Source organism: Vitis vinifera, chromosome 19, assembly GCF_030704535.1.
Source record: "Vitis vinifera cultivar Pinot Noir 40024 chromosome 19, ASM3070453v1".
Lineage (NCBI taxonomy): Eukaryota > Viridiplantae > Streptophyta > Magnoliopsida > Vitales > Vitaceae > Vitis > Vitis vinifera.
Genome location: NC_081823.1, coordinates 12,209,562 through 12,271,685, shown reverse-complemented (window position 1 = coordinate 12,271,685; position 62,124 = coordinate 12,209,562). Strand labels below are relative to the sequence as shown.

Sequence of the window (62,124 nt, the reverse complement as noted above, 5' to 3'; positions counted from 1 at the left end):
CATCATACTATTCTCACATTTTTTGCACCCTCTAAAATTTTTTAATTTTAAGTTTTTCTTCACATCACTAGATGATAATATTGGGTAAAAATCTTAATTACACTTGAAATTGAAGCAAATAATGTTCGAAAAAATTGAAAGATTAAAAAATTTTAAAATTGCAATAGGTATGAAGAATGTGAGGAGGGTACAAGAAATGCGAGGCTCTTCACATTCTTTGTACCCTCTTCACATTTTTGTACCCTCTAAATGTTTTAAAAATTTTAATTTTGAATTTTTTTTTTACTTCATTTGACAATAATATTGTGTAAAAACACTAATTACACTTGCAATTGAAGTAAATAATGTTTGGAAAAATTAAAAGATTAAAATATTCAAATGAGTTGGGGCATGAAGAATGTGAGGAGGGTATGAAAAATATGACAATCCTCACATTCATCGTATCCTTATATTCTTTGTAATCTCTAATTTTTTTTGAAATTTTTATTTGTATATTTTTTTCCCACTTTGAATGACAATAATATTGTGTAAATATTATCATTGTTTTTGGAATATAGAATTTAGGGAGAATTGTGTTTTCACCCCAGTTGGGGTGGATAATTAAGCTAAAGTCCTCCTATCACTCATAATTGATTACAAGGAGATGAGATGATAATGGACACAAATACCCCTTTACTCATTTTTGTCTTTATTCTACCACTCTTTACATGCCACTATTAACACATTCTCTCTTCTTTAACCATTTTTTTATTTTTCATTGGTTTTTTTAAACTTTTTTATAAATAATTGAAAAATTAACATTATTTTATATTTTTAAATTATAAATAAACAAAAATTATATTGATGATTTAAAAACTATTTTGAAAAATGTTTTCTAAAAAATGTTAATTTAAATAAATAAAAATTATCTTTTATATTTTAGAAGTAAATAATTTAATGATTAAAACACTATTTAAAATAAATACATTCACTATTTTCTTTTCTTTTATACTAAAAAGTATTTTAAAATTTTCTTTTTCCTATTATAAACTAAAAGGTTCAATTTTTTACTTTTTTATTTTTAAAAAAATTCTTTCTTTCTTGTTTTAATAACTTTTTGAACATGACTTTTAGTAATAAGTTATATGAAATGTTGTAAATTTGTTTAATAAAGATTTTTTTTTAATGATTTGAATTAATTGAAAATTTATCCAAAAAAAAAGAGTAAAAGAGAGAAATAGGATGGATGAAGAGTTTTTATTTTAAATATACAATTAAAATGTTTTTGTATGACTTAATTTTAGAAGTGAATTATAACTATATATAGTAGATATTAAATTTTTCTTAAATAAAAGGGTTAAAAGGTATATTTACTCATTTCAGATAAATAAAAATAAAAATTATATAGATTGTGTTTGAGTTTGGTTTAAAAATATTTTTCTATTTTTTATTTTTTATTATTTTTTAAATAATTTTTATTTTCTATATGGTCTCTTTTAGAAAATATGTTTAATTAAAAAATGAAAACTATTTTTAAAAATGAAAATTCAAAACCTTGTTTAATACTATTTTTTCATATGAAAATAATAAAAAGACTTAAAAGAGTTTAATCCTAAGTCATACGCTTTATTTAACTTCTACATGGAAATTTCAATACTTTCTACGGTAATGATGTTTGGAGAAAAAAATTTGACCCTAAGTCATTCACCATTTTCTCAATCAAACCATTGAAAATATGATTAATACACCTATGTGAACACATAACTTAGAGAGATATGAAATTTGTGTCATTGTACAAGGGTATTACACTAACTGTACAATGAAAATGTACTAAGTGTACAAGGGTGTATAAGGTTACCTTTTGTGAAAGATTTCAATCGATTTTGAACCACTCCATTTTACTTTCCTTGTTGCCAACATATTGTACACTCATGTCATACACTTTATTTAACTCTCACATAAAAATTTCAATACTTTCCCTAGCAATGATGTTTAGGGAAAAAAATTTGACCCAGAGTCATCCAATATTTTCTCAACCAAACAATTAGAAACATGGTTAACACACCTACGTGGATACATAATTTAGGAAGAATATGAAATTTGTACCACTGTACAAGGGTGTTACATTAACTGTACAAGGGTACTACACTAATTGTACAAGAGAAATATATTAAGTGTACAAGGATGTACAATGCTAGCATTTGTGAAAATTTTCAATCAATTATGAATTACTCCTTTATTTTCCTTGTCACCCAAGAATTGTATACTCATTACACTAATTATATAAGAGAAATATATTAAGTGTACAAGGATGTACAAAACTAGTATTTGTGAAAAATTTCAATCGATTATGAATTACTCCTTTATTTTCCTTGTCGCCCAAGAATTGTATACTCATGTCATACACTTTATTTAATTCCCATATGGAAATTCTAATGTTTTCCCCAATAATGATGTCGGTGGAAAAAAATTTAACCATAAGTCATCCACAATTTTCTCAACCAAATGATTAAAAATATGTTTAATACACCTACATGGACAATAAATTAGGAGGGAAATGAAATTTGCACCACTGTATGATATTACACTAATTGTATAAGGGAAATATGTCAAGTGTACAAGGGTGTACAGGACTCCTAATAGGTTTTGTATGTTTTTTAATCAACTTGAGTTTGACATTAGAACGATTATTGATTGTTTTTTTTTTTTCTCTTTTTTGTTTTTTTTACCAAACTATGCCATTAAGACCAATGAGAAATAATATACAACATATTTATTATTTTTTAAGTAAGAAACAAAAAAAATATTTGCTTAGGTATTTAAAAAATATTTATTATATATTTTATAAGTTTGAAAAAAAAAATTTAATGATGTCTAATTTACAAGTTAGAACAAATAAAGAATACTAATATTTTATGAGATGTTTACAAATTGTTTAATATATATAAGAAATAATATAAGTTTGAAATAAATAATAATATTTATTATATATTATGTAAGTTTGAAAAAAAGAATAATATTTGATAAGGTATTTAAAAATTATTTACTTCAAAAATGCATTTGACAATAATAATTTTTAACTATTTATCTTTCATGTTCAATTTGTTGAAGAAAAATAATTGGTAAATCATTTAACTTGATCCCACTAATAAATAAGTGAGAGAATGGTGAAAAAGTCAAAGAAAGAAAAGAGAAAGGTAAGAGTGACTGGTAGCTTTTTCATTTGATAGTTAAGGGTATTTTAGGGATTTTTTAAAAGCGATATCCTTCCTCTCAATTTCTATTCTTTCCTTGGGTTTTGAATTTAATTATGGGTGATAGGAGGACCTTACCTCAATTATCCAACCCAGCTAGGGTGGAAACACAATTCTCCTTAGAATTTATGGAAATAATCTCCAAAAAAAATTCAAAGATTGAAATACTAAAAGGTTATCATACAATTATGAATTCATAGCCTTGTATCCTTTTCAATACTTTACAAAAAATTTATCGTTTTTGTCAAACTTTATCATTTTATAAAAATATTTTTTCCTAAATTTTCTTTATTTTACTACCTGATAAAAAAATTCCAAAAGTTAATTATATAAAATATTTCAACAGATTTTATATAATTGGTTATTGTAAATGATGATAGCAATGTGTGGTGCACATGATTAATTCCCTCGGCAACCTTGCTAAACCTGGAGAATTGGTTTTTTTTAATTTCCTTGCCATGTTTCTTAATTTTATTGGCCTAAAAGGTGGGTATGATACCTTGGAGTAATTTTCGGTAACCAAGCATGGCTCGATAATATTATGCCCAATAGTACGGATTTACATTTGGCTCTATGAATGTTTATCATTCTAAGTGAAATTCATATACCATACCTACTACTTCTGGATATCATCTTAAAATAAAACATGAAAAATTAAAAAGAAAAAGCAAAAGAAAAGACCTAGTTGCTTCTATGTCAGTGGAGATCCATGCCCAGCAACACGGAGAGAAGAAATCATGTGAAAACAAACAGCTCGAAGTTACCCCCTAATTTTCGTTGTTTATTTTATATATGAATAAATCATATATGCCTATTATTTTCCATTTTCATCCACCAGTCATAACGTTTCAACGCTATCTAGTGCTTACCAATTACTCAACTAAATAAACAAAGTTGACTTGGAAGACTCTACCATTGCACCTGTTATGCTTCAATGGTTCCTGGCCTATTTCCTGTATCTTTTGAAGACAGTAGGAAAAAGGGCTGCTGTTGTTTCTCTTTGGATGAGAGTATCTTCCCTGCCTCGATATAGTTAAATATAATCTTCTATCATGGATAACAAATCCATCTGCGAGGTAAGTTAATTTTGACCTTTGTCAACTGCAGATTTTGTTTAGGTTTTCTATTACACATTAGAATAACTTCGCTAAACATGGCAATGACTATAAGAACGATAAGGAATTTGTTGTAATGGCTTCTTCTTCTTCACTACGTCTTAGAAATGACAACAGCGCAAACAGTCCTAAAAACAGTAACACGGACATTGCTGAGCATGATGAGGAGTTCACTGTAATGGCTTCCTCTTCATTACCACTCTCGGTAATCGATGACAGCCCAAACAATCCTAACTGTAGCAGCATCAATATGGCGCAGGATACTGATGAAAATGTTTCAGCGGTTTTATCTTCATCTTTGCAAAGGACTAGTAGCTCCGGTAAGATGCTGAAAACCATGTTCATGTCCATTTCCGTTTGAGGTCCTCCTGCAACTTTTGGGCATAATTAGTATACAAGTAGAAGTGTTTTACAACCTGCTGTTAAAAAAAAAAATGGAAGAAAATTAAATTTTAATTCGTGTAGCTTATTGGAGGTTCAAACTATTATTGAAAGATATAAAGATGTTGATTAGAGGTAAACAAAGAAGCCCAAGAAAATAATTAGCAAAAAAAAGATATCAAGGAAAATGATTTTCTCATATTTGGTTGTATTGAGGAAAATATTTAAGAAAATCAAATATAATTTAAATTAATTATAAATTTATGAAATTTTAAATTATTTAATTTTTATATTGAATAGTTAAAATAAGTGAAATGAGTAGCATATAAAAATAAATAATTTATTGATTTTGGATCTATTTTATTTCACTCTTTCTTACCTTCTATTTTTTTAATTTACTTTCTTTCCCTTTTATTTTTTGTCAAATTTTTTAAGAACCAAACATAACTGAAATGATTTATTTTTTATAAATAATTTTAGTATTAGGATGTTGTGAACGTTGAAGAAATATACATATCAGGGAAATCTAGGCTGACCTATACTTCTTTTGGTTTTGTGACTGCAGAATTCTATGAACCAGAATTAATCTACTACTTGGAACTGCACAAAGCTGTGCTCAATGGTGACTGGAAAAGTGCTTCAAAATTATTGGAGGATGATCCAAAATCATTCTCCGCTCCGATCGGAACAGATGATTCCCCAATGCTTCACATAGCAGTTGAGTTAGGAGAGGCCAGAATGGGTTTCGTGGAGAAGTTGGTTGAGTTTGTCCCAAGAGAGGCACTGGCTCTGCGAGATTCTGATGGCGCCACTGCCCTTTTCAAAGCTGCAAGGGCTGGCAATATAAAAGCAGCCAAGTTGTTAGTGAACAAAAACCCAAGCTTGCCCAATATCTGCAGCCACAGCAATTTAGCGCCTCTTCACAGCGCTGTTAGGTATGGTCATAAAGAGCTGACTTTATATTTATTTAGCGTCACCAGAGATGATGTAGATCCATATCCTTTCTCAAATTCGCCTGGAATCGAACTTCTGCGCAGAGCACTAATGGTGGGGTTTCATGGTGAGCTATATTTACCATCCCCTATCTATTTTCTTGATATGAATTACTGTCGGGTTCCCATGTACAATTTTATAATATGCAGATGTAGCACTGTATCTGGTTAAACGTTATCCTGACCTTGCCACATGCAATTTCGGTGATGCTAAAGATTCTGATGATGATATTTATTCTGATGATGATAAAGCCCCTTTGACGGTATTGGCTAAAAGGCCTTGGGCTTTCCGAAGTGGAAGTCACTTCAACTTATGGCAACTCATAATATATCACTGTTAGTTTCTTTACTCGCTTGCCCCTTTTAAATTGCTTTGTGTTTGCCATTGCATCTCCCTTGCTTTTGTTTATAAGTCAAGTTATTTTCTTTTATACTAATCCTGTTTAATTAATTTTCTGTCTTTGGATAATAATTAGTTTGGTTGGCTTCAAATGCTCAATTGATATGATGGTGGGGTGGACAAAAGTCTCTAAGCAATTATGGTTTTATTTGGGAAGGCATTTTTATTATGGATGGCGTGCTTATGGTGTGTAATTTAAGCTGGGCAATATCAATGGTTGCTTAAAGGTGTGCAGTTTTTAGTTGCGCTTAAATTAATCTCTTAGGGTGTGGAGTTTCAGTCATGCTTTCAAAGTGTACAATTTGAGATACGCAATTTAAGTCATCATACAAGTTGGGTTAGCAAACCTCAAAAGTGCGCAATTCCTATATGTCCTACACTTTCCTGGTGCTAACAATGTACACCTACTCTGAAGCATGATAAAACCAATAGAGTATAGAGAAATTTATACTTGAGTTCTTATGATGGTACTCCTACACACTAAATTGGCCAAAGCAATAAAAACAAAAATAATAAAGAAAATAAAAAATGAAAGCTATTTACAAGTTTTTGGCTAGCTTCTAGCTAACCAATGGCTCTTCACTTTTTCTTTACTTCCCACAGGTAGATTGGAAGCATCCATTTTGATAAATTTTTCTTCATGGTTTCCTAAAATTTTTGGGATGCCCTCCCCTCTAGTTAAGAGCCACTTTCAGTCAAGAAATTTTTTTCAGTAGAAGAGATATTGAGAAGCCCTCTGATGATGCCTTGAAGATCATCATTTTATCACTCAAGTGTTAGAAATGTTAGAAACACTTCATAGAATCACTCTCAAACTCACTCTTAGTACCCTTCCTTTAAAATCATTTCCCTAATACACACTACAACAAAAATAATTTATGGTGTCACTATTTATGGTGTCACTTTTAAAATAATGACACCATATGAATTAAAATTCATAAAGGTGACACATCATATAAAAATTTTTAATTAGGATAGATGATATTAATTTTAAGTTTAGTGTCAGTTTTAAAAAAGTGACACCATATAAAATAAAAATTTTAAAATATTATAACTAAATGGGCCCACTTTGAGAATAATGATTGTATATAAAAAAAACTCATTGTTTCCACATTCCCACAATCCAAAAAAATCTCATTCCATAACCCATAACCATAACTTTCTTCTACCTCTCTTCTCACACCCATAGTTCACACACAACTGCTCTTCTCTACTTCATGGACTCTCAGGTAACCCAAAATCTCTTAGATCTATCATTTTCTTTTTCTTTTTTATTAAAACCAAAATCTTTATTAGCATAACTGATTTACATTCATTGATTTGGTATATTTGTAATGTAGATTGTGTAAATAGTGTTTTTTTTATTGAGTTGCAGGAAAGTAAAAATTAGGTTTAGCATTCCACCATATCTTTTATTTCATTGTTAAATCCACAAACCCCAAAACGAATGAAAATATGATAAATGAATGATTTTTTAATATCTTTCATACTCAAAATGAGGGATAAACATTTTACAGTATGAAATTTTCTTTTGATCTTATAAGAAATTTCTTTTGATGAGATTTTATGTTTGTTTTCTAGGAATATTATAGTATATTGTGATGAGGATATGTATTGGTGATATTTGAAAAATAATTTTTTAGAAAATTATTCTCAATATTGTCATCTCCCACAAAAGGAAAAATGAAATAGTTTCCATCTCATGTTGGAGTTGGTTTAGAATGTTGGAATTAACAATGAGAAATTAATTTTATTTTCTATTTATTAATGAAAATGAATTGTTTTTTAAAATTTAAATAGGAATGAAATTTTTTATAATTATAAAAATGATCAAATCTCATATTTTGATTTTTTTTTTTAAAATTCTTTTACATGGTATTATGGTTAATATCTCATCTTGTTCTATTCATATTTTACTTAATCCTTAAAATATGTTTTTTTATTTTTATTTTTACCTTCTTTTCTTATTGTTTTTATATGTGTTCACCAAAATTTAGAGTAATTTGAGATTGATGATGAAATTTCTCTTTCAAGGTTAAAAAATTTCTATAAAATCCTTTTATTACATAAATTTTCCTTCCATAATTTTTGAGAAAATTATTCTCAATATTGTCATCTCCCTCAAAAGGATTCTAAAAATTTGTTTTATTTTTGTCTTCTTTTCTTATTGTTTATATGCATTGACCAAATTTTGGAGTAATTTGAAATTGATGATGAAATTTTCCTTTCAAGGTTAGGAAATTTCTATAAAATCCTTTTATTACAAAAAATTTTCCAATCCCTTCCATAAAACTCTTCATTTTCTTCATTTTTCCTTTTTCTAAAAAGATATTTGATAATTTATTGATCTAAAGATTATCAAAAGTAAAATTTAAAATATTGAATATCTTTTCCTTTGATGTTTTTAATCTTTTATTATTTTTATTTGAACATATTTTTCATATCCAAATTTTTTATTAATTATTTTAATTAGAAAAAATAAATATTAATTGGAGTTATGACTGAAAAATTAATAATTTTTATGAAAGGTTCTTTAATTCTTTCTCATACTAATTTTTTTCTTAATATTTTTTAATAATGAATTAGGTTTTTTGTCTTATATACACAATCTTCAAGCTTGTTATAATATCATGTCCTCTCATATTAGTAGTTGAAAACATTTTTATATTTTGTTACTAAAATTTTATTTTATATAATTGAGATGAAATTTAATGGACATTGTTATTTCACAAAATGAACATTAAAAAAATATTGAAATTAAAAAAATCCTTCCAAGAAATAAAAAAATATATAAAAAGAATTAAATGTTAAAAATGATTTTTAAAAGCACAATGAATTATAAAAAATAAATTTAAAAAGTGCAGATTTTAAGTGGAAGATTACTATTTTCTAAAATTTTAGATTTATTTTTTTATTTTCTAGTTTTTCTTTATTTTTTATTTTCTTGAATTGTTTTTATTTGAGTTCAAATGTGACTGCTTTGTTATGAGATTCATTAAAGAGATAATTGTTGATTTTACAATTATTGTATTAAATATTTTACTCATTTAATGAATTGTACTTAGTTTCATACTTCTAATTATTATAATATTAATGTTATTCTCATTTGATTTCAGTTTTATGATAAACAAAAAACTAAAAAAAAATATCATATTCTCAAGTAGAATTTGATGAAATTAGAGGAGAATTAACTTCTTTTGTGTTATAACTAATTATGAATCATATTGATAAATCATGATCATGCATGGCGAGTCTCTTAGTTGTTATATGAATTTTCCATTGGTATTGTATAACATTACTTATTCTTTACAAATTATTTTTATATCAAAATGGGAAAAAGAAAAAAAGAAAACATTAGTACTTAGATTTGTTTATTTTTTATAACATCAATTAATTTTTATTTTCAATAAAACTCTAAATCTCATTAAACTATGAAATGCAGGTATACACTCTTGGGAAGACATTATGAAGAATAAAAAGAAAGGAGAAAGAAACAACAACATTTTGGGTTTTTAGATGTGACTCTTATGTCATATATTATAGGACATCAATGTTACTTTATTTGGTATTGAGAATTTTGGGTTTTTGGATGCAACTCTTGTGTCATTTTATGATTAGCCGGTTTTATGCATATGAAATGCAGGTATACATGAATGTTGGAATGCTTAACATTTCTAAATCATATTTTAATATGTATTCACTTTTTTTTTTTTAGTTTCGGTGGGTTTGATGTACTATCATTTTGTAAACATTTGATATACAAATATCACTGCATGATGTAATGTATTACAGGTTAATCCATAAGCATTACGAAAATATAAGTTAAATATGATATGATTATTATATTTATGGACAAAATATACATAAGTTGATCTTATTTGTTAATAAGCATTACAAAAATCAACAGGCTAATTAATAAAAAACAACCATATCTTCCATAATCATTTACAATGATGTGACACCATAACTCAAAGGTGATGCATTTAATGTGACACCATAACTAAAAGGTGATGCATTTAATATGACACCTTATATATAACTAAATTAAGTATAACTAAAAATATATGGTGTCGCTTCTGAATGTGTCACCATTTATTTGCTTTGGTGTCGCTTCCAAATACGTCACCAATTGGTACCCTCTATGGTGTCAGTGGATAAGGTGACGCTATGTTGTAGCGACACCCTATGTTTATAATGACTCATTATAAATGTCACCATATCTCTTTTTTCTTGTAGTGACATCATATCACTTTAAAGAAAATGTTTGAAATGTTGGATTTAACAACTAAAAATGAAAACTGAGAATAAAAAGAAAATCCAAAGAAAACAAATTAAGTAAAAAAAGAAAAAAATCCAACTAAAAGATAGGTGGGGAATGGGTGAAATATACTTGTTAAGCTTCTAAAACAACAAGCATATACACAAAAATACCTAGAGTCATCAATGTTGAAAGTTCCCTAGTGACGACACTAATTTTTGGTTTGTCATTCTCTAGTTCATTTCTTTTATCAAAACTTGGAAATATATTTAACAGTTAAGTTTTACAAAGAGAAATTAAACTAGATCATTCATTGAAACTCTCAACTCCTTAACCAAAAAATAAAAAAATTAATAGTGGTATAGTTGTTAGGTTGCCTCCACAAGGAACTTTAAATTGGTAGCAACTAAGGTAATAGCTTCAGGAGTGTGAATGGCAGCTAAAAGATTAGAAAAATGATTTTATAAATAAAAAGGACATACACACACAAAGTTTAAAAGATAGAAAATTAAAGGAAAGAAAACCTCAAACCTAGAGATTCACTAGGATCACCACTTTCAGATACAACTCACCAACAAGGCTTTAAACTTATGCTTTCAGATTTAGGCTCAAAGCAAGGATTTATACAAAAAAGGTTTCCTGCTTCAAATGAACAAGAACCACCTTAAAAAGGTTAATCTCTCTCTAATTGCTCTTTATATATATATATATATATCCTTACAACCAAATGATTTAGATAAGATTCTTTTCATGGCAATAGGCCTATACTTAGTTGAAAGAATCATTAAAACAATGCCTAAGTATGCTTCCAAAGTTGCTTGACTTACAATGCTCACAACCAATGCAACATAGACTTTTTCCCCATGGTTACTTGTTTTGGTCATTATAACTACTGATAGAGATCATATTGTTTGTAACTAATGCACAGATAAACCAATAGACAGCTAAACTAAGATATGGGAGACTTGAGCTCCTCTCACCCCTTAGAGTGTTAAAGGTTATCTAAGCATGTTAAAAATTAAGTAAAGAACTAAAAATGCAAATTTGTAAGTTGAAATTGAAAAACTGAAATGTAAGAATAATTAAAAAGATTAGAAAATTCATTAAACTAGAAATTAGGGAAAGTTTATAATGAAAAGAAAAGATTACAGTGGAAAACTAAAAACTTAAATTACATTAAGTTACTCTTATTCCTACTTCTCTTCCTATAAGAAGAAAAACTTATCTACAATTTCACTTTCTATAATTTGCTTCCACTTGTATATTCACAATCCTCCATTTATATACAAAAAAATGCCCCCCCTCCCTTCCCGGTCATTCTAATACTCCGACACCACTCCTCTAGACTTGTCTCTTCTTATACTAAGGGTCAAGTCCTTTGTCATTACAATCAACCCACCTTCATTCTTGATGTGTTAGCTTATGGTCGGTAGTTGCACCTTTTTCTCTATGTAATTTGGTCAGAGTACATTTTGGTAGTACAATTGAAGACTTTGAGGTATGAACAACATACTACTTTGGTGGGTGAGCCAATCATTAGAAGAATTATTAAGTACTTAGCTATTGTAGAGGTAAGAATGGTTTGTAATTTAGATGACATCAAGGGGTTGCACTACTACACATCCTGTTGACTCAAGTGAGGGGGTGCACAACATCTTGGCTTAAAGCACTTAAGAGGTTTGTAGATTGAGTTGCTTGAATAGGGTATAAAATTTGGTCCAAAGCATTAGAGAGGTCTTGTATGTTTAGTCTTTAAGGTATACATGGGAGGTGCACTATGTGGCTCTACACAAAGAAAGAAGTGCATGATTGAGTCTTGCACACCTTTTGGGTGTGCAATCTGTATTTCCTCCTTACTTGGGCATTTTTGTCTCTATGAGTTCCTAACAAGGTTCTATTGCACCAAAAATGATGGGAAAAACCTGAATCTCTCTCTGTTTCCCTAGTCCGAATCAGGTTAGGAACATGCATAAATATCTTAGGTTTTTTCTAAATCCTATGCACAACGGAAAAATAACATTTTTATACTTTAAAAGGATTCAAAAAGTGCTAACAAAAACTATACATTAGATTCAGGTGTTCTCGAATCAAATCCACATGGTGAAGATGAAAATTGAAATCCCAGAAGTCTCGTAAACTCGAAGTCTTCCGCCCGATGACTTGAACCTTGATCTTGGCACATTTCCAATGAGGAGGAAAAGAGGGTGAAGGCTATGACTCTCTATCTCTCTGGATGATGGAAGACAAAAGTTATGGAAACCCTAACTCCTAAGGGGTATTTATAGGGTTTCTAAGTGGGCTTAAGTGACTTGAGCCCACTTGGGTTGTGTCACTTAATCTAGCCCAAAATGGGTTCTAATTGATTAATTAACCTAATAGGACCTACTAATTAATCAATTAGCCTAATCTAGAGGCCTTGTTCATTTACTCCTATATAACCTTACATAATTACCAAAATGCCCTTATGCACAAAAGTGAACCTAGAGTCAATCCAACCCTCATTACCCATTCCAACAAGGTATATAAGCTCATAGCGGGGGCCATTGGGACCTATAGGAATACCATGGATCCCTCATAGTCCAATTTTAAAGTTGATTCAATATCGCACTATAGAGAATCAACTAAACTCCGGTATCCTATGTAACTAACAACGAAGACACTAAGTGCTCGGGTCCGTGACCTACTGTCCATTATGTTTAGTCTCCCCATGAATTGGTGTTCGTAGTCTAACAAGGTGAAAGCCATCAGCTTTTCAAGACTACTTCTACCATCCTTGAGCTACAAATCTTCCTATTGTGTGTTCAATTAACATATCTTAAATCTCAAAGAGTCTATGTCAAATTCCACTTAAGGAACTACTATAGCCATAGTTTCCATGAACACACCTCCTTATGATCACCCAATGGGACACACTGTCTCAATCCTAAGAGATATCATGGTGCCTTTATTAAGAATACCTATTGTTACCGACTTCCATCAACATTGACCTAATCCATAGGGAATATATGATCAACTTACGACCTCACCCATAAATCAAAGCCATTATTAACTTTAGCACAAACTCAATATTCTCTCAAGGTTGAGAGATAATACAATGAAACAGCTCGGTGGAGTCATGACTACTTGATAGGCTTAAGTCATAACTCACCATAGGTCCCATCCAATGTGCAACCATACACACTAGTGCACTTATCATGGGAAACTCATCCCATGGCCAAGACTAACCATCCCTCCAATTAGGAGGTGGTGCTCTACAACCTCTAATGGTTTGCCTAGGCTCATGAACCGACTCTGAACAAATAATCTATTTGCAAGAAACCCATGACTTAAATCTTCTGTGCAACTCCTAATGCACCTAAGTCATGTACAATGCAAAATATGTAGGCAAGAATACTCATAAAGTACAATACATGGAATAAGGATAGATAAAAGTGAAACTAGAACATCATTAAATAAATAATGAATTCCAAATTTATTACATCATGTCATGCTTTTAAGGATTCTATCCTAACAAAAAAACACCTTAAAACATGTAGAACGGTCACAGAATGCATCAAACATAATTTTCTAAGGTGTTATAAAAAAAACAAAACCTTAGGTTAATTTTTTAGTACCTCAAATACACTAAAGTAGGCTCTTTAAAGCCATTAAAGTATTAAGTTTGAGTTCTCATCACTTAGTTCTTACCTTAATAACATGCGCTTGGAAGTAACATTGAAGCTTCAATGTGGTGATCTAAAGGGCAAGCACCAATTTTTCAATATTTATAAATATCTCAGGTTTCCACATCTAAGAGGGTCTGTTAGATATAGTACATTGGTTGCTCCTCTTTTCCTCTTTTTTTGAGATAACACTCCACTTACTACTGCTATCGAGACCTTGTAAGACCTCCTTATCCTAGGGTTTATCTAGAATGGGGGTTAGCATCATGTAATGCTTTAGTGATTCATAGGCTTAGTTGCATTTTTTGGTTCTTTTAGTCCATTTTCCCTTCTTGCTAATGTCGAAGAAAGGGTGACACATAGTTGTTGTTCAATATATAAATCTATTTCAAGAACCAATCTTGTTAGTTAGCTTTTGGACTTCTCTAGCCCTTTTGGTCATTGGTATCTCCAAAGTTGATTTTATTTGGCCTGGGTTAGCTTTCATTCCTTTGTATATAACCAAGTACCTAAGGAACTTTCCATACCCTACATTAAAGGTGCACTTCACTGATTTAGCTTCATTTAATACTTTTGAAGAGCTTGAAATGTTCTTAGGAGGTCGATCAAGTACTCATTCCTCTTCTTACTTGTTACTAACATTTTATTAATGTACACTAGCATACTAACTTCTATTTGTTGTTAGAAGACCTAGATGACCAAATCTAGCATATAAGAGCCTAGATACCTTTTTTTCACAATCTAATGTCTTTAAGGAGCTAACCACTAGGGTTTATGTTGAGTCGATGAGATGTAACTTGGGGATCGATGCCCACAATGTCTTGTAGTTTCCTAGTAAAGATGTGTTCTTTTCTAGTAGCCATCTGAATCCTTTTTCTTTTTTTTTTTTGCATGGGCTAGAAGGAACCTCCTAGGTTTAGGGGCTCTAGAATAATGACTCCTTAGGTTCTCTAATTGCCTTCTCGGGTCACCTACTAATTTGTATTTGATTTTTGATTTATGAACTTCCTAAGGGTCCCAGTTGATGCACTTGATGACCGCTTTAAGGGCTATGGTGTAGCATACTCATGATGCCACCTAGTCTTGATATATTTCCCATATTCCTTGTAGTATTAGGAATTTAATGGTGTGATGGTATGTGAATAGTGTTCCTCTTAGGTTTTATATCCATGGTCATCCCATAATGGCATTATCGGGAAAAGGATATCCATAACAAAGAATTGTGTCATTATATGGCAACAACCAATTGGAACCATTAGGGCGACTTCCCCAGTTGAGCCACATAGGACTTTGTCTAGTCCCACCAATGACCCTAGACTTGACACTAGTTTTCCTTCGTCCATATTCACTTGTTCATAGATGGGCTAATATATTTAGCATGTTAACTAAATTCGTTAGGTCAACTAAGAATAGGTGCATGTTGTAGTCAATAATTCTTAAAGTAATAACCAATGGATCTTGAGCAGGGTTTGGACTCCTCTTAAGCCTTTATTAGAGAAGCATATGACATGTGGGCAAGTGGTAGTTGCTTCATGCAAGGATGTGAGGACTTTTGCTTCAATCGCCATATGCTTCTGTAACATCTTGATACCTTGCCTAGTTGCTCAAATCTAGTAGATGATCCACCATGAATGGTAGCTATAACTACCTTGGGTTATTTGAGGCTTTTATTTTGTCTTTTTAAGTGCATGTACTAAGAGGTAGACTTCACCCTTAGGGTCTCGATATTAGGAACAAACTCTAAGGTAAGTTGATAAAGACAAAATAAAGTTAGTCCTTGGAGGATGGAGGGGAAGATTTTGCATAAAAGTCGATCGTTTCCCTTCTCTAAGATTATCACATGCATAGAAATGCATGAATAGTCTAGGGTGTCTTTAGTTTCATTGAAAGAAATTGAACTTAGGGAGGGAAAACTCTCATATGGCCTCATTCTCCTTCTAAAGGGACTTGGGCTCAATCACCTTATTCACCAAGATTATGCATTTTGTGGTAGCTCTGGTGGCAAGAATCCCTTAGAGCATTGGGGCCTTTGGCAAGGTGGTCTGTTTGGTTAGTTTAATTAATGTTTCTCCCACCTTTCTCTCCCAATTTAATCTAGATGTTGGTCTAGTTGCTTCGATAACTATTATTCATTAACTTGCATCTTATTGGTGCTTGCCAATGAGAGTTTTTGGTCAAAATCACATTGGTATTTGTCTACCCTTACCCTAAAGGCAACATTTTCTTGAGTGAGTTAGTCACTTATTTTAATGAGCTCTTCCATCTATTGAAGGGTTTGTTCTCACTCATTGCTCCACTTCATTTCTATCATGATTGCATTTCCCTACCAAAACTCTATTGCATAGTTTTCTATTGCCCAATTATTGCTATAGATCTAAACAATGTCTTCAAGGCTTTTAATGCATTCCCATATGAAGAAGCTAAAACTCTTTATAGATAATTGAAAATTTTTATTCCACCAATTTTTTGATACAAAAAAAATAGGTTTCTGCATTCAAAGAAATCTTTTTCAAAGGAGGGAGGGACTTTTTTTTCTTTGTTGTTTATGATTTCCTTTTATAGGTCTTCTTCCCTTGTAGGTTCAGGTTATTCTTATAAAGGAGCAAGCTTTCTGTAGGTTTTTATGCAGGCTTTTCAACCTTATCATGCATGAAACCAAGTTTAGTTGACTTCATTTCTTCAACGTTAGGTCTTTGATTTGGGTAGACCTCAAGGAGTACTTAAATGAAGGTCTTTGCCTAGGGGTGGGGTGTTTTTTAGTAGCTTTATTGTGATTTTTTGGTGAGCTGAATTTTTGTATCTTCACCATAGATGACACCATTTTTCCAACTCTTAGTTCACTTTCTTACTTCAATGGATGGTTAGGACCTTACAATCATAAGGAACCTAAAGGGAGCACTCTAGGCTCCTTATGGTCGTAGAGCCTTCAAATGTCAATTTAGTAAGAAGAATGTGGAAACTACCAGACAAATAAGCATCAACTCAAAGGTTAACTTTCTATGTTTTTGGAATACTAACATGGCATAGAGGATGTGGCCATTATTAAACTTCTCCTTTTAGGGACCAATTAGGGTCTCCCCACATGGAGGCATGGGTCTTAGTATGGGTGCATGAGTATGGTTTAATTCAACATTTAGTTCTCATTAATGTGCTTAGGTGAGAAATTGATCATTTAACACTTGTGTAAGCTTTCTAGTTACTTATTCTTTGGCTAACGTGTGGTCTTCTCCTGTAGAGCAACCACACACTCACTTTTTTATTCTATCAAATAAACATAGCTAGAGGATTTTATTTCTTACGATCTACTATACCTCAAACAAACATGTACCAAAGCAATAGTTTTAAGTCACCTATTTCGCTTTCAACTAATTACTTGATTAATTACTTTATTTACTCTTTTTATTTGACAATGGCTTTGGCATTCATAGGAAAAAAGAATGATATAAAACACTAATTTATAGCTTTCAAATTTCTCTTAGTTTCCATAATATTTTTTTTTTTCTAAATTACAACTTTAGTAATATTAACCTAAAGAAATTCCTACAATGAAGGAACTATATAGAGAAAAACTCTTATAAAATAATACTCTTAGGACCAAGAAAAAAAATGATCTTAGCAAGGTTATTAATTTATAGATAAATGGTTATTTATTAATTGATGAAGAGTATTATGTTGTTATTGTACATTATTTGTACATGTATGACTTATAAATTTAAAAATAGTACACGTGGTAAAAAGTTAATACATAGAAACCTGAGAGACTGAAGAAAAAAAAAATAGTTATTGATTGTAAAAGAAAAAAAGACTCCCCAACAAAGATGTGGCATCAAAACTTAATGTTGTAAAAGATAAAGCTATTTCAAATATGTAATAATTCTAAAAGAAGTGAATTTAGAAAAATAAAAGTTATAAAAAATTACTTAATACTATATTATGAAGTTCTATTTGCTATACTATGATTTTTTGTTTATACTTCATCAATTATTAGTTTATATTTCTTAAGCCCTTAAAGATTTTTGAAAATATTTTTATCTTATGCATTTAGCAAGATTACTAATTTAGTACATTGGCTTGAGTTAAGACTAGAATATTTTGTTTTATAAGTAAGATTATTAATTTATCAAACATTCATTTATTGAGCTTTTACTATATGGACCATTATTTTGTATTAGTATAGCTTACAAAGTTTCATTGAAAGGGGTTTTATGAGTATTGGGAAGAACATGACAAATTTTCTTTTTATTATATTCATTATAATAACTATTATATTATTATGTTTTTTCCTTTAAGTCTTGGAGTCAAATTAGATGAAGCATAATTTTCCTTCCTTTTTTCTTGACATTTTTATTCTTAAGGTGTTCTTGTGAAATTAAACCATTTTCTTAGTCAACCTAATAGAGGAGGCATGAAGAATCAAGTTGGTAGCTATGAACTATCCACACAAATGTGTTGTTGGACTCAATTGTTCAAAGGTAAGTATTTTTAGTTTGTCAAATTCTACTAAATATAACAATACAACTCATAATTACTCAAAAACATGAGTATATAGGTACACAAAATGAATTATAAATATATATATATATATATTTGAAAAAAAAAACTAATTAAATTGCAAAGAGTGGAAACAACCAAGGCCGAAAATAAGAGATTTAGTATGTAAACTCATTAGGTTCAATTGAAAGATTTAGCTTGCAAACTTATTCAAAAATTAATTATATTAAATACTTTTCCTAACTTTGAAAACCCTAATCCCTATTTTGGTTAAAATCTTTGAACTCCACGATCAAATTGGAAGATTATTAACCAAGGAGAATACAATAAGAATTAAGATATCTAATAAGCATACAGTAAATCTAAACCTAAATAGCAAGCTTTAAAAAATTATAATTGCTAAAAACTAAAGTAGAAGTATTTAACAACTGCCACAAACTAAATTGAAAACATGCAAAAGGAGTTGAATTGGAATTACAAAAAGACAAACAACTCTTATAGATTCTCACCAAATCTAATATGAACCTCCTCCCACAAGAGGAATCTTAACTGATAAGTATGCAACTTACTCTCAAGTTCTTAGTTGATGAAGTTCTACTAAGAGTATCTCATGAAATAGAAACTCCATTGTCTCCCACTCATGCACAGTAGGCAAAATAACATCATGCATTTCTCTTAACTATATCATTACCATCCATGTTTATATTGACTAATGGATTGTACAACTTTTGAACACATTGATAAGAAAGGTGTAAGAGTATTAAACTAAATTTCATTTTAACCAGTGTAATTCATCCCTAAAAGGTGTCTCGTTATATCTTAAACACATTTATTCACATTGAGTTAAACATGGTTAATCCCCTTAGAAAAATATTTCAAACTACACCATATATGTAACTTATGACTGAAAATCACAAGGGCATAAAAGTTAGCATATATAATGACCTATAAGATTAATGCACAAGATGAGGAAGTAGCTAGGAATATATTCATTCATTCTTGTTTGATTGCGAAGAAGATATAGTATGAATATACATGCTAACATGGAGATCTTCATTATGAGTGTACCTTAGATATTCTATATCATACAAATCTTAGTTTAATTACATCAAGTAAAGAATTGAAGTTTTGCACATGCTTACTAAATCAAGCACTACATTAACAAGATTTGGCAATTGACTCCATTACAAATGTAGACAATAGGACTATCTATACTTGGTCGCTACTAACATGTAAGTCATATTGGATACAAAAGGAGTACTACAAATATCAATGACCTAACACACTATCTAAGTGGTTTAGACTCATTATGTTTCAGTTGCGCAAAGTAATGAAAGTGCATGTCGATAAAGTAAAACAAATAATTAAATGCCACCATCAAACAAGATTGGACAATGAATAAATCATAGGTATAATGGTTAATTGAAATATACAATATGTAATCATAATCTACATGATCAAATTCTCTTAACTTAACTCCTATGTAATCATTATCTACATAATCCAATGCTCTCAACTTGACCCTAATAAACATCTTTACGTATTAGCTTAGTTAACAAGGGGGGAGGGGAGGGTGGGATTTTTAACCATGCATCAAGTAGAAATATGTTCCTATGTAACCATGTCTCATATAAACTAATATTTAAGATTGATGTGATTGGTTCAACTATGATACTTGGGGGGGTCTTTGACATAGGCTAAAGTTACCATGCTATCACAATAAATAGTAGTATGCTCAAAAGAACAAGCAATATTGTGAAAAATATGTATGAACATCATAAACTAGTCACTTTCCTAAACGACAAGTAATGTACTCCCAACTCCATGCATGTTAGACAATGTTATACATGATTGTTTTCTATTTCACCAATATATGCTAACATCATAGAGCATATATAAAATTATAACCATATGTGGATTTGGGTTCATTTATGATGCTACATCAATTATCATTGTCATAGCTAATCAAGTCCAAATTCAATCCTTAATAGCAAATTATATAGCCTATGGTGACTTTGAGGTACGAAATCATCCAGTTCATTGCTTTTTCGTAAACAAGGTTTAGATCTAATTGGAAGCTACTAGCCTAATTATATAACAAGTATTAGTTCATGTGCACATCATTGGATACTTTAAGCTACTAACAATGCTAGCATATAGGAACCTTGAGTGATCTTTTCCTATTCATCTAAAGTCTTATGACACATGTTAAAGCTTAAGGTCTTATCTTTCTCTATATGAATGCCAATAGATTTTCAATTTTACTTCTAGAATTTTTTCAAGAATATTCATTGTGTATGATTTGTAAAACAAACCAAAAAGTCTTCTTGATTGATTGATTAGGATCATAACTTTGAACACATAGTTTGCTTTAAGCATGTTGTTCATTTTAAAAGTTGACGACCACCACACTTTAGAGACAACCATCTCATTATCATCCCTAACCAACATTTCATTCGTATACAAAAAATAGAATATAGAATCTACCCTTACACCATTTAACAAACATGCAATAGTGTTCTTAGACCATCATAAACCCATTAGTGTAATATACCATTGTTTAGATGATTATTGTAAGTTATAAATGGACCTTTGTAGTTGTTAACTTTGCCTTTCTATTTAGTTGCCATAAAACAAGTCAGTTGATCTATATAGATCTTCTTATTTAGTTCTCCATTGAGAAAAACAATTTGAATGTTTATTTGATATAATTTCAAATCCAAAGATGTGATAATGGTTTGAATAAGGAGAGTTGAGGCAAACCTCACTTCTCATGAGAAGTTCTTTTTCATTTTTATTTTTATACTCTACACTCTCATTTTGGTTTTATTAAGATATTAAGATAGAAGATTGAATGGATGAAAAGTACTAAGTCTTAAACCCTTTAAGGAGTTTATATAGGCTTACCTCTTAGCTTGAGTGACTTGAGCTCATCTTACGTTTGGGTTACTTAATCTAACTCATTGGGTCCTAATTAACTAATTTGTTCTATTGAGCTCCAATTAATTAATTATTCGAATCTAAAAACGCTATTTATATGTACTAGTGCAACCTTCCGTATTTACCAAAATGCTCTTATACACACATATAAATAAAGAATCCAACTATTCCTCAAATATTTTTTACCAAGGAATATGAGTTTGAGTGGGAACCACTAGGACCCGTAGGGAAGTGTTGGCTCCCCTAAAATCCAATTTTAAAGTTGACTCAAAATCTAACTATAAAGAGTCAACTACACTTTAGTATCCTTATGATATTAGATCGAGATAAAAAACTTCAGTCTACGACCTACTAACAATTGCATGCAAGCTCCCCATGAATTGGTATTCATAATTTAACAAGATGAATGTTATCAACCTCTCAAGACTACCTCTACAATCCTTGAGTCTTAGATCCTCCTATTATGTGATCAATTGACATACAATATCTCTCTAAGAGCATACATCAAATTCCACTTAAGGAATTATTGTGGCCACAATTTTCATGATCACATGTCCTTAGGATCACCTAAGGGGACATAATGTCTCAAACCCCTAAGATATCGTGGTGCTTATCTTGAGAATACCTATTATCACATGCCTCAATCATAGTGACCCAATCTATAGAGAATATATGACCACTTTAGGGTCTCACTCATGGGTTAAAGCCATTGAATACCTTAGCAATATTCTCTCAAGGTTGAGAGCTTATACAACATAACAGCTTGGTGAAGTCAAGACTACCTAATGACCAATGTCTGACTCACTGTAAATCCTATTTAATGTGTAAACTATTAGAATTGAGTCCTAAAAAGAGTGACATGATGTAACAAATAGAGATTTATTTATAAATGTATTATTTATATTTTTTACTTTCTCTTTATTATCTCATTGACATGAATTGATTAATTAGATGACCCTATATGGTTAATTAATCAATTAGGACCCATTTTAGACAAGATTAAGTGACCCAAGCCTTAGTGGGCTCAAGTCATTTAAGCCTAGTAGGGCAACGCTATAAATACCCTCTAAGGGTTAGGGTTCCAATCACTTTTTGAGAGACAATCGTCTTCTACATCTAGAGAGAGAGCCTAGGATTCCTCTTTTCCAAAGCCCACATTTTGGAGTGCCAAGATCATGGATCAAGTCATCAAGCAAAATATTTTTGGTGTATGAGACCTCTAGACTCTTTAGGCTTCATCTTTATTCAGTAGAATTGATTTGAGAACCATTCAAATCAAAGGTAAGATTTGTTAGCCCAAGGGTTCTCCTAATTGCGTTTTGATGATAACAAACCATGGTTAAGTTGTTAATTGGTTTGAATTATAAAGAATTTTAGGTATTAGTTTGGAAATTAATCAAAGGACCCAATGGATGCAAGATAAAGACAATTAAAAGACCCTTTAATAATATGAAACATATGTAAGATGAATGCATGGTGCACTTAGGATTTCATATCTTTTCATGCTCTTTAAAAACTCGGTTTAGGCATTAAAGTTACATTTCCGTCAAAACCCTAGTTTTATCAAATGAACCTTAGGCAAATTGTTTCAAAAGTGGCATATTAATTTACCTAAATACCTTGCCTAAGTGTTAGAAGAGAAAAGAATATATATATATATATATATATATATAAAAGAGGTTTTCAAGCCAAAAATGGTGAATTGGTCAAGGCACTGGTCAACCGGCTCAACCGGTTAGGGCACCGGTCGACTGATTACACCTTCTTGATCAAGGTCTGATTGAGAAATGCAAAAAATATTCTCTCTTCTTGTAGCTTTGCATTCTTGGTCGAGGGATATGCCTTCTCGGTCGAGATCCGATCGAGGTTTGGTCAAGGATTAGTCAAGGCGTAATGGTCACCTACCATGCATTTATTGTCTAATGGTTAGTAAACCGGTTGACCCTCAACTCAACTGATCAATACTACTTTTTGACATTTTTGGCTCCCAAGGCTAGAAACGTATAAATTGAGAACTCCACTTCATTTATGAGGTAGAGAACACCTGCATTTATTTGTCTACCTACTTGTTCTTGCCTCAAAAGCTCTCATTCTTTCCTTAGTGCATTAAATCTCCATTTGCATATTCCTTAGTGCACCTTTGTGATTCTTCCTAACATTTAAGTTGTATTTGAGCCCTTGTTGAGCTAGGTTGAGAGATTCGAACTTATTATTTGAGTGTTAAAAGCTTCAAGTGAGTTAAGACTTGAAGGGATTGTGTAATAGCCCATTGAAGTTGGAATCCAAGTGTAAAGGTGATTAAAAGCTTGGTTGAAGCTTCAAGTATAGTGGAACCTTCACTTAGTTAGGAGGTTGAGGAGAGTGGACATAGGTAAACAAGTGTTGAACCACTATAAAATCTGAGTTTACTCTTTCTAACCTTATCTCTTTATATTTGTGTTTCCTTTGCTTGAATTTGTTGTGTTTGAAAAATATTTTTTAAAACCCAATTCACCCCTCCCCTCCCTCCCCCCCCCCCCCCCCCCCTCTTGGGTGTTTTCTATTAAGATTAGCCTTTTATTTTCTCAAAGTTTTTAATAACTTTTCTCTAGATTATAGAATGTTAAAATTTTGATTTTTGCTTATGTTGCATAGGATTTAGAGCCCTAAGGTATTTTGCATGCACATATACAATCTAGGGTTATAGGAATGGAGAGATATAGGTTTCCCAACATAACTAAACACACTAGTACACTGACCATGGGAAACCCATCCTAATGACTAGGGCAAGTCATCCCTCAAATGGATTATTGAAGTCCATGAACCAGTTGTGAATGAGTCATTAACTTGCAAGGAATCTATGACTTAGATTTTCCATGTAACTCCTAATTCACTCAAGTCATGTACATGCAAGTGATGTAGGTTTGAATGCTTAACATACATAATTCATAAATAGGATAGTAAATAGAAAATTGAAGTCATAATGTAAGTATTAATGAACTCCATTTATGGTTACATCATATCATGCTTTTAAAGAATCTATCCTAACATCATGATCTTATGATGCAAACATGAAAGCTTCACCTTAATGCCCACAATTACAATGATGAGATAGTTCCAAGTTTTTCCCCACACACATCTAAATCTAGTGAATTAATATGTAATGGTAAAATCACACTTAGTGGCATAATCTAGTAGGGGCAAGTTACTACTCAAAGTTACTATCTTGTCGAGTCACTCATATCCTTAGCAAGATCTTTAACATCTATAACAACTCACTCCCAATCAAGTAGATATTGTTTACTCTGAACTCAAAGGGACCTCAGAGATTTAAAACACGTTTTCATGGCTAAGAAGAGCTCTTACATATATAATTCTAAGAACTTTTTTCCCTATTCAATGTAGCATATCATAATCACCCCCATGAAGACATAAAGTCCTCATTTGTGTCCCATATGATTACAGGACCAAACAAACAAACTCTCATACCATGGTTGAGGATACACTTTGATACCATTTGTAACAACTCACTCCCAACTGTGTAAATATATACTATCGACTTTAGGCTCAAAGAGCCCTCATAACATTAAAATGTGTCTAAATAATTAAGAGAAGCTCATATATATATATATATATATATGATGTCAAGAACTTTTTCCCTTATTCGATATGAGATATCATAGTATTTTCCTTTGGTTTAGTTGCCTCAAATAAATTGAGACTCCTATTCAATGCTCCTTTACTCAAAATATCATCCTATAAGAAATTATATTCATATAACTTAATTTCAATTATACTCCCATTGAGTTGTTCACTAAGCATCACACAACCTTTGATTTATTAGAATATCTAATGAAAGTGCACTTGTTTCCTTTATAGCACAATATCTATGAGAATTTACATGAACTAAACCTGCTAACCCTTAGGATCACAAGTGAGTTATGTTTGGCTTCTTAACTATATGGATTTGAAGTAATTGATTTTGAGGGCATTCTATTCAAGATTTAAGTTGCAATCAAAATACTAACCCTCCTTTCCCACCCCGAAAGATGTTAGATAGTTGGGTTGTGCCTTTTTGAGTGAACCATATCCAAAAGTTTATGGTTACTTTTTTCAGTTCAACCATTTTACTATGGAGTCCTTGAAGCTATTGATTGTTCTTTGGATTTCCTTTTCATCATAGAGTTTTTTAAAACTCTTCAATGGATACTCATGTCCATGATTTATCCTTAATGTTGTAATAGTTTTTTCTTTTCAATTTTTTTACAATATTCATATAACATCTAAATCAAAGCAAATCTTTCGACTTGTAGATATAACCATCCGTAAATGTGATGAAGTAGTAGGCACCATGCTTGGGTGTTCATTAGTCCCTGTACTTTTGAATGCATGGGATACAAAGGACAAGATACCTTTCTGGCTTGCTTAAGAGACTTCCTAATTAATTTTCCTTCCAAATAGTGTTCACAAGGGGGTGGGCAAATTTCTGAGAGTTAGCTTAATAAATTTTGATGATTTTTCCCTTAAACTTATTTTATAAAAAAATTTGATATTATTATATAGTAATACATTCTACAAATATTATAAAATATTAATGGAGTTTAATTCAGCTTAGATTGTTGAAGCATTGGTTTAAACTCAGCCCAAAATTGAGCTCAACCAAAATTAACTTTTGGTTGAGAAACTCGACCAAATCCTAACTTGAGTACTAAAAATGGTTTCTCAACTTCACCGAGATTCGAGTTAGGTCAAACCAATTTGCCAAATTGCACTCAGTAGAGAAATGCTAATTTGTTGAATTCGAGGTCCTCACAATTTTAATTTGTCCTCACAAAATTGTCTTCATTTTTTATCCTTTTAAGTTAGAGTAATGGATTTGAAATCAGCTCTACAATCAAATTCCAATGGATAATACTCTACTACTCAGAGATTTATGCAGGATACACAATTTTCATTGCTCTGATAGATTTTGTGAATATCTTGTCACCTGATGCTCCTGGTTAATTAATAAGAAGTCAAGTAATTGAGCTTGTACCAAGTTTCATTAGGCTTCTTCATTCTAGCCTTTAAATTCAAGTGTGACGGTTTAAGGGAAATATATGAAACCTATTGAATCCCCAAAAAACTTTACACCAGTCAATATGAGTTGGCAACTTCTCACGATCACTTTAATTTAGATTAGTGTTTAATTGGTACTTGGTTCAGGGTTGCTTTTTTGTTTTTTCTTCTGTTAGTCCTGCTTTTGCATCTGAACTGCTTCAATTTTACGTTGCACACAGCTTGCCAAAAGGCGAATGCAATATTCTGGGAACTGGTTGGATGGTTAGGTAAGGAACACAACAAAACTACCACTAAAGCATGTAAAAGTCTTGAATTCAATGTTATGTTGTCCTTAATATAATTTTAATTGCAGTACCACCCATCAAGCACATCCAAGAAACAAAAACAATGCATACTCTGACTCTTCAATTACTTAACCACCTATGTACTGAAGTTTTGGAAGTATCAAGAGCGAAGAAAATATTTAGACAATCATTCATTAATGGGGCAAAATATGGGATTCCCGAGATTCTGGAAGAGATTATAAAGTCATATCCTTATGCACTCGAGTATCTGGATGAGGATGTATTCAAATTGGCAGTATTAAATCGTTATGAAAAGATTTTCAACCTCATCTGCGAAACCGGTATGCATAGACAACTTATAATACGAACCGAAGATGATTCAAATAACGGTAATATCTTGCATTTGGCTGGAAAATTGGCCCCTCCGCACCGGCTCAGTCTCGTTTCTGGTGCAGCTCTACAAATGCAACGCGAGTTACATTGGTTTAAGGTAATAATTTTTGTTTTGAAGGGGAATTAATTTTCTTATACATATCCACTCTTTTTCTGTATCTTAGAAACATTTTGATTTTTACACAGGAAATTGAAAAATATGCCCCGAGAGCCTTCAGTGAATCTGAGAACGAAAACAAAGATAAACCGAAAATGGTATTTATAAAGGAACATGAAAAGTTGATAAAAGAAGGGGAGAAATGGATGAAAGGCACAGCAAAATGTTACGCATTAGCAGCAGCGCTTATTGCTACTGTAGTGTTTGCAGCAGCAATTACCATCCCGGGTGGCAACCATGATGATACTGGCATACCAAATTTCTCCAAAGAAAAGGCCTTCAAAGTTTTTGCAGCTTCGGATTCTCTTTCCCTCTTCCTATCCATTGCTTCGGTGCTGATATGCCTATCCATTCTCACGGCACGATATGCAGAAGATGATTTTCTTTTTGCCCTTCCCAGGAGGTTGATATTTGGCCTTGTTACTCTATTCCTCTCCGTAACATTCATGATGATAGCCTACAGTAGCGCAATCTATCTTCTCTTTGGTGAAAAGAAGGCATGGATTCTTATTACCTTGGCTGCATTAGCCTGTTTGCCTGTGACCTTGTACGGAATTTTGCAGTTTCCCCTCCTTGTGGAATTGATTTATTCCACATACGGCCCAGGCATTTTTGGCAAACATAGTAATCGTCTGATCCGATAGATCGACAATCATGGTGAGAGTATTCGACACAATTACGTACTTTGGGATTTGCATCAAATTCATGACTGAATGTATTGCCTTTACTCTCTCTCTCTGCTCCTGCGGACATTTTCTCCTAGATATTTCATTGTAATTCTAACTTCTGTCAATTATGATGAACAGGCTTAAAGCAAACTTTTTAAACTTGGCAAAATTGACTTTTTGGTACATGGCTAGATTGGTCAAGATGATAGTGATTGCAAAATCTAAATCTAGTCTACGGCTAAGGTGACTTATCAGGAAGGCCACCGGCCAAGAACACCCCTCTTGGTCGGACTTTTACTTGCATTTTATTGGTGGGTTAGGGGAAATTCGGTTCTCAAATAATCAAACAATTCATCAAAATTGTATACATTACAAATAAGCCAACAAAATCCATGGTGGAATGAATAAATATACGCAAATATGAACATCTAAATTGATAATCAGGCAAGAAGTTATAGACAATGAACAAATAGATGATTAGGCAATCTAGGCAGATATTTATAAAGAGAGATTTTTATAGATGGATTTTAAAATGGAAGTCAAAATGTGGATTGATGAACAAAAATAATGTATTATCCTTTTTGTTTTAAAATACTTTTGCATATAAAATTGAGAAAATGAATTATTTCACCTATTTAAGGAGTTATTTTGTTTGTCATTACCACCAAAATTATTCTAATAAATTAAATATCTAATTTGTATAAAAAAAATACAAAATTGTTATTATTCTTTATAAATAAATTTTTCATGGCCTTTATTTTCGATTTTTTTTTTTAAAAAAAATGGTCACCTAGCTCAAAGTGATGATAAGCTCCCTCAAGGGTCACCAAGTCTCAAAGTCTTGTCAAATTCACAAGTTATAGTTTGATAATTTGATCATTCCATAATTCCAATTACATCATTTTGTCTTTTCCTTCTACTCCCATATAACTTTACTTTTCTACTTTTCTTTTCAACCTTTTGTGCTTTATTTACTCTATGTTAAGACTAACTATGTTATTTATTAAAAAAAAATTATAATTATATATTTATTATTATCATCATTATTAACATATTATTAATATTATTATTTATGATATTAGTTTTATATCATTAATATTCCATATGTATCATTATTCATATTTTTATTATTATAATGTCATTGATTATAAACCAATCTTAGAATATAATTTTTCTTTCATCTAATTCTTAAAACTTATAGGTTTATTATAAAAATCATGCACAATAATGATTCATTAAATGTATAATGCTAGTACACCGATATTATGTATTAATATAAAAGCCAATGTACACGTACCACAAAAATATAATGATCTTACAACATGAATACTTTAAATGTCTTATACATTACTGCATAACCTAACTTTATTTTAAAATTTTCCTTTTAAACAAGCATTGATGAATGGCTGTCACATATTTTATATATTTTTTAATATTTCATCTACTATAAATTAACCTTATAAGACATTTTTTTTATAAGGTGTATGAGTTTCATTATAAGAATTATTGCTGATAAGAATGCATCTAGTATATGATGCTAATTCATTGGGATGCCTTACTAATATAGAAATCAATATAGTAGAATAAAGACAATGCTTCGAACACTAATAAGTTTGTTCCAAAATGTATGTGTCATAGTTATGCATTGAAATTACAATATAAGTACACTAAAAGTACAATAACACATGCTTTAATTTTGTTTTTTCATAATTATCAATACTAATTTTTTATTGTAATATTTTCTTAATAATCATATTGTAAAAAACAATTGATAATTTATGAAAGTTTATATAAGAAAACTTTGTCTTCAATACATGAATGAAACAATATTTGTAAAATTATTTTATTATTATTCTTATTGTATAAGTTATACATAATATTTAAAATTTTTTGAAATAATAATTATAATAATAATAACAATAATAATAACTAATGAAACAATAATTTGTAAATTAATTATTATATTATTTATATATGTGTTATTATTATTATTATTATTTTTTGATAGGTTATATTATGTTTATAAAATAACAATAACAACAACAACAACAATAATAATAATAATAATAATAATAATAATAATAATAATAATAATAATAACTAGAAGAAGAAAAAAATAGAGAAAAGAAAAAAATAAGTGTTGTAAAACGAGGATAAATGCAATGCAAATAAAAACAGAGAACAACTATATACTATTTTAATAATAATATAATGGGGAGGAAAGAACCAGAAAAGAGAATTAATTGAGTTGAAAGAATGAAATACATAAAGAATAAGAGAGAGGATTTCTTTCTTTCCTTGGGATACATCTTATAGGGGATTGGAAACTGTTTTATAAGCTTTCCAAATGGCTTCCATTAATGAATATTAATGGAAGTCATAAATAATATTAATGAAGATTTAATATAATAAATGTGGTGGTATTCATTACTTCATTTATAACACTTTTCCTTGGATGTCCACCACATTAGAAGAATATGTCTCATTAAAACCTTGCTAGTAAAAAACCCTATAGGAAAAACCTAGCGAAGGAAAAAGAGTACAATATTCTAATAATTCTTTAAGTTGCTCTTGATATGTTAGGACTGTCTCATTAAAAACCTTGCTAGTAAAACCTAACGGGATAAAACCTAGACGAAGGGAAAAAAAGTATAGTACACTAACATCCTTTTACAAGCATACTCACCCTCATGTCGATATCCTTGAGTTGATGCATTCCAATCTTGTGTATTAACTTCTTGAATGTTGAGGTTGGCAATGACTTTGTGAATAAATCTACTAGATTATCACTTGAGCGTATTTGTTACACATCAATTTCACCACTCTTTTGATGTTCATGTGTATAAAAGAAATTTGATGAAATGTGTTTAGTTCTATCTCTTTTAATATGACCCCCTGTTATTTGTGCAATGCATGCAACATTATTTTCAAATAATATTGTCGGATCACTCTTGATAGATAAGAGTCCACATGGTTCCCGAATATATTGGATTATAGATCTTAGTCATATACATTCACAACTTGCTTCACGAATTACAAGAATTTTTGAATGATTTGATAATGTGGCCATCATTATTTGTTTGACAAATCTCCATGAAATAGTAGTATCATTGCAATTAACCATATACCCTGTTTGTGACCTACCTTTATGTGGATATGAAAAGTATCCTGCATCTGTATATTTATGCAATTTTTACTTGATTCCCTTGAGTAAAATAGACCCACATCAATAGTTCTGCAAAGATAGCACAATATATGTTTGATACCATTTCAATGTCTTTGAGTTGGAGTGGAACTGTATCTTGCTAATAAATTGACAAAAAAATGAATGTTTAGACATGTACAATTGGCAAGATATATAAGTGCACCAATAGCACTAATATATGGTACTTTAGGACCAAGTAATTCTTCACATTTTTTGCAAGGCCGGAATGGGTCCTTTTTCACATCAAATGATTAGAAAACTATTGGAGAAGTTAAAGGATGCACTTTATCCATATAAAAATGCTTTAAAATTTTCTTAATGTACTAAAACTCCATTTGGAAAATGCTCGATTTGATAACAATAGAAAATTTTGTTTTTCCAAGATCTTTCATCTCAAATTCCTTTTTTAAGTAATTTTTTTGTTTTTATGAGTTCTTTAGGAGTTCCAATAAGATTTAAGTCATTAACATACACTACAATAATTGCAAATCCGGTTTCTGATTTCTTAATGAAGATGCATGGACATATAGGGTTATTCACATACCCTTCTTTTAGTAAGTATTTACTAAGGTGATTGTACAACATGCGTCCGACTTACTTTAATCCATACAAGGATCATTGTAACTTGATTGAGTACATGTTACAAGTCTTTGTATTATTTGTTTCAGGCAATTTAAATCCTCCAGGGATTTTCTTATATATATCATTATCTATGGATCTATATAAATATGTTGTAATAACGTCCATGAGACACATATCTAGTCCTTATGAGACTACCAAACTAATTAAGAAATGAAATGTGATTGCGTCCATGATGGGAGAGTATGTTTTCTCGTAGTCAATACCTGGTCTCTAAAAGAAACCTTGTGCTACTAATCGCCTTTATATCTTATGATTTCATTACTCTCATTGTGTTTTCATACAAATACCCATTTTTACCTAACAGGTTTTACTTCTTCAAGTGTTTAGAGTATAAGTCCAAACAATTCTCGTTTTGTTAATAAGTTTAACTTTTCTTGCATAGTTTCTTTCCCTTTTGGCCAATCATTTCTATGTCGGCATTCTTCCATATTTCATGGTTTGGAATCTTCATCATTTCTTATGATACATGGGCCACTTGAAAAGTGAAAAATATTGTTAATTGTAATATTATTTAAATCCCATTTTACTCCCATGTGTACATAACTTACTAAAATCTCACAATTTTTAGGTATTTGTGCCTCTTCAAGGGCTTCTTGTTCAATATGTGCCTTTTCAAGAGCTTTTTGTTCAATATGTGCCTCTTCAGGTGCTTTTTGCATTATTCGTGCCTCTTTTGGGGCTATAGATTTATCAATTTTAGATTAATCAGTCATTTTAACGACCTCTTCTAAAGTACAAAGTTTTTCTTGTGTTCTCATCTTCTAGGAAGTTATATCCTTTGAGCTGACAAGTCTACCATGCTTCAAGCAAATCTTAGATTCATTTGTTAATTGTTCTACAGTGACATCAATCTGTGTTGGAGTATTTGTAGTCGGGATATGTGACTTTGTCACTTTCTTTGTATTAATGAATGCATTTGTGTAGACCCCCATTTTGGGAGCACTTTCTTTTTGAATTTGTTGCAGCTTATTTGGCCAGATGGAGCATTTCTAGGAGGCCACGTGTCAATCCCTGATTGGCTATCATGGAATCAGAACAGTGTTTTTGAAAGCCAATCAGAGATTGACACCTGGCAAGGAGGAATCTGCAAAAGCTGCAGGTTGTTGAGGGGAGCAGAGGAGAGAGTGCTTTTGGGGCTGCCAGCTGTATGGTAGTGGGGACGGTACCTAGGGCTGCAGGAGGGTGGTCTGAGAGCAAGCCGTTAGAGATAGATTTTGGGAGGAAAACAGAGGGAGGAGGAGGTTTTTCGGGGGGAGCCGAGAGAGGAAGTTAGCAGGGCAGGGGAGGAACCGCTCAGGTTTGATCCTTCCTCACTTTAAATTCTCCAGTATTACTGCATTACTAGGTTTCCGGCTGATAGTGGATGCTTGCTTTGGTCATCTAAGCTGTTAAACTTGCTTTTCATTGTTACTTGTTGAGCATCTTTATTTCTCTGTATGTATTTACAATGGTTGCGCTACTTATTAGCGTGTTAAGATTCTCCCACCACTTTGTTTTACAAGTCTCTTAGTATTCGTGAAAATGGAGTTTGGATTTCAAGGCATCGTTCTTCCTCATGCATGCTCTGTTTTTATTTATTTATTTATTTTTCTTCATTCTCTTTCCCCTGTTCTTGTTATCTCTCTCTTGGAGTGTTGAGCATCTTGTTTGGGTTTGGCTGTCTAAATCGGGGGTTACTTTGAGGGGTCTTGGCATCAGAAATCTTCAAGATACTGCCATGTTTCTTGTAGAACAAGTGGAAAGACAACAAGCTTAAGATATTGAGAGGGGAAGTATTCACAGTCGTTTTTGAGAAAACAGAGGAGAATGGGAAGTACCGATGGAGCCACTTACGAAGGGTACACTTATGAGGAGCTTGAGAAGGAACCACACTAACAATCTGAAAAGTTCCAGATCTCAATCACTAGTGCTGATGGCTTTATTGCCTTTCATATTGCTCGGAGTCTGAAGACGGAGGGCCACTACATTATTGCTTCTGACTGGAAGAAGAGAGGGCTTATGACTGAAGATGTGTTCTGTCATGAATCCTATCTTGATTGATTTCAAGGTGATGAGCAACTGCTTGAAGGTCACTATTGGGTTTGACCATGCGTTTAACCTTGTTGCCAATATGGGAGGAATAGGGTTCATCTAGTCCAACCATCCAGTTATTATGATGATCAGCTTCGGCATGCTTGAGTTTTCCATGATCAATGGGGGTTAAGAGGGTCTCAAGATGCTTATGGATTGGAGAAACTCGTTGCGGAAGAATTGGGTAAGCAGGTTCATGGGTATATGACGAGGATTGGGTTTGATCTGTTATCATTTGCAGCTAGTACGCTTGTTCACATATACACATTGTGTGGGAATATTAAGAAGACAAGACATGTTTTCAATGAGATGCTGAGACTAGATTTAGTACCATGGACTTCCCTAATTATTGGTTATGTTCAGAATGCCCAAGCTGACGAGGCTCTTCAGTTCTCTGGGCTGCTATTCAAATCAAGAACTCAACCTGATCACATTACCTTTGTCGGGGTTCCTTCTATTTGTACTCATGTTGATTTGGCCTCTGTGTCTCCCTGCACCGAGACGAGTCAGATTTCAAGAGGAGTGGAGCATGCAGTAGGGATGAAAATGACAACGGCTTCCCGTTCCCACTAGGCTACAATAGTTTAGTGGAGAGGTATCCACGCATTGGAAAGGATCACTTGGTAAAGCTCCTGAAGCAGAGGCTTTTCTAACAGAACCATAGAAAGACGAATTTGGCATGTCCAAACAGGGTGCAACTGAGGTTATATTTAGTGAGGTGGAAAATGAGAATCCAAAGGAAGCAGAATGGTTTCCAGCACCAGAAAGGCAAGAACGAATTGCCCAATTGCAAGCAAAACTGTTCCATGCAGCTGCACCACCCAGTTTAGCTGTTCAGATGGATGGTTCATATGTACCGAGAAATAATCTGGAGGAAGCAATCCTACTTTTGATGATTCTTATGGAAAATTTTACCTTGTGGAGCAGATTCTGGGCGAGGTAGATGCTCTAGAATGGGTATATCATGAGAGGGAGGTATACCCAATTTGGCTCTGCCCACATCGATTGTACAAGCTTCCTGTCGAAACAATGATATATCCTGAACCAGGCTTTGAGCTGCCTCGCAAACAGGGTGACACGCATTATGCCCAGATGTACACAGATGTGGAGATGTACTATGCGCCAGGGCCTGTCTTGAGGGGATAGTCTCTTGGCTAGTTTCATGCTGGGATAAGGAATCACAATAGGTGCAGGATTGGCTTATTACCCAATAGATACAGCGCGTAGAAGGATGATGATGATCTCAGGCGAAGCTGTCAAATACAAGAGCTCTTTCGATGCATTCTCACAGATCCTGAAGAATGAAGGTGCTAGATCACTCTTTAAAGGTGCTGGATGCGTTCTGGTACATGCCAGATGAGCAGAGAAATCCACTATGAAGGATGCTACTGCTAAGATACTTGCCCGTTCTAAATGATCAGAGTGAGGTTGAATTCTCCTTGATACCTACCTCTGCACATGCATGGTTGTCCAAAGCTCCTTTTAAAGCCCTTGTTGACTTCCCAGATCCATCTACCCATGTGCATGGAACCATGCAAACCCGGCCATTATCCATACCCATTTCTTTTACCTATCACCTTTCTCATTTTCCAATTTCACATATCTATCACATCACCACTAACCCACTTCTCATCACCCTTCCTATCCCTTACACTCAGCATATCTCCACTCATTTTTCTCACCAATTCTGTCATCCATAGCCCACTCACTATACCCTCATGCACCATACACATCACTTCACCCGTACCCTACTCACCATCAATAGCCTAACCACTTTGCTCGTTCCACCATGTCCCATATCCACATTGTCTCTGCCCATTTCTCATCCATCATGCTTTATCTCACTATACCCACGGGCATAGGACTCATTCATACTCATTTCTTACACCCTATAGTTGCCACCCTCACTTTTCCACCTTGTACATTCGTGAAGCTCATTCATCAAGTAAGCCTTCAATCTGGCAGAAAGTGAAGAGTGCCCAGGCCAGCAGCTTTCCCTGTCGAGCAGCCAGAGTGGTGAGCTCATTTAGCAGCCGCATCAAGGCCACAGGGTATTGGCGATTCCTACGTGGCCTCTTTGTAAGGCATGAAAGCGTTTGGTGCACTATTTAGATCTATGCTTCTTAGAGACTATGTAGCCATGCAATCACGCGAAGAGAATTGTGGGTTCCCTTTGTTGACCGAGTTGGTCTTAATCACAGATATTCTCATCCATGGCTGCTGATATATCTCCAAATTCTTCTTGATGCTGCGGAAGATATTGTTGAAATAGGAAAAACTGGTTGGAGAGATCAATTGTTACTCGAATTTGATTTTGATTGAAAAGGAATTGGGAGTGGCATTCTTGCGATCTGGTTAGCACAAGCAGGTGCAAAGACGGTTTATGCAGTGGAAGCGAGCTAGAGAAGGGGATTTATAGGAAGCTAGGTGAGGTATGTGGGTTTGCGGAGGGTGTCATCCCTGAGTTTTGGTGTCCTCAGAGAGTGGGGAGTCATCCACGGCGCGGTGCAGGAGAGAAAACGCAGCTTGATTCATAGACTGAGGTTCTCAATATGAGGTTGGCGTCTTACGGGGAAAACCTCTCTGAGCTTTCTAGCTTCTCGACTTCAGATGAGGATCTTTTGTAGGAAGCTTCCAGATTTTCAGGGAAGTGAAGGGAAATGAACTTGACCGATTTTGCGAATCAAAATTCTCTTGTGAAAAATTGAAGTTTCGATATCAATTCAAGGTGTGGCTTAAGGTTTCTTTCCAATCAGAGTTTTCTGAATCTGAAAACGTGGTTGGAATGGAGTCTCTACTAGGGTTCCACCAGGCTATCCAGACATGATAACTAAGAATCACTATGGCCAAAATCGGAAATGGTTATGCCCCAGTCCTTGGCTGCTACACCTCTCGCATTGTGGTAAAGTTTGTTGAGGACTATCACTGGCAATGGATTTCATTCTTCTCTGCTATGTCAGTACAGGATTGATACTCCTATCATTGTTCACCTCGATCATGGAAATTTGAAGAAATAACTGGTGGATGTTCTTGTGCTGGGATTTGATGCTCATTGCCAATCCCTTAAAGGTTACTACTGTTAGTTTCATTTACTGAAGAGGAAATCAGGCTGTTGCTAAGCCCGCATGCAAGCTTATTCCCCATCTTGGCGCCTTCAACATTTCAATGGCTTTACACTGAACGACGGAAGTGAAGAGCTAAAAACAAGAGAAACTGTGGGTTGATTTGATAATGGTCAAAGAAGGTGCTGGTGACAGTGATTCTGATGATTCATGCTATGCTAGGAAACATGGTAAATCTGGGAGTTGTGGGGATGCAGCTGCTCATGTGCTGGAAATGCAAGAAGGTCAAGAAAGGCCTGCAAAGGCTATCACTCATGTTCTTGATAATGAGGATTTTCAGGTACCCTGGCATCTTCACTCTTCCTCTTCAGGTTTTCTCTGCAGAATCAAGCAAGAGGTCTTCATGATCCTGAAGCTCTGGCAAGGGAAGCAGTATTTAGTGTGAGTGAGATAGAGGCACCATACGGGCTGTTTAAGAAGGTCAGCAGCGCTGTGATTGATGGTGGTACATTCAATGGTTTGAGTTTTAAGCAGGGTTTTCAGAATTTGATGATCCCAATCCACAAGTTGATCGAGTAAGCACAGTTATGATCAGGATTTCATCCCTGCGCGACCATTCCTCACCAACTCCCCCACTCAAGTATTTTTGCATGCAGCCTTAGGCACGTGTCCTCCTTTCTTTTATTCTTCATCATCTTTGATTTTAAAACAATTGCCCCATGTCCCGTTTTGTAAATATTTTCTTCAATTCATCTTTTCAAATAATCCCGGCTCCTCTACTTTTTCACCTTTCGTTTTTTTTTTAAGATACCAAAAATCTCATTTTCAATAAAATTTGGTTGCCATTTTCTTTCCGGCAAGCCACTTTTGCATTTTCTTTGTTTTGAAAATGTTTTAAAATAAACATGAATTTAAATTCCGTAATTCCGAACAATGGAATTTACGGAATTAATTCATGCAAAAATAAACAGGCTTTGGTGCGGGCCCAACATATGAGATTTTATGATTGATGGATTGTTTGGTTGATTTGGGTGCCATACATGATTTATTCTGCTCTATGATATGCATGTGATCATCCTTTAATTGTGCACTAATCTCACTTCTTGATAGTGCATTGAAGATCGTTGCCCAGGTACGCATCTGTCCTTATTCTGGTCTTGCTATACGCATCTTTTGATACTCATATGTGCATGATTGATTTGAGTATTTATTGATTTCCTCATCATCGCCATGTTAGCTTCATTCTATTAGTAGAAACCCGACTTTAGGGACTTAGAGGGGTGCTACGGTCTTTACCGTACCTTCCCGATAAGTAACCTGACCCCCGAACCCGATCCGGTTTTCACAGACCACCTTTTCCAAAAATCAGGAGTCACACTTAGGGTTTTCTTTCTTATTTTGTTTACCCTTTAAAAATAAAACAAAAATAAGTGGCGACTCCAAGTCATTTTTCTTAATCAATAAAAAATCAATTTTTCAAATAAAAATCGAGTTTCGCCATCGAGTGGGAAACGCATTCGAGCCAGCCGAAATGCGGGGTCCACAAAATGGTGACTCCACTGGGGATCATTAGAGGGTCAAGCTTGAACTTAAGATGAAGCAAACATGGTATTTGATGAGTCTATCAGTGGGTACTCACTTCTTGATTGCACATTGAGGGTTCTCGAGTTTTCACTTGGGACGTTGACATGATTGATCATATTAGTCGATTATCTTGATTAGGGATTTTGACACAGTGATTTTTCTTTGTGCTTCATTGATATATTTTGTTTGAGATATTTGACATGTTGATTACGATGATTGATTCGTATTGATAGAGGATTCTGAGATAGCTATTTTCTCGATGCTTGATTGCCATGCTCGTTTGAGGTATTGGCATGCTGATTGTATTGATTGCTTATCTTATTTCGCTTAGTATAGTGATTTTGATATTTGCCATGATTATTCTGACCGCCTTGCATGTATGGATTCGTTGTTGGTTTGATTTGACATGTCGATTCTCTGGCTTGCATATTATCTTGATCATCTTTTGAGCATGGTATTCTTATCACTATTCATCTTGATTCTCATAGCTTGTATGCGTGCATGAATGATATATCTTGTACTCTGATTGACTATATGATGCATGACTGCCCTTTCTCTGCATGATTGCATGTCGCCTGTCTCTGTGGGCCGCATATATATCCCCTTACCTCCAACTCTCTTGGTTTCGGTCATTCCTTTCATCCCAGTTCTCACTATTGCAAGTGTGAGACCTTCTGTGTGTTTGCTCTCTGACCGAGCCAGAGATTAGGAGTAGGGTCTAGCGACGGGCTATATCGATGCACGGGAGCATTCTGGAGGAGAGCGACACTTTGATGTCGATTGGAGTCCGATCATTGAAGACCTGTATAGCCCGGAGCTAGGTTTCATGGATATTTGTGTAGCCAGTGTGTTTCCTCTTCTGTTTTAGCTTCCTAGGGTTTTCGGATGCACCCACACCATTCATTGTGCACTCTAGTCGACCATTGAGCGTTGAGAGTTTGAGAGGTTTCACCATAGAAAACCCCCTGGGATGCGAGGTAGTGCATGTGTGGAGGTGATGACCACCTTGCATGGAAGCGCCCCGTCTCTTCGGAGGCGTGCAGAGGGTTGCGTACCGCCGGAGGGTATGATAGCTTCTGCTAGGGATGTTTTAAAGTCCACCCATATCCATTTAGAGCCACCTTGACCTCATAGGTTGAGCCGTAGATCCTTCGATTAGGACTCCCTCCCTACACGTGGGTGCATCTGAGGGCTTTCAGAGCCTCTGTGGTTACACTTCGGATTTGACACTCCCTCTTTTTAGTCTCCAGTTGAGAGTGCTCGGAGATCGGTATGAGTTTGAGTACGGTTGGGTCACCTTTCGTCTTGTCGCCTTAGTTTGTGTTTTTCACTCGATGAGTTTGGCATGTTTTCTCCCTAGGGCCTTCGTTATCATTTCTTGGCTCGGCACACCTCTTCACTTTGTCGTCACTTCTCGATACTTTGGGATATGTTCATTGACCATCTTTTTGCACTGTACACCTATCACGGGCTCAGTACCTCATTCTTTGTTTGATCCTTGGTTCGATTTTCGACTCGATGCTCATATTTTCATTACAGAAAGGTGAAAGGCATATTTTCATATTCACACATTTTTCGAGAGATTCGCCTGGATCACCTTATCGTTTTCTTCTCCTATGGAGCCCGAGTTGAAGGTCAAAATCAAGGGATGTTTTGTTATAGATTGAGTATCGATCTCGTGATAGTGTTGTTCTTCACACCCCATTTATTTTCTTCACACCTCGATCATTTTCTGGATTATCGATAGAAATTCTTTAGTCATATTTGTAGTTGTCTCACATTGGACACTCATGTGACTCTAGAGATTCTATCGTCTATCCAAATTTTGATTGTCACCATATGATTGTGTGTCGCGTCCTGTCATGTTGTGGATTGTGTTGTATCATGCATTGGTCATTGTTCGTTGCATCCCGTGTCGTTGCATGAGTCGTGTTTGAGTCGTTTTGATTGGCTCTTCTATAGGAGTCTATTTGTGGTCCCAGTCTTAGTTCAGTGCCCTGGGTTGAGTGAGAGAGATGTTGATTCGTATCGTTGAGCTGCTATAGACAGATTCACAGTCAGTTTCGATTGGTTAGCTTATCACTTCTGTGGTTTCGATTCAGGAGGCATTGACCAGTTTGAGCTAGAGGATGGATACTCAGTAGAGTAGGCACGTAGTGCTCGAGGACACGCCATCTGATTTAGTGACACCACCTGTTCTACCTGTTCAGATGCCAGCTACACCGACTTCGCATACTACTTCACAGGATCAGGCTGCTGTCACTCCACCCATTGTCACACCAGTTACCATCATTGAGGATCCTCGTTCTCGTATGGACAGACTTGAGCGGAGGATTAGACAGATGAGAGACCCTGATGAGATGATCTCATGGGAGGACCCTGACGATGTGCCAGTGGCCACTCTGCCAGTTGGTTTCAGGATGCCTGATATAGAGAGATATACGGGTGTCGGATGTCCTCGTATTCATCTCAGACTTTATAGCACGGTTATGAGGGCCCTTGGTCTAGATGAGGCACAGTTGCTCACTTTGTTCCCATTGTCATTGAGCGGCATGACACAGAGATGGTATGCTTCATTAGAGTCATCTCGTCGGAGAACTTGGGAGGACTTAGCACAGGAGTTTCTGAGACAGTATTCATTCGGTGGTGATACGAGCGTTACACGTAGAGAGCTTGAGTTTCTTAGACAGGGATCAGATGAGCCTATTTCTTCTTTTATCTCTCGTTGGAGGGAGAAGGCTGCGGAGATGATTGAGCGACCTACCGAGAGAGATCAGATGAGCATGTTTTTGAGGAGCTTGCATCCTAGGTTTGCTCGACATCTGACAGGGGTCCCATTCCAGGATTTCAGATCATTGGTTCAGGCTTTATTCGATGTAGATGATGGCATATCTAGAGGATTATGGTCATATATTATTCCTTCCCCAGATACTGAGGGAAAGAGAGTTGGTGGATCATCTGAGGGCTATGGAGACATATGTTCTACGGACTTTCAGCATCGACGACCTGGTTATCATTCCTATGCGAGATCATTGCAGATACCCAGGAGTGATTTCCCACCTTTACAGCATCGTCATCCTCATCCAGTTCAGTTGTACCCTTCTACGCATCCTCATGCTGTCATGGTGCGACCTTCATTTCAGTTTCAGCGTCCACAGACTGGCATCCCACGGCATGAGCAGTCTCGTCCCCATCGGCGACATCAGAGGACTTATTCTGATTTAGGGATACCTTTGGATAGAGCTTTTGAGCGACTCCGATCTACTGGTGTTTTAGTACCATTGGCCCCTAGGCCACTCCCGAGTACCTTGCCTCCGCGTTTTCATGCTCATGAGTTCTGTGCATTTCACCAGATGGCGGGCCACCGTACTGATTATTGTGCTTCTCTGCGTCACACCATACAAGATCTTATTGACAGTGGTGCAGTTAGCTTTCCCATATCGACTACAGACACTGATCTTGGTCCAGATATGTCTACTGATTCCTTTCCAGCTTAGTCCACACATGCAGTTCCTCCTCCTTCGGGCTTATACCATCACATTTTGGACACCTAGGGCACTGATATTCACCAGACACTTTGATATTGCATACCTTGTTGGTGTGTTTTGGGACTACATTGTTAGTTGGTCGTTTGAGTTTTTGTTCTCTTTTATTTTGTATTTGAGTCTTGTTTTATAGTTAGTGTTTTGAGTTCGCACCTTGTGCTTCGAGAGTAGACCTTTGTTGTCCTATTATTTTGCATGATGTACTCTCATTTCACTTAGTGATATTGTTGTTTTCTTGGGTATTGTTTTTGTCTTTTTTTTATTATTATTATCATTGTTTCGTATCATGTATTTTATGTGTTGTTATCTTGTGTTAGCATCTTGTGTTGCTTTGTTTTGTCTTTTGCATGTGTTTGTTTTAGAGTCTTGGACAGTTTTAGTGTCGTGACTGGTCCCCGAGCAGATATTGATGGTATGATGGTTATGATACAGAGCACATTGAGATTAGACTTCTTCAGTTGAGGTTCACCATGTCGGACGAGATCACACCCATTACTCTTACTGCTCTTTATGAGATGATGGTGGATTTGACACGGAGGGTTGAGAGGATTGAGCTTATTTTGTCAGAGCATCCATCGTCATCGAGAGGAGCTCCAGGAGTAGCGATACCTTCATTGCCACACTTGACTTCACCGACACCTGTTACTTTGGGTGCCTCGCATCCACGACCTCGCCCACATTTAGTACTCCAGCAGCATTCCTCATCCATTTCATTGGCTATGTTGGCACGACCTCCATCCCAGCTTCGGGGCCCTCCGGTCGTTACAGTTCCTCGGGAGCGATTTCACCCCCATCGACGATGTCGGAGACACTTTTCAGATTTGAGCGCACCCCTGAGCAGAGTTTTTGAGACGTTCCAAGCCATGGGACTTTTGGCTCCTCTGGCTCCTAGGGCACTTCCAGATCCTGTGCCTCCACAGTTTCGACTTGATTTATATTGTATATACCATCAGTCAGCAGGACATCACACTGATCGTTGCACTGCTCTACGACATGCCATACAGGACATTGTTGATTCTGGTATATTTGGGCATCCTCAGTCCGATATGTTTTCTATACCTACCTCAGCTCAGGCCATGCATGCAGACACCCCTTCACCAGCAATCCCTGATCTTATTGATTTGGGCGATTGACTTACCTTGGTAAGGTGGCGCTCAGATTTTGTTCCTTCTATGGCCAGAGATGTGATGGCAGGACCAGTCACTGTTTTTGTTTTTGTTTGTTTAGTCTTGTTTTGATTTTGACTTTTAGAGACTATAACTCGATTCTTGAGTATTGTCTTTGTTATCCTTCTTTTGCATGATGTACTCATCGGTTATCCTATTGGATGTCTTTTCCTTTATGGACATGTGTTTGTGTCTTGTGATATGATGTGTTGTGATTTTTACTTGAGGCATTTCTTCACTTGCACGTTGTAGTCTTGAGGCTTGACCTGTCATGGGGGATATTGAGCCTATTAGCCTAGGATCAGAGATTTGACCTAGGGAGTTCGAGACTGTGACACATCTTCTTATGATCATAGCAGTACCTTGCTCACTTCCCACACCTTGCCTTTGATTTGACCTACATCCATCCATTACGAGCTTTGCACAGCATCACCCTTGAGACCGTTATATGACCTTTCCATCCTCGGCTTTTCTAGCTTTACACATCCCTTCTCTGATTCGACCAGGTAGAGTGTGAGGAGTTCGAGCCCAGGGTTGATCTGGCATGGCGAGAGTTGGCTTATGATATTTGGGTGGCTTACGATATGAGGATTGGTCGATTGCTTGATGAGACTGTCACTTATCTTATCGTGAGTATAGAGATTGATATTGTATGATGAGAGTTGGCTTGTGATGGGCAGTATTGCTTGATGAGATCACAGTTTACTTTGCATTTGGAGTACGGTTGGTGGATGATTCTAGAGGGTTGACGTGGTTATATCAGATGGACATCGATCTTTAGTATTGATCATTTGAGGGCTTGATAGCATGATGTTTGAGACCGTGGTCGTAAGATGGGTGGCCTTCATTTCGGTTAGCTCACACCCTATTACCTTTATTGACATCTAGACCATTGCTAGCCCTTTGAGCCTCTCATGAGCATCATAGCCTTTTATTTCTTATAGCCTTGCTCACCTTCTACACCGGGATAGGGGCCCTTCAGTGTATGCATGCATTGTTTAGGAGTTTCATGAGCCTTGGACCTAGGGGCACATCTTTCTCATTATCTTTTCCTATCATTGCGTCATTGCATTTCGTGACATCTCGTTGGTTCTTCATCCTCTTCTTTATTATATCTATCGTTTGTTTCGCTTCATCTTCTCCCACCCCGAATGGTGATCATCCTCAGTTCATTACATGGAGGGTAGTCATGTCATTTTCCATTATCTATCCTACGGACGTTGATCCAGGGATCCTTGGCTTGAGAGGGTCACATCATTAGAGAGAGTTTGTGATATATTGATATTTGAGGGCATGTTTATTCACTTTTGATCCCATCTTTGGGTCTTTCTTGGTTTGCATTCAGAACATGTATATTTGCATATATGTAAAAAAAAAAAAAAAATTGAAAAAAAAATGATTGAAAAAAAAAAAAAAAAAAAAAAGATAAAAAGAAAAGAGGCACATGTGTGTATTATTCTCTATCATTCAGTATGTGTATATTAGTGTTCGAGGGGTCGCTTTGTTGGATATGTCTATTCATGGGAGTTCGTATGTGAGCTCCTCGGGACCTTTCATTCTTCGTATTCATTTTGTTGTATGTTTTGAGAGCGAGATGAGTGGCCTTCTCTTAGGAGCTCTGGGTCATTGTCCATTCCATCATTATGTTCGTTATTGACGTGACTTCCTTTCATATTTGATTTGAGCAGATCATCACTTGTTCTCGTATTCTATGCTTCATCATCATCCTCGTTTTCACTTCTGTTTCATCATTTTCATTCCACCCCTTATTCCATTCTTACAGTGACCTCATTTTCGGGTTTGATACCCTCTTCGCGCCATCATTATACATCTCGTCATCAGTTCGATTTTTCTTCATTGCATCATCATTGTTACCATGTTCACAGTAGGCATCTTCAGGTCCATGGCTCACGATATTTTCTATACATGTTGCATTTTATACATGAGGGCATGGGTTTTGATCATTGGGTATTTGGGCCTAGTTTCCCTTCATTTCTATCACCCTATCACCCTAGCCTACGTTACGTCCTGAGTCTTAAGACCACCCTGAGGCCATGACATCACACATTGTGTTTGATAGCTCTTATGTGAGCGATACTTGAGATTGATTCGAGAGCATTCTGATTGTGACAGACCGAGAGTTATGGTATGACCTTACACTGGGGCATAGCCATCTCAGAGAGTTTTATTATCGGATGACCATTATGTCGAGGCATACTCTTCTCAGTCGATGACAGATTTTTGAGCCATGTCCATTCCTTGGAGGATATCAGATGTCATTTTTCTTCACATTGGAGCATGAAACATGATTGGCGCGTTTCATCTAGTGTACTTTACACAGGGGCATACCCCTTTCGGTCGATGGTGGTTTTTAGGCATAGATGTTCCTTGGAGGCGATTAGATTCATTTCACATTGGAGTACGAGATATGATCGGGTGATTTCTTTGATATGATCACAGGAGCATAACCTTCTCATCATTGTTGACATATTTTTGAGATGATTGGATCAGGACACGGACACTTATGAGAGCATACTGCGGAGTTTAGTCATTTCAAGGTTTGCCCTATACTGGGGCATAACCCTTTCATTGGCGGTTGTTCACATTGGGACATGCTCTTTTCTTTGGGGGAGGTCAGATATTCTCTTCACATTACCACGATGGCTTTGATGAGCAGATGTTCATTTTGATCAGATGAGGTATGATTGGTTGTATTCTTCTCATGGATGTTTGATTTGGAGATGCTTACACTAGGGCATACCCCACTCGTCTTGGCGATGATTTTGTGAGATGACAGTTTATACCAGACACTTACTTTCCGGAGATCATTCTGCATTGAGAGCTTACCCACTCTGAGACGATGCATTCATACTGGGGCATAGCCACCTTGCTGATTTTGACATTGAGACTCCATTTCTTGTTTATGATCGCTGCTCTCGATGGATTATAGAGTTGTTGGCACCCTGGGCTCAGTCTCCTTAGCATACCTAGTTTGATTTGGGTACCCACTTTCCTTTGTTACACACCTATACATCCTACATTGGACACTATTATATCTGCACCCATCTTATCAGAGCCTTACATCTTTTGAGCCCACATATTTCATCGTCTTACATGACCTTATCCCTTTCTCTTGATCAGGGGAAGATATGGGCTAGTCTCGGCTTTCTGGTCGAGCTTTCACATGCCTTTGGACATTAGGTTCAACATCTTCCGTGATGGTAGGGCCTGTTAGATTGTTGATGCACTTGTGATGATGTACTCATATTGATAGTTGACATGTCGTGTTTTGATTTGCTTCCATTTCAGACCTAGAGTTTTGGTCAGCATTTGTTTGATCCATTATTTTAGTTTTACTTTGTTAGCATGATTTCAGTGATGTTTGGACTTGTTTTAGCGTTTGTTCATTGAGGCTATGTATATCCTTTTCATTGCATCATCATTGAGCATATCCCAGAGTGTCTTGTTTGGTGAGATTCCGTGTCTCATGTTAGTTACTATCCTACACTGGGGCATACCCCCATCCTTGAGTTCACCAGATCTTTTGCAGATTCTCTTGCTGTTCATTCTATCTCTTGACCTTTGTGAGTTGTCATACTGGGGCATACCCCCATCCTTGAGTTCATTGACGTTTTGCCGACTTCTCTCATTACTCGACCTATTTCTTGATCTTTGTGAGTCGTCACACTGGGGCATACCCCTTTAGCGCTTGACTTGGGGCATTCCCCTCTCTTTGGGTTTGCCATGTCTCGTGCTGATTTCATGATTGTCAGACGCATTTGTCGATCTTTATGAGTTATCACCTAGGGCGTCCCCCTACTGTCATCTTGTTTAGGGCATTCCCCCTATTGTCATCTTGTTCAGGACATCCCCCTACCATTAGTTTGTCTAGGGCATCCCCCTTCATTCAGTTTTCACCACCATAGATCAGACATCTATGGGCATTTCAGATTCACCATCATGGATTTTCATCCATGAGCCTTTGTTTCAGATTTTCACCACCATAGATTTTCATCTATGGGCATTTCAGATTCACCATCATGGATTTTCATCCATGAGCCTTTGTTTCAGATTTTCACCACCATAGATTTTCATCTATGGGCATTTCAGATTCACCATCATGGATTTTCATCCATGAGCCTTTGATTCAGTTATCACCACCATGGATTTTCATCCTTGGGCTTTTGAGATTATATCACCACCATGGATTTTCATCCTTGGGCATTTCGAGATTATCACCACCATAGATTTTTATCTGTGGGCATTTCAGATTTCACCACCATAGATCAGACATCTATGGGCATTTCAGATTCACCATCATGGATTTTCATCCATGAGCCTTTGTTTCAGTTATTATCACCACCGTAGGTCTTCACCTATGCGCCTTCGATTTTAGCGTTTAGAGTTCGCTTTTTGGTTGGCTTCCAGAGCTTTATTTTCTTATTTTCTAGTTTAGTGTTTAGAGTTAGCTTTTTGGTTGGCTTCCAGAGCTTTATTTTCTTATTTTCTAGTTTAGTGTTTAGAGTTAGCTTTTTGGTTTGGCTTCCAGAGCTATTATTTTCTAGTTTAGCGTTTAGAGTTAGTTTTTTTTGGTTTGGCTTCCAGAGCCATTATTTTTCTAGTTTAGCGTTTAGAGTCAGTCTCGTCATTCAAAGTCACAGCTCCTAGCATTCATATTCTCTGGCATTGCACGTCTCACCTTCATGGATTTGCACTTATTCTCACTCTCCCCTCGTTACCCTGTGCTTATCGCTTATTCATCTCGTAGTCCACATAGGGCAGTCTCCTTTATACGCATTCTTGTTCGTACTCCAGGGTGGTTTGACCGTTACTCACCTTTGACATCGATCTTCGGGTCACTTTTGGAGACGTTTTAGAGGGAGCTTGGATCCTTAGTGTGGCTTTAGAGGCATTTTGAGGCACCCATCTTTCTCTTTTAGGATTAGAGCCTTTGTGTTTGTCTTTTGGCCTGAGTGAGTTCACATCTCACTAGTGTCCCTATGGGGGTCTCCTTGGTTCTTCGATAGAGTTCACTTCATTGCACTCACTATTCACACTTACTTTTCACTCCAGTGTTCATGTTCTTTACACTCGTGAACTCTACCGAAGAGGGGCATATTTGTAGACCCCCATTTTGGGAGCACTTTCTTTTTGAATTTGTTGCAGCTTATTTGGCCAGATGGAGCATTTCTAGGAGGCCACGTGTCAATCCCTGATTAGCTATCATGGAATCAGAACAGTTTTTTTGAAAGCCAATCAGAGATTGACACCTGGCAAGGAGGAATCTGCAAAAGCTGTAGGTTGTTGAGGTGAGCAGAGGAGAGAGTGCTTTTGGGGCTGCCAGCTGCATGGTAGTGGGGACGGTACCTGGGGCTGCAGGAGGGTGGTTTGAGAGCAAGCCGTTAGAGAGAGATTTTGGGAGGAAAACAGAGGGAGGAGGAGGTTTTTCGAGGGGAGCCGAGAGAGGAAGTTAGCAGGGCAGGGGAGGAACCGCTCAGGTTTGATCCTTCCTCACTTTAAATTCTCCAGTATTACTGCATTACTAGGTTTCCGACTGATAGTGGATGCTTGCTTTGGTCATCTAAGCTGTTAAACTTGCTTTTCATTGTTACTTGTTGAGCATCTTTATTTCTCTGTATGTATTTACAATGGTTGCGCTACTTATTAGCGTGTTAAGATTCTCCCACCACTTTGTTTTGCAAGTCTCTTAGTATTCATGAAAATGGAGTTTGGATTTCAAGGCATCGTTCTTCCTCATGCATGCTCTGTTTTTATTTATTTATTTATTTTTCTTCATTCTCTTTCCCCTGTTCTTGTTATCTCTCTCTTGGAGTGTTGAGCATCTTGTTTGGGTTTGGCTGTCTAAATCGGGGGTTGCTTTGAGGGGTCTTGGCATCAGAAATCTTCAAGATACTGCCATGTTTCTTGTAGAACAAGTGGAAAGACAACAAGCTTAAGATATTGAGAGGGGAAGTATTCACAGTCGTTTTTTAGAAAACAGAGGAGAATGGGAAGTACCGATGGAGCCACTTACGAAGGGTACACCTATGAGGAGCTTGAGAAGGAACCACACTAACAATCTGAAAAGTTCCAGATCTCAATCACTGGTGCTGATGGCTTTATTGCCTTTCATATTGCTCGGAGTCTGAAGACGGAGGGCCACTACATTATTGCTTCTGACTGGAAGAAGAGAGGGCCTATGACTGAAGATGTGTTCTGTCATGAATCCTATCTTGATTGATTTCAAGGTGATGAGCAACTGCTTGAAGGTCACTGTTGGGTTTGACCATGCGTTTAACCTTGTTGCCAATATGGGAGGAATGGGGTTCATGTAGTCCAACCATCCAGTTATTATGATGATCAGCTTCGGCATGCTTGAGTTTTCCATGATCAATGGGGGTTAAGAGGGTCTCAAGATGCTTATGGATTGGAGAAACTCGTTGCGGAAGAATTGGGTAAGCAGGTTCATGGGTATATGACGAGGATTGGGTTTGATCTGTTATCATTTGCAGCTAGTACGCTTGTTCACATATACACATTGTGTGGGAATATTAAGAAGACAAGACATGTTTTCAATGAGATGCTGAGACTAGATTTAGTACCATGGACTTCCCTAATTATTGGTTATGTTCAGAATGCCCAAGCTGACGAGGCTCTTCAGTTCTCTGGGCTGCTATTCAAATCAAGAACTCAACCTGATCACATTACCTTTGTCGGGGTTCCTTCTATTTGTACTCATGTTGATTTGGCCTCTGTGTCTCCCTGCACCGAGACGAGTCAGATTTCAAGAGGAGTGGAGCATGCAGTAGGGATGAAAATGACAACGGCTTCCCGTTCCCACTAGGCTACAATAGTTTAGTGGAGAGGTATCCACGCATTGGAAAGGATCACTTGGTAAAGCTCCTGAAGCAGAGGCTTTTCTAACAGAACCATAGAAAGACGAATTTGGCATGTCCAAACAGGGTGTAACTGAGGTTATATTTAGTGAGGTGGAAAATGAGAATCCAAAGGAAGCAGAATGGTTTCCAGCACCAGAAAGGCAAGAACGAATTGCCCAATTGCAAGCAAAACTGTTCCATGCAGCTGCACCACCCAGTTTAGCTGTTCAGATGGATGGTTCATATGTACCGAGAAATAATCTGGAGGAAGCAATCCTACTTTTGATGATTCTTATGGAAAATTTTACCTTGTGGAGCAGATTCTGGGCGAGGTAGATGCTCTAGAATGGGTATCTCATGAGAGGGAGGTATACCCAATTTGGCTCTGCCCACATCGATTGTACAAGCTTCCTGTCGAAACAATGATATATCCTGAACCAGGCTTTAAGCTGCCTCGCAAACAGGGTGACACGCATTATGCCCAGATGTACACAGATGTGGAGATGTACTATGCGCCAGGGCCTGTCTTGAGGGGATAGTCTCTTGGCTAGTTTCATGCTGGGATAAGGAATCACAATAGGTGCAGGATTGACTTATTACCCAATAGATACAGCGCGTAGAAGGATGATGATGATCTCAGGCGAAGCTGTCAAATACAAGAGCTCTTTCGATGCATTCTCACAGATCCTGAAGAATGAAGGTGCTAGATCACTCTTTAAAGGTGCTGGATGCGTTCTGGTACATGCCAGATGAGCAGAGAAATCCACTATGAAGGATGCTACTGCTAAGATACTTGCCCGTTCTAAATGATCAGAGTGAGGTTGAATTCTCCTTGATACCTACCTCTGCACATGCATGGTTGTCCAAAGCTCCTTCTAAAGCCCTTGTTGACTTCCCAGATCCATCTACCCATGTGCATGGAACCATGCAAACCCGGCCATTATCCATACCCATTTCTTTTACCTATCACCTTTCTCATTTTCCAATTTCACATATCTATCACATCACCATTAACCCACTTCTCATCACCCTTCCTATCCCTTACACTCAGCATATCTCCACTCATTTTTCTCACCAATTCTGTCATCCATAGCCCACTCACTATACCCTCATGCACCATACACATCACTTCACCCGTACCCTGCTCACCATCAATAGCCTAACCACTTTGCTCGTTCCACCATGTCCCATATCCACATTGTCTCTGCCCATTTCTATTCCATCATGCTTTATCTCACTATACCCACGGGTATAGGACTCATTCATACTCATTTCTTACACCCTATAGTTGCCACCCTCACTTTTCCACCTTGTACATTCGTGAAGCTCATTCATCAAGTAAGCCTTCAATCTGGCAGAAAGTGAAGAGTGCCCAGGCCAGCAGCTTTCCCTGTCGAGCAGCCAGAGTGGTGAGCTCATTTAGCAGCCGCATCAAGGCCACAGGGTATTGGCGATTCCTACGTGGCCTCTTTGTAAGGCATGAAAGCGTTTGGTGCACTATTTAGATCTATGCTTCTCAGAGACTGTGTAGCCATGCAATCACGCGAAGAGAATTGTGGGTTCCCTTTGTTGACCGAGTTGGTCTTAATCACAGATATTCTCATCCATGGCTGCTGATATATCTCCAAATTCTTCTTGATGCTGCGGAAGATATTGTTGAAATAGGAAAAACTGGTTGGAGAGATCAATTGTTACTCGAATTTGATTTTGATTGAAAAGGAACTGGGAGTGGCATTCTTGTGATCTGGTTAGCACAAGCAGGTGCAAAGATGGTTTATGCAGTGGAAGCGAGCTAGAGAAGGGGATTTACAGGAAGCTAGGTGAGGTATGTGGGTGTGCGGAGGGTGTCATCCCTGAGTTTTGGTGTCCTCAGAGAGTGGGGAGTCATCCACGGCACGGTGCAGGAGAGAAAACGCAGCTTGATTCATAGACTGAGGTTCTCAATATGAGGTTGGCGTCTTACGGGGAAAACCTCTCTGAGCTTTCTAGCTTCTCGACTTCAGACGAGGATCTTTTGTAGGAAGCTTCCAGATTTTCAGGGAAGTGAAGGGAAATGAACTTGACCGATTTTGCGAATCAAAATTCTCTTGTGAAAAATTGAAGTTTGGATATCAATTCAAGGTGTGGCTTAAGGTTTCTTTCCAATCAGAGTTTTCTGAATCTGAAAACGTGGTTGGAATGGAGTCTCTACTAGGGTTCCACCAGGCCATCCAGACATGATAACTAAGAATCACTATGGCCAAAATCGGAAATGGTTATGCCCTAGTCCTTGGCTGCTACACCTCTCGCATTGTGGTAAAGTTTGTTGAGGACTATCACTGGCAATGGATTTCATTCTTCTCTGCTATGTCAGTACAGGATTGATACTCCTATCATTGTTCACCTCGATCATGGAAATTTGAAGAAATAACTGGTGGATGTTCTTGTGCTGGGATTTGATGCTCATTGCCAATCCCTTAAAGGTTACTGCTGTTAGTTTCATTTACTGAAGAGGAAATCAGGCTGTTGCTAAGCCCGCATGCAAGCTTATTCCCCATCTCGGCGCCTTCAACATTTCAATGGCTTTACACTGAACGACGGAAGTGAAGAGCTAAAAACAAGAGAAACTGTGGGTTGATTTGATAATGGTCAAAGAAGGTGCTGGTGACAGTGATTCTGATGATTCATGCTATGCTAGGAAACATGGTAAATCTGGGAGTTGTGGGGATGCAGCTGCTCATGTGCTGGAAATGCAAGAAGGTCAAGAAAGGCCTGCAAAGGCTGTCACTCATGTTCTTGATAATGAGGATTTTCAGGTACCCTGGCATCTTCACTCTTCCTCTTCAGGTTTTCTCTGCAGAATCAAGCAAGAGGTCTTCATGATCCTGAAGCTCTGGCAAGGGAAGCAGTATTTAGTGTGAGTGAGATAGAGGCACCATACGGGCTGTTTAAGAAGGTCAGCAGCGCTGTGATTGATGGTGGTACATTCAATGGTTTGAGTTTTACGCAGGGTTTTCAGAATTTGATGATCCCAATCCACAAGTTGATCGAGTAAGCACAGTTATGATCAGGATTTCATCCATGCGCGACCATTCCTCACCAACTCCCCCACTCAAGTATTTTTGCATGCAGCCTTAGGCACGTGTCCTCCTTTCTTTTATTCTTCATCATCTTTGATTTTAAAACAATTGCCCCATGTCCCGTTTTGTAAATATTATCTTCAATTCATCTTTTCAAATAATCCCGGCTCCTCTACTTTTTCACCTTTCGTTTTTTTTTTAAGATACCAAAAATCTCATTTTCAATAAAATTTGGTTGCCATTTTCTTTCCGGCAAGCCACTTTTGCATTTTCTTTGTTTTTAAAATGTTTTAAAATAAACATGAATTTAAATTCCGTAATTCCGAACAATGGAATTTACGGAATTAATTCATGCAAAAATAAACGGGCTTTGGTGGGGGCCCAACATATGAGATTTTATGATTGATGGATTGTTTGGTTGATTTAGGTGCCATACATGATTTATTCTGCTCTATGATATGCATGTGATCATCCTTTAATTGTGCACTAATCTCACTTCTTGATAGCGCATTGAAGATCGTTGCCCAGGTACGCATCTGTCCTTATTCTGGTCTTGCTATACGCATGTTTTGATACTCATATGTGCATGATTGATTTGAGTATTTATTGATTTCCTCATCATCGCCATGTTAGCTTCATTCTATTAGTAGAGACCCGACTTTAGGGACTTAGAGGGGTGCTACGGTCTTTACCGTACCTTCCCAATAAGTAACCTGACCCCCGAACCCGATCCGGTTTTCACAAACCACCTTTTCCAAAAATCAGGAGTCACACTTAGGGTTTTCTTTCTTATTTTGTTTACCCTTTAAAAATAAAACAAAAATAAGTGGCGACTCCAAGTCATTTTTCTTAATCAATAAAAAATCAATTTTTCAAATAAAAATCGAGTTTCGCCATCGAGTGGGAAACGCATTCGAGCCAGCCGAAATGCGGGGTCCACAAAATGGTGACTCCACTGGGGATCATTAGAGGGTCAAGCTTGAACTTAAGATGAAGCAAACATGGTATTTGATGAGTCTATCAGTGGGTACTCACTTCTTGATTGCACATTGAGGGTTCTCGAGTTTTCACTTGGGACGTTGACATGATTGATCATATTAGTCGATTATCTTGATTAGGGATTTTGACACAGTGATTTTTCTTTGTGCTTCATTGATATATTTTGTTTGAGATATTTGACATATTGATTACGATGATTGATTCGTATTGATAGAGGATTCTGAGACAGCTATTTTCTCTATGCTTGATTGTCATGCTCGTTTGAGGTATTGGCATGCTGATTGTATTGATTGCTTATCTTATTTCGCTTAGTATAGTGATTTTGATATTTGCCATGATTATTCTGACCGCCTTGCATGTATGGATTCGTTGTTGGTTTGATTTGACATGTCGATTCTCTGGCTTGCATATTATCTTGATCGTCTTTTGAGCATGGTATTCTTATCACTATTCATCTTGATTCTCATAGCTTGTATGCGTGCATGAATGATATATCTTGTACTCTGATTGACTATATGATGCATGACTGCCCTTCCTCTGCATGATTGCATGTCGCCTGTCTCTGTGGGCCGCATATATATCCCCTTACCTCCAACTCTCTTGGTTTCGGTCATTCCTTTCATCCCAGTTCTCACTATTGCAAGTGTGAGACCTTCTGTGTGTTTGCTCTCTGACCGAGCCAGAGATTAGGAGTAGGGTCTAGCGACGGGCTATATCGATGCACGGGAGCATTCTGGAGGAGAGCGACACTTTGATGTCGATTGGAGTCCGATCATTGAAGACCTGTATAGCCCGGAGCTAGGTTTCATGGATATTTGTGTAGCCAGTGTGTTTCCTCTTCTGTTTTAGCTTCCTAGGGTTTTCGGATGCACCCACACCATTCATTGTGCACTCTAGTCGACCATTGAGCGTTGAGAGTTTGAGAGGTTTCACCATAGGAAACCCCCTGGGATGCGAGGTAGTGCATGTGTGGAGGTGATGACCACCTTGCATGGAAGCGCCCCGTCTCTTCGGAGGCGTGCAGAGGGTTGCGTACCGCCGGAGGGTATGATCGCTTCTGCTAGGGATGTTTTAAAGTCCACCCATATCCATTTAGAGCCACCTTGACCTCATAGGTTGAGCCGTAGATCCTTCGATTAGGACTCCCTCCCTACACGTGGGTGCATCTGAGGGCTTTCAGAGCCTCTGTGGTTACACTTCGGATTTGACACTCCCTCTTTTTAGTCTCCAGTTGAGAGTGCTCGGAGATCGGTATGAGTTTGAGTACGGTTGGGTCACCTTTCGTCTTGTCGCCTTAGTTTGTGTTTTTCACTTGATGAGTTTGGCATGTTTTCTCCCTAGGGCCTTCGTTATCATTTCTTGGCTCGGCACACCTCTTCACTTTGTCGTCACTTCTCGATACTTTGGGATATGTTCATTGACCATCTTTTTGCACTGTACACCTATCACGGGCTCAGTACCTCATTCTTTGTTTGATCCTTGGTTCGATTTTCGACTCGATGCTCATATTTTCATTACAGAAAGGTGAAAGGCATATTTTCATATTCACACATTTTTCGAGAGATTCGCCTGGATCACCTTATCGTTTTCTTCTCCTATGGAGCCCGAGTTGAAGGTCAAAATCAAGGGATGTTTTGTTATAGATTGAGTATCGATCTCGTGATAGTGTTGTTCTTCACACCCCATTTATTTTCTTCACACCTCGATCATTTTCTGGATTATCGATAGAAATTCTTTAGTCATATTTGTAGTTGTCTCACATTGGACACTCATGTGACTCTAGAGATTCTATCGTCTATCCAAATTTTGATTGTCACCATATGATTGTGTGTCGCGCCCTGTCATGTTGTGGATTGTGTTGTATCATGCATTGGTCATTGTTCGTTGCATCCCGTGTCGTTGCATGAGTCGTGTTTGAGTCGTTTTGATTGGCTCTTCTATAGGAGTCTATTTGTGGTCCCAGTCTTAGTTCAGTGCCCTGGGTTGAGTGAGAGAGATGTTGATTCGTATCGTTGAGCTGCTATAGACAGATTCACAGTCAGTTTCGATTGGTTAGCTTATCACTTCTGTGGTTTCGATTCAGGAGGCATTGACCAGTTTGAGCTAGAGGATGGATACTCAGTAGAGTAGGCACGTAGTGCTCGAGGACACGCCATCTGATTTAGTGACACCACCTGTTCTACCTGTTCAGATGCCAACTACACCGACTTCGCATACTACTTCACAGGATCAGGCTGCTGTCACTCCACCCATTGTCACACCAGTTACCATCATTGAGGATCCTCGTTCTCGTATGGACAGACTTGAGCGGAGGATTAGACAGATGAGAGACCCTGATGAGATGATCTCATGGGAGGACCCTGACGATGTGCCAGTGGCCACTCTGCCAGTTGGTTTCAGGATGCCTGATATAGAGAGATATACGGGTGTCGGATGTCCTCGTATTCATCTCAGACTTTATAGCACGGTTATGAGGGCCCTTGGTCTAGATGAGGCACAGTTGCTCACTTTGTTCCCATTGTCATTGAGCGGCATGACACAGAGATGGTATGCTTCATTAGAGTCATCTCGTCGGAGAACTTGGGAGGACTTAGCACAGGAGTTTCTGAGACAGTATTCATTCGGTGGTGATACGAGCGTTACACGTAGAGAGCTTGAGTTTCTTAGACAGGGATCAGATGAGCCTATTTCTTCTTTTATCTCTCGTTGGAGGGAGAAGGCTGCGGAGATGATTGAGCGACCTACCGAGAGAGATCAGATGAGCATGTTTTTGAGGAGCTTGCATCCTAGGTTTGCTCGACATCTGACAGGGGTCCCATTCCAGGATTTCAGATCATTGGTTCAGGCTTTATTCGATGTAGATGATGGCATATCTAGAGGATTATGGTCAGATATTATTCCTTCCCCAGATACTGAGGGAAAGAGAGTTGGTGGATCATCTGAGGGCTATGGAGACATATGTTCTACGGACTTTCAGCATCGACGACCTGGTTATCATTCCTATGCGAGATCATTGCAGATACCCAGGAGTGATTTCCCACCTTTACAGCATCGTCATCCTCATCCAGTTCAGTTGTACCCTTCTACGCATCCTCATGCTGTCATGGTGCGACCTTCATTTCAGTTTCAGCGTCCACAGACTGGCATCCCACGGCATGAGCAGTCTCGTCCCCATCGGCGACATCAGAGGACTTATTCTGATTTAGGGATACCTTTGGATAGAGCTTTTGAGCGACTCCGATCTACTGGTGTTTTAGTACCATTGGCCCCTAGGCCACTCCCGAGTACCTTGCCTCCGCGTTTTCATGCTCATGAGTTCTGTGCATTTCACCAGATGGCGGGCCACCGTACTGATTATTGTGCTTCTCTGCGTCACACCATACAAGATCTTATTGACAGTGGTGCAGTTAGCTTTCCCATATCGACTACAGACACTGATCTTGGTCCAGATATGTCTACTGATTCCTTTCCAGCTTAGTCCACACATGCAGTTCCTCCTCCTTCGGGCTTATACCATCACATTTTGGACACCTAGGGCACTGATATTCACCAGACACTTTGATATTGCATACCTTGTTGGTGTGTTTTGGGACTACATTGTTAGTTGGTCGTTTGAGTTTTTGTTCTCTTTTATTTTGTATTTGAGTCTTGTTTTATAGTTAGTGTTTTGAGTTCGCACCTTGTGCTTCGAGAGTAGACCTTTGTTGTCCTATTATTTTGCATGATGTACTCTCATTTCACTTAGTGATATTGTTGTTTTCTTGGGTATTGTTTTTGTCTTTTTTATTTTATTATTATCATTGTTTCGTATCATGTATTTTATGTGTTGTTATCTTGTGTTAGCATCTTGTGTTGCTTTGTTTTGTCTTTTGCATGTGTTTGTTTTAGAGTCTTGGACAGTTTTAGTGTCGTGACTGGTCCCCGAGCAGATATTGATGGTATGATGGTTATGATACAGAGCACATTGAGATTAGACTTCTTCAGTTGAGGTTCACCATGTCGGACGAGATCACACCCATTACTCTTACTGCTCTTTATGAGATGATGGTGGATTTGACACGGAGGGTTGAGAGGATTGAGCTTATTTTGTCAGAGCATCCATCGTCATCGAGAGGAGCTCCAGGAGTAGCGATACCTTCATTGCCACACTTGACTTCACCGACACCTGTTACTTTGGGTGCCTCGCATCCACGACCTCGCCCACATTTAGTACTCCAGCAGCATTCCTCATCCATTTCATTGGCTATGTTGGCACGACCTCCATCCCAGCTTCGGGGCCCTCCGGTCGTTACAGTTCCTCGGGAGCGATTTCACCCCCATCGACGATGTCGGAGACACTTTTCAGATTTGAGCGCACCCCTGAGCAGAGTTTTTGAGACGTTCCAAGCCATGGGACTTTTGGCTCCTCTGGCTCCTAGGGCACTTCCAGATCCTGTGCCTCCACAGTTTCGACTTGATTTATATTGTATATACCATCAGTCAGCAGGACATCACACTGATCGTTGCACTGCTCTACGACATGCCATACAGGACATTGTTGATTCTGGTATATTTGGGCATCCTCAGTCCGATATGTTTTCTATACCTACCTCAGCTCAGGCCATGCATGCAGACACCCCTTCACCAGCAATCCCTGATCTTATTGATTTGGGCGATTGACTTACCTTGGTAAGGTGGCGCTCAGATTTTGTTCCTTCTATGGCCAGAGATGTGATGGCAGGACCAGTCACTGTTTTTGTTTTTGTTTGTTTAGTCTTGTTTTGATTTTGACTTTTAGAGACTATAACTCGATTCTTGAGTATTGTCTTTGTTATCCTTCTTTTGCATGATGTACTCATCGGTTATCCTATTGGATGTCTTTTCCTTTATGGACATGTGTTTGTGTCTTGTGATATGATGTGTTGTGATTTTTACTTGAGGCATTTCTTCACTTGCACGTTGTAGTCTTGAGGAGTGACCTGTCATGGGGGATATTGAGCCTATTAGCCTAGGATCAGAGATTTGACCTAGGGAGTTCGAGACTGTGACACATCTTCTTATGATCATAGCAGTACCTTGCTCACTTCCCACACCTTGCCTTTGATTTGACCTACATCCATCCATTACGAGCTTTGCACAGCATCACCCTTGAGACCGTTATATGACCTTTCCATCCTCGGCTTTTCTAGCTTTACACATCCCTTCTCTGATTCGACCAGGTAGAGTGTGAGGAGTTCGAGCCCAGGGTTGATCTGGCATGGCGAGAGTTGGCTTATGATATTTGGGTGGCTTACGATATGAGGATTGGTCGATTGCTTGATGAGACTGTCACTTATCTTATCGTGAGTATAGAGATTGATATTGTATGATGAGAGTTGGCTTGTGATGGGCAGTATTGCTTGATGAGATCACAGTTTACTTTGCATTTGGAGTACGGTTGGTGGATGATTCTAGAGGGTTGACGTGGTTATATCAGATGGACATCGATCTTTAGTATTGATCATTTGAGGGCTTGATAGCATGATGTTTGAGACCGTGGTCGTAAGATGGGTGGCCTTCATTTCGGTTAGCTCACACCCTATTACCTTTATTGACATCTAGACCATTGCTAGCCCTTTGAGCCTCTCATGAGCATCATAGCCTTTTATTTCTTATAGCCTTGCTCACCTTCTACACCGGGATAGGGGCCCTTCAGTGTATGCATGCATTGTTTAGGAGTTTCATGAGCCTTGGACCTAGGGGCACATCTTTCTCATTATCTTTTCCTATCATTGCGTCATTGCATTTCGTCACATCTCGTTGGTTCTTCATCCTCTTCTTTATTATATCTATCGTTTGTTTCGCTTCATCTTCTCCCACCCCGAGTGGTGATCATCCTCAGTTCATTACATGGAGGGTAGTCATGTCATTTTCCATTATCTATCCTACGAACGTTGATCCAGGGATCCTTGGCTTGAGAGGGTCACATCATTAGAGAGAGTTTGTGATATATTGATATTTGAGGGCATGTTTATTCACTTTTGATCCCATCTTTGGGTCTTTCTTGGTTTGCATTCAGAACATGTATATTTGCATATATGTAAAAAAAAAAAAAAAAAAAATTGAAAAAAAAATGATTGAAAAAAAAAAAAAAAAAAAAAAGATAAAAAGAAAAGAGGCACATGTGTGTATTATTCTCTATCATTGAGTATGTGTATATTAGTGTTCGAGGGGTCGCTTTGTTGGATATGTCTATTCATGGGAGTTCGTATGTGAGCTCCTCGGGACCTTTCATTCTTCGTATTCATTTTGTTGTATGTTTTGAGAGCGAGATGAGTGGCCTTCTCTTAGGAGCTCTGGGTCATTGTCCATTCCATCATTGTGTTCGTTATTGACGTGACTTCCTTTCATATTTGATTTGAGCAGATCATCACTTGTTCTCGTATTCTATGCTTCATCATCATCCTTGTTTTCACTTCTGTTTCATCATTTTCATTCCATCCCTTATTCCATTCTTACAGTGACCTCACTTTCGGGTTTGATACCCTCTTCGCGCCATCATTATACATCTCGTCATCAGTTCGATTTTTCTTCATTGCATCATCATTGTTACCATGTTCACAGTAGGCATCTTCAGGTCCATGGCTCACGATATTTTCTATACATGTTGCATTTTATACATGAGGGCATGGGTTTTGATCATTGGGTATTTGGGCCTAGTTTCCCTTCATTTCTATCACCCTAGCCTACGTTACGTCCTGAGTCTTAAGACCACCCTGAGGCCATGACATCACACATTGTGTTTGATAGCTCTTATGTGAGCGATACTTGAGATTGATTCGAGAGCATTCTGATTGTGACAGACCGAGAGTTATGGTATGACCTTACACTGGGGCATAGCCATCTCAGAGAGTTTTATTATCGGATGACCATTATGTCGAGGCATACTCTTCTCAGTCGATGACAGATTTTTGAGCCATGTCCATTCCTTGGAGGATATCAGATGTCATTTTTCTTCACATTGGAGCATGAAACATGATTGGCGCGTTTCATCTAGTGTACTTTACACAGGGGCATACCCCTTTCGGTCGATGGTGGTTTTTAGGCATAGATGTTCCTTGGAGGCGATTAGATTCATTTCACATTGGAGTACGAGATATGATCGGGTGATTTCTTTGATATGATCACAGGAGCATAACCTTCTCATCATTGTTGACATATTTTTGAGATGATTGGATCAGGACACGGACACTTATGAGAGCATACTGCGGAGTTTAGTCATTTCAAGGTTTGCCCTATACTGGGGCATAACCCTTTCATTGGCGGTTGTTCACATTGGGACATGCTATTTTCTTTGGGGGAGGTCAGATATTCTCTTCACATTACCACGATGGCTTTGATGAGCAGATGTTCATTTTGATCAGATGAGGTATGATTGGTTGTATTCTTCTCATGGATGTTTGATTTGGAGATGCTTACACTAGGGCATACCCCACTCGTCTTGGCGATGATTTTGTGAGATGACAGTTTATACCAGACACTTACTTTCCGGAGATCATTCTGCATTGAGAGCTTACCCACTCTGAGACGATGCATTCATACTGGGGCATAGCCACCTTGCTGATTTTGACATTGAGACTCCATTTCTTGTTTATGATCGCTGCTCTCGATGGATTATAGAGTTGTTGGCACCCTGGGCTCAGTCTCCTTAGCATACCTAGTTTGATTTGGGTACCCACTTTCCTTTGTTACACACCTATACATCCTACATTGGACACTATTATATCTGCACCCATCTTATCAGAGCCTTACATCTTTTGAGCCCACATATTTCATCGTCTTACATGACCTTATCCCTTTCTCTTGATCAGGGGAAGATATGGGCTAGTCTCGGCTTTCTGGTCGAGCTTTCACATGCCTTTGGACATTAGGTTCAACATCT

The 62,124-nt window shown here is 36.7% G+C and overlaps 3 protein-coding genes across 7 annotated transcripts; all 3 read left to right on the top strand.

Moving 5' to 3' along the window:
• Window positions 1-4,128: 4,128 nt before the first annotated feature.
• LOC100248044 (uncharacterized) lies at window positions 4,129-28,197 on the top strand. 5 transcript variants are annotated; one of them, XM_059735441.1, is made up of 8 exons: window positions 4,129-4,309; window positions 4,454-4,668; window positions 5,310-5,789; window positions 5,872-6,057; window positions 18,397-18,513; window positions 26,731-26,778; window positions 26,865-27,286; window positions 27,376-28,197. In XM_059735441.1, exons 2-8 carry the CDS (start codon window positions 4,527-4,529, stop codon window positions 27,988-27,990), a joined length of 2,010 nt encoding a protein of 669 aa, XP_059591424.1. In that variant the 5' UTR covers window positions 4,129-4,309; window positions 4,454-4,526; the 3' UTR covers window positions 27,991-28,197. The 5 variants fall into 5 exon arrangements, with proteins under 5 accessions (XP_059591424.1, XP_059591426.1, XP_059591423.1 ...); XM_059735443.1 differs by lacking the exon at window positions 18,397-18,513; XM_059735440.1 differs by having other exon boundaries at window positions 4,130-4,668.
• Window positions 28,198-32,011: 3,814 nt separating this feature from the next.
• LOC104877687 (pentatricopeptide repeat-containing protein At1g74600, chloroplastic-like) lies at window positions 32,012-34,504 on the top strand. Its single transcript, XM_010646463.1, has 5 exons — window positions 32,012-32,041; window positions 32,430-32,507; window positions 32,827-33,006; window positions 33,909-33,985; window positions 34,066-34,504. The coding sequence occupies exons 1-5, from the start codon at window positions 32,012-32,014 to the stop codon at window positions 34,502-34,504; spliced, it is 804 nt and encodes a 267-aa protein (XP_010644765.1).
• A 14,993-nt stretch (window positions 34,505-49,497) lies between these two features.
• Window positions 49,498-50,132, top strand: LOC132253344 (pentatricopeptide repeat-containing protein At4g37170-like). Its single transcript, XM_059735126.1, has 2 exons — window positions 49,498-49,619; window positions 49,694-50,132. Exons 1-2 carry the CDS (start codon window positions 49,498-49,500, stop codon window positions 50,130-50,132), a joined length of 561 nt encoding a protein of 186 aa, XP_059591109.1.
• Window positions 50,133-62,124: the final 11,992 nt, after the last annotated feature.

What these genes read in the sequence shown, in the direction of transcription:
- LOC100248044 (XM_059735440.1), top strand. Translation starts at nt 4,425, where the DNA reads ATGGCTTCTTCTTCTTCACTACGTCTTAGAAATGACAACAGCGCAAAC. An exon ending in ACTAATGGTGGGGTTTCATG is followed by an intron (nt 5,790 to 5,871) that starts GTGAGCTATATT and finishes TATAATATGCAG; the next exon opens with ATGTAGCACTGTATCTGGTT. An exon ending in GGAACTGGTTGGATGGTTAG is followed by an intron (nt 26,779 to 26,864) that starts GTAAGGAACACA and finishes TTTTAATTGCAG; the next exon opens with TACCACCCATCAAGCACATC.
- LOC104877687 (XM_010646463.1), top strand. Translation starts at nt 32,012, where the DNA reads ATGAAATGTGATTGCGTCCATGATGGGAGA. An exon ending in ATTGCGTCCATGATGGGAGA is followed by an intron (nt 32,042 to 32,429) that starts GTATGTTTTCTC and finishes CACAATTTTTAG; the next exon opens with GTATTTGTGCCTCTTCAAGG. An exon ending in GCCAATATGGGAGGAATAGG is followed by an intron (nt 33,986 to 34,065) that starts GTTCATCTAGTC and finishes ATGGGGGTTAAG; the next exon opens with AGGGTCTCAAGATGCTTATG.
- LOC132253344 (XM_059735126.1), top strand. Translation starts at nt 49,498, where the DNA reads ATGTGTTCTGTCATGAATCCTATCTTGATTGATTTCAAGGTGATGAGC. An exon ending in ATGGGAGGAATGGGGTTCAT is followed by an intron (nt 49,620 to 49,693) that starts GTAGTCCAACCA and finishes ATGGGGGTTAAG; the next exon opens with AGGGTCTCAAGATGCTTATG.